The 72,089-nt window shown below is 42.7% G+C and overlaps 1 protein-coding gene across 5 annotated transcripts; it reads left to right on the top strand.

Moving 5' to 3' along the window:
• The first annotated feature begins 41,417 nt into the window (after positions 1-41,417).
• On the top strand, positions 41,418-71,438 carry CDRT4 (CMT1A duplicated region transcript 4). Of its 5 annotated transcripts, XM_077166062.1 has the most exons (4): positions 44,264-44,426; positions 58,546-58,670; positions 66,109-66,186; positions 67,724-71,438. In XM_077166062.1, exons 3-4 carry the CDS (start codon positions 66,126-66,128, stop codon positions 68,173-68,175), a joined length of 513 nt encoding a protein of 170 aa, XP_077022177.1. In that variant the 5' UTR covers positions 44,264-44,426; positions 58,546-58,670; positions 66,109-66,125; the 3' UTR covers positions 68,176-71,438. The 5 variants fall into 5 exon arrangements, with proteins under 5 accessions (XP_077022176.1, XP_077022173.1, XP_077022177.1 ...); XM_077166061.1 differs by lacking the exons at positions 44,264-44,426; positions 58,546-58,670 and adding an exon at positions 41,418-41,610; XM_077166058.1 differs by lacking the exons at positions 44,264-44,426; positions 58,546-58,670 and adding an exon at positions 41,419-41,598.
• The last annotated feature ends 651 nt before the right edge of the window (positions 71,439-72,089 follow it).

Raw genomic sequence — 72,089 nt, 5'->3', positions numbered from 1 at the left:
GAGTGAAATCACTGTCAAATGAAACTATCTGCTTTCATGCTAGTAGTAATTGCTCTTACATAGTATATTCCTGATATTAGGATGTTCAACAAAATCATCTGATAAAGGAATTTATCAATTTAACACCTACTTTTCTTCCAAGCCCCAAATTTGTCATTATGTTTAAATCTGTTTTTCTTGCATCCTAGAAATAGTGTAGACTGTTTTGCTACCAAGTGTACCAAGTTGCTAAATTTTGTTTTCTTCTCCACTTTCAATGACAAAATTATTATTATTTTTCTTAGAAAGCATGATTTTGCACTTTTCTAGAAAAAACTAATTGATTTGTAGGACAATGATTTAATAGTTTCCTAACTGACAATCCACTGGGAATTGGAATGGATGGCTGATCTAATAAAATCCAGTCTTAAGATTAAAGCTGTCAAAATTTCTGTTCACATACTTATTTTTTTAACAGCCTGTAGGAATTTAGTTCATTTCCAGATTTAATCATCACAGCACATATAAATCCTCTGTCTATCTCCCCAATGGGGTTAATGATTATTATGTTATTCTAAGAGGTCATCTGTATTTCTACTTCTTTATTATTATTATGTTATTCTGAGTATGTGTCTATGTCTCTACTATTATTGCTACTTTTATTCAGCTATTAGTCACTTTTGAACCCTTGACCCATTTTGTGATTTGAGACTACAGGAAGCAAGAAATAGAACACAGTTTCTATTCTACAGAATAGAAACTAACCAATGAAAGCAATGACATGCAAGCAATAAGAACATGTCAGTTTAGATCAGCTATACCATATCAAAAGAATGTTAGCCAAGATGGATAATTGAATGAAGATTTTGTAACCTGTACCCAAACTTTAAGGTTGTAACAGTTACTAGGAGCAGAATCTTCCATGCACACAATCTTTCAAATGTGTGAAATGTAGGGGAAATTGTCTTCCTTACATTTTCTGCAGATGTTGATCAGGTCACCTTCAGGAATATGGCAGTTTTCAACACCCACTTTAAGAAAGGCCGTGTCATTAATATTAGTTATTAATAAATAAGGAACATGGCCAATTCCCTATTCTTGCTACTTCAAGTGCCTTATGAGTTCCTTTGCCTGCTAGATGGAAAGTTCCCTGAGGGCAAGGGCAGGCATTCTGATTCTTTTGACTCCCCCCTCTGGTCTCAGTGCAGGTCTCTGCCCCCAATTCAGCCAGCTCTCTTGGCACCAGAGTGGAAATGTGTATTGCCACTATTTCTGCTCTGCCTGGCTGTGCAAGCAGAGGATCACTTTCACCAAAGGGTGAAAGCCAGAGATTAAATACAAATGGACAGGTCCACAATGACTGCCCCCACTATGCCCCCACCTGACCCTGTGGGGTTTGAACCATACAAAGCCATCCTTTTGACAAATACTTGTGCTCTCAGGGCGCCAGGCTGCTTGGCAGCAGAAAGCTGGCCCCCATTGGTCAGCCCTGGCCGCTGAGCCCTGGCTGTCTGGTGGCGGTAGATGCAAACGATTGGCCATCCATCCCCCCCAACCCCTGCCCAAGTCAGCTGCTGTCCCTCTTCCAGCTGATTAGCTTCTAGCTGGGAACCAGGCTGGGGGTGGGGGGGTGGGGGTAGCCTGCTTTACTCGTGAAAGGCTTCTGAGAACAACCTGTCTCTCTTCCCATTGTACCCTCCACCCCCAACCCCACCCCACTTGCCTCTGGCTCCAACCACACGGATGCCCTTAGTCCTTAGGAGACAGATGCTCCATTTGCAGGGAAACTGGAGGATTGCTGTGGTGATCCCAGCAGAGAGGGAGGATAGTAATTGATGGTTACTATGGACAGGTATGGAGGAAATAGGGATGTGAAAAATTGAGGTTGGGATTGTTGAAGAACTATTTTGTATGATCTCTATTTGGGGGGCATTGATCTTACAATAGGATAAGAGGTCAGTTAGAACAACGGTTTTGTTGTGGGAAGGACTTGCTGGGAGACCAGCTGGCAGTCGCAGTAATTTTGGTAATAGCAATAACATTTGTTTGCTAGTATTATTAACTTAATATTTATCGCACACTTGCTATTACCAAACATGGTACTTCTCATCTCATTTATTCCTCATAATCTTACCAGGAAGGTGCTAACATCATCCCCATCTGATGGCTGAGAAAATGTCAGTTTAGATCAGCCATACCATATCAAAAGAATGTTAGCCAAGAAGGTGAATTGAATGCAGACTTTGTAACGTGTGAACTGGGAGGTTGAGTAGCTTGCCTGAGGTCACAAGCCATTAAGTCGGGGTGACAGGTGCTTCCCCTGGCTTCACTACAATGGTAAGACTGTTATTGGACATAGGCTAAATAGCCAATTCTGGGTTTCAAAGAGAGTTTATTACTAGGCATGTAGTAGGAGAGCAGATGGTCTAGCAGCCCAAAGTCTGTCTCCCCAAATTGCAGTAATTTTGATAGTTTTACTTGAGAAAAGATGGCCAGGGTTTAGGATAATAAGCGCAGTGGCCCCAGATGATGTAATTAGAGGTGATTATTGAGCATGCACAGATTGACAACATGCTTAGTCACAAAATGTAGGTAAAGAAATGAGGGAATGAGATACAGGCGACTTGTAGGTTAAAGTCTAAGCTACTGCGCATGTCAGTTGGGCCCATTTTGGTTAGATCCAGTCTCGGTTATCAAGACTTGGACTTGGGGTGGGTTAGTTCTGGCCTAACCCAAGACCCTTCATTAATAAACATTAGGGGCTGTCTTTAGTGATCACAAGACTCTAAAGTTGAAAAACTGGATAACTGGGTACAAATGAAGGTTAGTCACAAAGTCTTTACATTCACAGGGGCAGAAGATAAAGGCTATACAATCATTATCAGAGATTGAGGCAGCTGGGTTACAATTTAGAGATTTCAGGAATTTCCCTCTGTCTACTCCACTATACCAGAAAGCAAAAAGGAATATCTATATAATGATTCAGTAATCAAAATCAACCCTTAAATTCTGATTTCTCAGTTATAAGATTCAGAGTCTTGTCCTCCCTACTTGGAAAATCAAGGTGGATTCATTGACTTCACCGATTTTTTTTTCCCCACTGTAACAAAAATTCCCTTGTACTTTTATTATTTTTAAAATTTTATTCATTCATTTTATTTTATTTTTTTATTTTTCTTTCTTAGGCCATGTTGGGGAAATAGAATTAAAAACAAAAGCTTCTCTCAACTCTGAAAACCTTTCCACAAAGGTTTTCTGAGAAAGTAAGTCAATTTTATTATAGAATAAGCAAGAAACCAGAAGATAGTACATCATGGACAATCTGCTAAAGAGATTGCGGAGAAAAAAGAGAGCTCAGCTTTTTTACGTAAAGAAGCAGACACAACTCTTGGCAAACATGTTCTCAGTAGATCTTTATGACTGTTGTAGGTTTGCAATTTGGAGGAGTCAAAACACCTGAGGTTCAGCTTTCAGGAAACCAGGACAAAAGGGCGCCAACTTCCTCAATGATTACATTTCAAACAAATGTCTTCCTTTAGGAAATATTCTTGAGGTGTGAAAATTTGCAAGGGACTTTTTTAATATTTAAAGCTGAGTTACATGCATTACCAAAAGACAAGAAAAAGTTAGTATTACAAGTATTACAAGTAGTATTACAAGTGTTTAAAAAGTAAATGCCAAAAAGAAAAAGGAGGTGGGGGTGAGGAATATCCTTCCCTTTTTGTATCAGGGAAAATTAATTCTTTTTTAAGTTGGCATGTACCGTTACAGTCACACTATAAAAAATGTTTGACATAGAATATTCTGTGTTTCTTCTGTTCCCCAGATCTTACCCAGGGATTACTCTGTCTCCTAAAGATCAGTGTCTTTATGTAATTTACTGCTTCCATCAGAATTCTGCTTGGATCCTTCATTTACATAAAGGAGTAAATTAATGATAGCCGCTTAAAGTAATTTTCCATCTAATGATGGAACACCAGGCCTCAGCCAGCAGGAAGCAAAGTATTTGCAGGAGGCATAAAGATCCTATTATCTATCATTTTAGGTTTAAAGATCTGTTTTCCCAAAAAGATTCTACTGTCCTATGCGGAAACCCTTGTGAGGTATGGGAAGAAATTAAGGCTTAGAGACCTCAATACAGAGAACACAGGTCTCCGGATTCTCCATCAGGAAGTCTCTCCAAGGAATGAGGAACTCAGGACTTGCTCCCACCCTGGAATACTCAGATTCCTGGCACAAGGTGATAGGAGGGGCTTGGAATATTCCAAAGGAAACAAAAGTAAGATCAGCAAAGGGACAATGATCTGTTAACACCAGGCTCAAAATGCCTGGGTGAGTGGCCGGAAACCTCCCAGGATGGTTGGCTACTGAGGTCAAAAGGCACCAACAGGAAAAGCAACTCCCAGGGACCCCAGGTTAGGAGGGGGGGTCTGCTTTGCCTTGGAGCTGGGCTGCCAAGCTTCCAAAGGGACTCAGGGTAGGTGACTCAGACTTCCTGAGAAGCCTCTTATCTCAGACAGCCGACATCTGTGCCTTCCCTTCCCCAAGATGGGGCCCCTTCAGAGCCACTCCCTCCCCTAGCCCGATCAATGGGGTGTTCACTGTTCCCCAGGGAGGGTCCTACCAGGACCTGTGATGAAGCCATGGATGACTGTCTCTCTAGGATTTCTGTTTGTTTCCGCTTCCCTGTCCTCCTCCCTCTGCCCCCCTGAAAATCCAGGAAAATTTGACTAATTCTCTCCATGACCCTCTTGCCTCTAGTAGGAACAGAATCATCACTGTAGCAGCTATATTTTCACAACTAAATCAGGACGAGAAGGCTGGATAGAGAGATTGGACACTGACAAAGCACCAGGACCAAGTATTTTAAATTGGCGTTATGGATGGTTTCCATGGACATGGTGGTTTGCCCCTAGGAAAGGGGTGTAGGGAGGGTGCCTGTAATACTCAGACACTCCTCTACCAGAGCCTCTGATATTCTATTCCGGTAGAAAGTGACCCCACACCACAAAGACTACCTGAAAAGGAATGGCAGGGGAGGTAAGAAACCCATCTGATTTTCCCCTTGATGGTGGTGGAACCATGAGCTTTACTGCCTGAGGCATCACTCTATGATTATAACATTAAAAAATTTATCAGAAGTTATATACCCATGAGGGTTTATTCCTTTTGATTGATCGTTAGTCTTAGACTTGTTAAGGATGTCTACAATTCCTTCATTTTGGAATTGAGGAAATAGAACCTCGGGAGAGCCCAGTCATGGACCCAACCTGTAATTTAGAAGTTAGGATTTAAGGGATGATTATGATTACTGAGTTATTATATTGATATTCCTTTTTTGGAGTAGACAGAAGGAAATTCCTGAATCTCTGAACTATAATCCAGCTGCCTTGATCTCTAATAATGTTTGTACAGCCTTTTATCTTGTGCCCTTGTGATTGCGAAATCCTTGTGACTAACCTTCATTTGTACCCAGTTATCCAGTTTTTCATCTTTGGAGTTTCATGAGCACTAAAGACAGCCCCTAATGTTTATTAATGAAAAGATTTGGGTCAGCCCAGAACTAACCCACCCTTAATCCAAAGTTATCTTGATAACTGAGACTGAATCTCTCCAAAGTGGGCCCACCTGACATACTCAGTAGCTTAGACTTTAAACTAAAAGTCACCTATATGTCATTAAAATACTAAAAATTACACCCATCATATTAAGGCCACCATTTTCTTATATATATTCTTTGACAAAGCATGTAATCAATCTGTACATGCCCAATAAATTACATCATCTGGGGCCATTGTACTCATTATCCTAAAACCTGCCCATCTTTTAATGCTATAAAACTATCAAAATTACTGCAGTTTGAGAAGACAGATTTTTGGGCCAATAGGCCATCTGTTCTTCTGCGTCACACTTAACAGTAAACCCGGGTATCTCAGCAATTGGTCATTTGAGCCTGTCAGGCAAAAGAATCCACTGCCTTTGTCCAGTAACAACCTTACCACGGTAAGGACATTAAGGCTCAGATATCAGGTGCCTGACTCCATATAGAAAACTCGGACATACCCCCATCCCCCCAGAAACCCTCATCTACCGATTTTAATATTTTGCCCCATTTGCTGTATTATTCTGTTGTTCTATCATGCTCGTTGAACACTTAATACTGCCATGTACATTTTCTAAGAAAAGGATATTTTCCTAACCAGGACTTCTTTTTTTTAGCACGGACAGGCACCAGGAATCAAACCCATGTCTCCAGCATGGCAGGTGAGAACTCTACCTGCTGAGCCACCGTGGCCTGCCCTAACAACAAGGACTCGTGTAACCACCTTCAGTGCAGTTACCACGTTCAAGAAATTCAACACTGACATAAAGCTAACTTTCCAATTTTTTCATATGTCTCCATAATGTCCCTTTGAATCTTTTTGCCTCCCTGCTAGATCCCATACAGGACCATGCATTGCATTTAATTGTCATTCTCACTTTAGTTGCTTTTCTCCTTCTGCTCCTCTTCCTCCTTCTTCTTCTTTTCGAAAGTGGGAACATATACACAACATACATTTTCCCATCCTGACCATTCCCAAGCATACTTTTCAGTGGGATTTATCACAAGCACAGCAGTGCGGTAACCTCACCAGGAGGCTATCAGGGCTGGGGCAGGAGGAGGGAAGGGGAGAGGAGAAAGAGTAGTGGTCAGAAAGAGTGTGTATAGTCCGGATGGGGCCTTGAGCTTTTTCTCTGCATGAGAATGGAAGCCATGGTGGTTTGCTCTTTTAACAGCTTTATTGAGATGTATTCACATGTCATAACATTCACCTTTTTTCTTTTGTATGTTGTATGGTGGGGGTCACATTTCATTTTTTTTACATGTATCTCGTTATTGGCGCATCATTTGTTGAATTTTTGTTTGTTGTTTGTTCTTTCTTTTGTTTGCATTTTTGTTTTTTGGGGAAGTGCACGGGCCAGGAATTGAACGTGGGTCTCCTGCATGGCAAGAGAGAGTTCTACCACCGAACTACCCTTGCACCCCCAAAATTCACCTTTTTAAAGTGCCCAACTCAATGGCTTTTAGTGGATTCACAAAGTTGTGCAAACATCACCACAAGCCATTTTAGAACATTTTCATCACGCTGCAAGAAGCCCCATACCCATTAGCAGTTACTCCTTGTTTCCTCTTCCCCCAATACCTAGGCAACCACTAATCTCTTTTCTGTCTCCACGGATTTGCTATTATGGCCAAATCATATATATGGCATGGAAATGGAACATACAATACAGCGTCTTTTGGGATTGGCTTTTTTTCACTTAACATAATGTTTTTAAGTTTCATCTATTTTGTAGTATGTATTAGAACTTCATTCCTTTTTATGGAACATGCGTGTGACATTTTATTTATTATTTATCCATTCATCAGTTGTTTCCCATGGTTTTGAGAGAGGGGTATCATGATCTGACTTTGTTAGAACAGGACCACTCTGGCTTCTGTGTGAATAACAAACTGAAGGTTGACAAGTGTGGACCAGAGAGACCGATTAGGAGGCTACTGAAATGCAATTGACCAGGCTGGTAGCAGTCAGGTGATAAGAAGTGGCATATTGGAATGCCTCAGGACTCAGTTCTTGGGTTCTCTTCTGGATCTATATTTACCTCCTAGATGATCTAATTTGGTGTCTTGGTTTTAAATATCTTCTATATGCTAACAACTCCCAAATTCCTATCCCCAGCTCAGACTCACTCTAGCTGGTTATTTGACCTTCTCACCCAAACCTATAGGGCCCTGCATAGGCTAGAGAAAAAGCCCAAGGCCCCATTCTCTGGCTGCCTTAAAACCTCTCCTTCTCTTGCTCTCTCTGCTCCAGCCACACTCACCTTCTTTTGGTTTCTAGAACTCACCATGTTCCCTCCTGCCACAGGGCTTTAGCCCTGCTTGCTTGACATCTCCCTCTTGATGCAACAAATGCACCTCAAAGTTAGCAAGTTCAAAATCAAACTCATCAACTTCTCAAAATCTGCTCCTTTTTCAGTATGACTTATCCCACCCAGTCAATGGTTCCACCACATAAGCCAGACATTCAGAAGTCAAATCTGATACCCAATTCATCATTTGCTGTTCTGACTTTCTTAACAAATATGAAATCCATCCCCCTTTTTTCATCTCCTCTACCACCATCATAGTTCATCCTCTATCACACAAACCACTACAATAATCTCCTCACAGCTCTACCTCCTTCCACTCTTGACCATGCTGTCTTCTCTATGTTGCATTCATCCTGGCTTCAAAACATACATCTAAGTGTATCACATGTTGCTTAAAACCCTTAATGATCTTGGAATGAAGGCGCATCTTCATATGGTCCTCCATTCATGTGCTACTTCTGTCAGCTTTCCAAACTCATCTCCCATTGCATCATCCGCAACACCCTCCTTGCATTTTTCAGGCCAGTTGGCATCTTGCTCCCACTTACTACTGACTTTTGACATTCTGTTTCTTCTCTTGTGAAGTCCTTTCCTTTCCTCATCACCTGATACCTCAAAATGTTGGATGAATGATCACTTCTCAGAGAATCCTTCTCTGAGCTCCCTTATTGGGTCAGATCTCCACATTTATGCTCCCGTGTATCTTTGAAATAATACAGTTCTAGGAGATTGATTAATACCAGTCTAAGCTGTGCAGACTATAAGGTAGGATTGGCTGTAAGGTCCATGAGGGCAGAGCTGAGTCTGTTTTTGCTTCACCTGCCCAGATACAGAGCTCAAAAAAGTATTTGTGAAATGGGTGAATACACAAATGAATAAAAAATCACTGTTGAGTTTAAGGGTGATGAGTATGCCCTCATGCCTCTGCTCGTGGCCACCATCTTTATCCTTGGTTTGAAGCAAACAAAGAGACTGTGTTCTTCACTTGGAGGTTAGGAACCTTTTGGAAAAGGTTCAGGATTTTGGAGAGCCTGCATGGGTTGAGACTGTTATTTTAGAATTGTGCTTTTTCTGAAAGCTCACAAACTCAGCTGCAAGTACTCACTCCATCTGTGATCTCATCCAGGGAGGGGGCATTTTGGATTTAAACTCATTTGGCTGTTGAAGAATCCTGGTTGCAAAATACGGTGACTTCATACTCCTCTCTTTTTCCCTTAGAATAAGCACTCCCATGGGGTGAGGAGATTCCTCAAGGAACAGAGAAACAGTATTTAAGAGACACCCAGTTTTAGCTCCAAAAGGAACCATTGCAATAGGGTTCCTATATATCCATTTAAAAAATTTTTCCACGAGTGTGTCAAAGAATTTGAAATCAGTAGGCATCAGGTTCTCCAGTGTGGGTAGAGCTATTATCATCTTGCTGAGGCTCAGAGACATCCTGACCCCTTTTACCACTGAAGTCCATGGCTACATAGCATTTGGCAGTTCCATAAGCCCACCCTCTCCTGCCCCTCTGCATAGAGTACTGAAAGTAGCTGGAATTAAATTGGAAGATCTACTTGTTCTGAAAGTCCTTCATTCATTCACTCAACAAACATTCAAGAAACCACTAGAATCCAAGCTTTCAATGAACTTACTTTCTCTCATTGAGCATTAGCTCCAGGAGGGCAAGGGTCTTTGCCAATATGGTTACTGGCATATCTTAAGGGTGTAGAACAATGCCTGGCACTCAAGAAATACTCTATGAATGGATGCATGAATCCTTTAAGTTAAAATATATTCTATTTAAAAAAACGGAAAATAACAAGTGTTGGAGAGGATGTGGAAAAACAGAAACAATCATACATTGTTGATGGAAATGTGAAATGGTGGTAAACAGTTTGGCAGTTGCCCAGAAAGTTAAGTATAGAACTACCACATGACCCAACAATCCCTCTACTAGGTATATACCCACAACAATTGAAAGCAGGGACTAGAACAGAGATTTTCACACTGATGTTCTGGCAGCATTATTGACAATTGCTAAAAGGTGGGAGCAACCCAAGTGTCCATCAACCAATGAATGGGTAGACAAAAATTTGTATACACACAACGGAATGAAAGGAATGAAGTTCTGATACATGCAACAACATGAATGAATCATGTTGAGTGAAATAAACCAGATACAAAAGGACAAATACTGTATGATCTCAGTTGCATGAAATAAGCAGAATATGCAAATTCATAAACCCGTAAACTAGAGGCCCAGGTGGGGAGAGAAATAGGGAATTAATGTTTAATTGGTATGGAGTTTCAGTTTGGGGTGATGGAAAAATTTTGGCAATGGGTGATAGGGATGGAGGCACAACTTTGAGTATGTAATTAACACCACTGATGTGTGTATTAAAAATGGATAAAAAGAAATTTTAGGCTGTATGTAAGTTGACACAACATGCAAACCCAAATGCAAAAAGTGAACCCTAATATAAACAGTGGGCTAAAGTTAATAGCATAGTTGTAGTTCTATTGTTTCCTGTTTCAAAGGTAGCATGCTAATGCAAAATGTTAACAACAGGGGAAACTGTGTGCCCATGGGAGGGGTATTTGGGAATTCTCCTTTCTGTTGAAGTTTCTGTAACCCTACAACTGCTCTAATTAAAAAAAAAAATGCATTCCAGATACTATACTGTATTTTGCTTATCTAGCATCCTTTTCCCCATTTTTTAGTAGTAGGACTCTGATTTTCCATGGGGAAAATCTTTCCCCAATCTCAGACCCTGAGGTGTGGGTGGATACCAGTCTGATCCCCCAAGATTCAAGCCATTAAGACTCTATCCCATGTCTTTCGTTGGAACTCCTGGAAAGAGAAGCCGTCCTTCCAGAGGGCTTGAAATGAAAAGGTTATAAATCTGGATTTCTGGGTACACCATGTACAAGCAGCTTGCCTAGGAGGAAAGAACTTGAGAGAAACTGGATCCTGATGACATTGCTTTTTCTCCTTAGGCTGGCAACTGAGAGACTTCCATGCTTAACATTTCAGTTCCATGTGGAGCTTCCTATACTTTGCAGAAATATAGGCTTTACAAGAAGAGACCTAAATAAAGAATAGGAATTCCTACTTCTATCCAATCAAATGGGAGGGAGGAAGACAAACTGGATTTTAGGGGAAAAAGGGAGCATCGTATATTTCTTGCTTCATATATAATATATGTATACATTCATGCATATAGATACAGACAAAACATATATATATGTATGTGTATTTATTTGAATTCAATCTATATAACTATGCATATGCATATATAATATCTAGCTCCATATTTCTGGTACAAAATGTTTATAGTGCCTATGCTTTCCTCCTCTTATGTTAATCCTTTGATAAAAATATATCTAATCTAACTACTATTTGCCCCCAAAGAAAGGGATTTTCCTTATTTGCAGGATACAGCTCAAATCTAGCCGCCCCACCTCCAGCCCCATCCAGGCTGCTGGGTTCCCAGCCCAGCAGCTTTAGATTGGACCAGGGAAGCTGCAGTTGGGGGTTGACCTGGGCGGTGCCGGGAGAGCCCATGTCCCTGATGGGTGCCTCCTCTGTGACAGATGCTCCGGGGGCTGAATTTCTGTCTGCTCGTCTCTTTTCTGTTGGTTCCTTAGCTTTGATTACATGCTGGGCACCATTCTAGCTGCTGAGGATGCCCGGTGAACAAGAAAAACATGCACCTGAATGCTGAAGGAGCTCACAATCTGGTGGGGTTCAGGGTCCCCATCTCGTTCTCAGAAAGATGCTCTAGTACCCCAAAGCCCTCACCCTATCACTTTGAGTGTGTGCACACGGCAGGGGAAGACTTTGCCATGCGCACTTTGCCATTGTGAGACTGGGTCTGTGCTCCCAGGGATGGAATGGGGAACTCTGATTTTCCCCATCGGGAGCTTCCAGGGTGTGGGTTCCAGGTCTCCCAGAGCCTGCCTTGGCTTCAGACCTGTGTGCCCTCAAGTCAGGAGACATAATGGGGGGATCCTTGTAATGTCTTCTTTGCTTCTAGTCTCCCTGGCTCTCCCCTGGAAGGGGGCTGTGGCTGGCTGAGGCTCCCCTTGGCCCAGTCCTTTGGACCCTCTCTCAGGTCTGTGGACATGGAAAGCATCCTTCTCATGCTGAGGTGGGACTTCCCAATTTCCTTTGCCCTATTGTCATTTTGGCTTGTTTGTAAGAAGATTGGGGTGTGTGGTAGAGAGGGATGTGCTCTTGTACTGCTCTCTCTCGCCAGACCTCCTCTGGCTTCTGTCACCTAATCCCTATTCCAAAATGATACAAAGCCCAGTTTGATTTTCTTTTCATTTCTAACCTTTGCCGTGGCTCCTATGATGCATCTCGATGGTTCAATCTGTTTGCAGGGCTTCCATGCATCTAGTCCTTATATCCCATGAGAGTCTCTATCACTTTTGGTACAGCACTTTTAGCTCCAATGGAAAAGAAAAAAAAATCCAGCCCTTAAATGTGGTGCTAAACATATTCAGAAATAGAATACAGGCTTCTGCCACAGGGCGTTTTGAAGTTTTCTAGAAAAGTCCCTTGTGCTTTCAGGCTGGGCAGAAGGGTGAGTCCGCTGAAGAAGGCTGGGCTCTTAGGAAAATAGAAATGGTCTCTGCTCTGCCACAGGAAGCAAGAGTTCAGAAATGGCATCTCACCTGGGGTGGAACAGGGTTCATTCATTGAGGAAGGGTAGCTGGCTTTTCCTGGGGTAGGGAGCCAAAGAAGGGAAAGTTTGGCTCTAGAGGAGACCCAGATTTGAACCCGGTTGGAGGTGTTCTAGTTTACTAGCTGCCAGAATGCAGTATACCAGAAATGGAATGGCTTTTAAAAAGGGGAATTTAATAAGCTGCTAGTGTATAGTTCTAAGGCTGAGAAAATGTCCTAGTTAAAGGAAGACTATAGAAATGTCCAGTCAAAGGCATCCAGGGAATGATACCTTGGTTCTAGAAAGCCGATGAAGTTCAGGGTTTCTCTCTCAAGTGAGAAGGCACATGGTGAACACAGTCAGGGTTCCTCTCTCAGCTGGAAGGGCACATGGCGGACATGGCATCATCTGTTAACTTTCTCTCCTGGCTTCCAGTTTCACGAAGCTCCCCAGGAGGTGTTTTCCTTCTTCATCTGCAGAGGTCGCTGACTGGTGGACTCTGCTTCTCGTGGCTATGTCATTCTGCTCTGCTCTCTCTGAATCTCCCATTCTCCAAAATGTTTCCTCTTTTATAGGACTCCAATAAACCAATCAAGACCCACCCAAATGGGTGGGGACATGTCATCATCTAATCCAGCTTGACAACCACTCTTGACTAAATCACATCATCCAGGGAGATGATCTGATTACAGTTTCAAACATACAGTATTGAAGAGGGATTATTCTACCTTTATGAAATGGGATTATGATTAAAACATGGCTTTTCTAGGGGGCATACGTCCTTCCAAACCAGCACAGGAGGATTCATGGCAACATCATTTGGGGACAGGTCTGTCCCTCTCGGCTGTTTCTTCATCTGGAAATGTTCATAAAAATATACCTACTTCTTAGGTGGTTTGGAGATGGCACAGAAGGGGCTTCATGAAGGCCACTGGGTTTTGAGGAGGTCTGAGCAGGGGGGTTCTGAGAACCACTTCTCCTTGGAGCGCTGGGAGGTGCTGCCTTGCCTTGCTCCCTGGTGGACTCTATATTGCCAACTGTCAATGCTCCATAAATGCTTATCCATTGTTGAATGAAAATCAGGTTGAAATGGATTCCAGTGATGAGAGTTATGTTAAGGAGCCTTCTTTCTGGGTTCTGGAGTCAAAACTTAGGTCACTGAAGCTTGCCACTCTCCCAGTGTGTGTGTTCTGAGTAAAATACTAAATCTTTCAGAGCCTCAGATTCTTCCTCTATAAGAGAGGAGAAATAAGAGTACATACCTTACAAAGTGGTTATGAAGGCTGAGTCTGCACATGTAAAATATATAGAACAAGGCCTGGTGCCTGATACATTTTCATTAAATATTAGCTTTGATTATGATACAAAGGGAAAATAGCTAAAAACTGCAAGAGTAATTTTCAGCTGGAGAAGGACAGTAGGATGCCTCTGGAATTTACTTTATATAATTTATTCTATGTATTTATTTGAAATTTCAAATAACATTAAAAGAAGGACTTATGTTTTCATTTTTTTCCAAAGAAGGATTAAGTTTTAAAAGGGTCACAAAAGCAAGCCCTACTACACGATAAAATTGAGTCGCTCATGACTGCGTATTATTTAGCTCTGGCTTCCTATGGTGGTGAAGGAGTTCTATTTAAGCATGTTTTTCATGTAGATAGAACTATTTTGCACACCAGGCCTGACTCATCTACTTATACAGAAGAAATTAATAACAAAATTCTTAAATTTGTGTGGCCCTTGGATAGTTAACAAGCATTTCTATATCCATTCTTTCAACTGACTCTCAAAGCATCCTTGGAAAGTGAATAGTGCAGATGTTGTTCTGATCCATTCAAAATGAAGAAATCGAACTCTTAGAGAAAGAAAGGGACCTTCCTATGGCCAGCAGGTAGTAAAAGGCAGAAGCAAAACTATGGCTACCACGTCTTATGGTGCTGAGAAATGAAATACTGCCTGACTGGGGCTTCCAGGTGTCCCCCACCCATGAAAGAAATGTGCCATGAAGAGAGCAGAGACATGCCCTATAGATAAGTCTCGGCATGTAGCATCCACCTTGGGCTGGAAAGAACATGTGAAGATATTGAAATGGTCTTCCTACAGAAAACCACCAAGTTTCTGGGATCAGTCCATTTTAAAGAATTTTTGCAATAAAATAGTGATTGACCAGCAGTGATTTCCTGGATGCATTCCATATAAGGACTCTGATGACCATACAAGGCCTGTGCACACAGGCCACTTCAGGGCTCTAGGAACTGTAGAAAGCAGAAATGGGAAAACAAGGTTCCAAACTTCCTGCGATATTTTTGATGCTTATGTTGAACAATGGAATGCCTTTTAATAAACTAAAAAATGCTGTGCAATATAAGCATACTGTTTTAAATTAATTATAGGATTTCTAAAAAAATAATTTAATAGTGCATGTCAGGAAGTGTGCTAGGTGACAGGCCTTTTTTGCTGGAGACATAGTGGTAGCTGAAACACAGCTGCTACTCTTTAGAAGTCATTGACTTGTTGGAGTAAACAAGCACTTGTGGACCAAGGCAGTCACAGTGAGATAAGTATGAAGGACATGTTAGGGGAACCCCTAACCAAAGTGGGGTGATTCAATTTGTCTGGAGGGATCAGAGACAAATTTGCCCTCCTTTGCAATGGAGGGCAGTGGGGTGGTTTGGAGTTCTGTGCACCAGAAAAACATGTTCTTAATCTTGTTCCATCCCTATGGTGAGAACTCATTGTAAGCAGGACCTTTGGATGAGGTTACTTCAGTTAAAGTGTGATTTGCATGGCTCAGGATGGGTCTTCATCCTGTTACTGCAGGCCTCTTAGAGAGGGTCACAGAGAGAATCCTCAGGGAGCAGCCAGAAGCTGGAAGTCATTGGAACCCAGAGGAGAAAGAAGAAGACATCACCATCTACGTGGTCATGTGATGGAAAAGCCAAGGAACCCCAGTATCACTGGCAGCTAGACCCAGAATGCCACACTCGTCAGGGAGAATGTAGTACCTTGCTGACACCTTGATTTTTTGGGCCTGTCCTAGCCTCGAAACTGTGAGCCAATAATTTCCTGTTGGTTTAAGCCAACCCATTGAATGGTGTTTGTTTTAGCAGCTGGACAATTAAAACAGATGGGTGGAATTCTTCAAGGTGGAGAAGGAGAAGAGGGGATGGCACAGATGTGCCAAAGTACCTGGGAATGATGAGTATCCTTGGAGTGTCCCACTGACCCACCACCACTTTGGTTCAGGGAAATCCTCAGAAGCTTCTGTTTAGTTCCAATTGAATGGGGCACGATTTTGCTTTCATGCTTCCAATTCCTTACAAGACGTTTGAGTCCCTCCTGTTGCCTGACACTGAGTGCTGTTGAATGGGTCTGTAGGGTACACATCTGAGGCCAGCTTGACACATAGGTTTTTCCTCTTAGCGCTCTCAGCCTCTTTACTTAGGGAATCTGCTCTTTCTCCCACTCCCCAGCACTTCTTGCAGTCTCGCCACCAAATCCTTGCCCTCCCCTAGCTCTAGTATTGTCTAGTCTTTGGGGGCAAGGAAAGTGGATTGACTGCTTTTAGATCTTTTCCTTACTAGGGAAGTAATTGGTTTCAGCGAGAAAGAAGAAAGCGATAGCAATATGTAGAAAAGAAACTAATCATTGCTTTACAATATACCCTCACCCCCTGGTCTGATAGTGGTCAGAGGCATGAGAGAGGAGTAATGGAAGAAGGTGTGGTGGACAAGATTACATGAACCTTAAAGCTCGTATGTTACTGTGGGCAGTGAACTACAGCCAAGGTACACATTAAAGCAAAGCTTGGCCCTGAGCAAAGCTGACATAGAAACACCACTCCAGCAGTGGTGTGGAGAATTTCTCCTAGGGGTGAATGATCAGATGTTGTTGCCTCACCACTAGATGGAATGGACCTCCACCCCAAATTTGATTCTGATGACACCACACATACCCCCAAGAGGGTATGAAATGATTTACTACTTAACGTGGTGACGCCTTCTAGGGACAGCAGGGCAGGACTCTCAGGCTGGTCCAAAATGACTTGAGATACCAGGAAAAGAAACTGGCCTAGGGTTTTTATGATAATTGAGGGTGATGGGGCTAAGCAGAGGGTTTCCACATGCAGGCAGGAGCTTACAAGGTTTGAATCTCCTGTTGGTGACAAAGCACAAAGCGCCCAGGCTTTCTCATTAGCTTGCAGAAGAGGAAAAGGGAAGGGTGAGGCTTAGAAGTTGCTAGGCATGAAGCATCAAAAAATGGAGTTGGATTTTTTGTTACACAAGGAAAAAGAAGGCCAACTGTGTTGCTGCTGGGAAAGTCTAGGCCAGAATTTTGTTAAAAGCTCCTAGATTTCACCCACACCTACAGAACCAGCATTCTAGGGTGTGAGTCATGGCACTCTGTATTGGTAAGTGGCCCTTGATGTAATTTGTAAGCGCATTTGGGAACACAGTGCAATAGTAATGAGAAAGAGAAAGGATTGAGAAATACCAGATAAGGATTCAAGATGTAAGAACTAGCAGGTCTCCTATTGAAATTTTGCATATTTTGAGATTAGGTGACACGTGGTTGGAAGGCATGTTTATCAATTTTGGAGAGAAAAGAAAATCATTTGGCTCTATATAGAAAGTTACGTGCATGTGATTGTGGATTTTTGCATATACTTTTATTATGTTACCTACTGTATGCAGATAAACTGTGGAAAGCATTTCACTACTTGATTGATTTCTTCAGTCTTAGGGCTCCATGTAGCTCCAAAGTTAATTCTGGGAGCATGAACTCATATTAACAGTTGCCAAAGAAAAATGGAATTAGGTATGTAAACCTCTTGCAAAATAAGTTACATAATATATTCCAAAGATAAAAGAAGGGTTGACTGGGAAAAATATGTTTTGTGTTTGGACATGCAAGCCCAACTTGAAGTTGGGAGTTTTGATGAACATCTGCGAGAAGTAACAGATAACCCAAAAGATCTGGGCCATCAGAACTGGTAAGAAAGTGCCAGAGGAGCCAGTGGAAGGGAACACTTGTGTCTATATTACTTGGTGTTAATACTCTCTTTTGCTGATGCTATCTTTTTTTTTTTTTTTAACATTTTCTTTTATTGTGAAATATATATACAAAAAAGCAAAAATTTCAAAGTTCATTGTAACAAAGGAGTTATAGAACAGATTTCAGAGTTTGTATGGGTTACAGTTCCACAATTTTAGGTTTCTCCTTCTGGCTGACTCAAGTCACTGGAGACTAAAAGAAATATCAGTGTAATGATTCATTTGTCAGTCATACTCATTTATTAAATCCTAGCTTCTCTGTTATAACTCCTCCTTCTCCTTTGATCCTTTTCCCAGTCTTTGGGAGTGTTTGGGCTATGTCCATTCTAACTTTTTCATGTTAGAAAGAGGGTGTCGATAATATGAGACAGAGCAATGGAAATGGTTGATAATCTGGAGAGGCTGGCCTCTCTGGGTTTCAGGACTTATCTGTCCTAGGAACCCATTTTGAGGTTGTAGGTTTCTGGGAAGTAATCATAGTGCATGGAACTTCTATAGAATCTCAGATAGAGCCCTAGGTGTTCTTTAGGGCTAACAGGAATGGTTTTTCTGGGGATTTGACAAACTATAGTAAATAGCAATTTCTAGCTGAAGCTGGGATAAGAGTAGCCTCCAGAATAGCCTCTTCACTCCCTTTGAACTCTCTCAGCCACCGATACTTTATTTTGTTACAATTCACTTCCCTCTTTTGGTCAGGAAGCATTCATTGTTGATCCCACTGTGCCAGGATCAGGCTCTTATCTCTGGGAGTCCTCTCCCACGTTTCCAAGGACACTTTCACCTCTGGATGTCAAGTCCCAAGTAGGGAGGAGGGTAATAATTTTACTTGCTGAGTTAGGCTTAGACAGAGAGAAGCCACATCTAAGCGACAAAAGAGTTCCTCCAGAAGTAACTCTTTAGTATAACTATAGGTGTTTCCATCTTCTTAATAACTTCATAGCCCTCATGACTTGTTCTGTATTCTTGGGTTGCTGGTCTTAGAAGGGAGAACAGAATAAACAGGAAACTGATGTGTAAATCAATCAAATCAATCAATTAATATCTTTATCTGTCATTATCTGTTATCTATTAACTAAGTATCTATCATTTATTCTCTCTCATCCAATCTTTGCACATATTAGAAAAAGATAATTCAGGAGTTCTTTTTCTTTTTATTTTTTTGTAACAGCTTGAAATATCCACATACATATGTGCTGGTTTGAACCTGTAGTGGATCCCAGAAAAGCCATGTCCTCTAATCCTCATTCAGTATTGCTGGCTGGGAGCTTTTTGATTCTTCTCATGGAGATGTGACCCACCCAATTTTGGGTAATACTTTTTTTTAAAAACTTTTTTATTGTATAGTATAACATATATACAAAGCAAAGAAATAAAAACGCAATAGTTTTCAAAGCACTCTTCAAAAAGTAATTATAGGACAGATCCCAGAGTTTGCAATGGGCTACCATATGATCCTCTCATATTTTTCCTTCTTGCTGCTCAAGAATATAGGAGGCTAAGGAGCTTAAATACTTTTTTGTCATCACAATCGACTTTTTTTCCTTCCTTTTTTGTGAACAATAACATATATACAAAAAAGCTATGAATTTCCAAGTACAGCACCACAATTAGTTGTAGAACATATTTCAGGCTTTGACATGGGTTACAATTTTACAATTTTAGGTTTCTACTTCTAGCTGCCCTAAAATATGGGAGACTAAAAGAGATCAATTTAATGATTCAGCATTCATATTCATTTGTTAAATCTTATCATCTATGTATAATTCCACCATCACCTTTGATTTTTCCATACTTCTCTTTGGGGTTGTTTGGGCTATGGCAATTCTAAGTTTTTGATATTGGGAGGGTCTGTCACTAATATAGGGTAGGGAGATGGAACTATCTGATGTTCTCGAGATGCTGGGCTAGGTTTCAGGACTTCTCTGGACCAGGGACCCATATGGAGGTTGTAGGTTTCTGGGAAGTTACTCTAGCACATGGAACTCTTGTGGAATCTTATATATTGTCCTAGGTGTTCTTTAGGATTGGTTGGAATGGTTCTGGTTGGGAGTTGGCAGGTTATGATAGGTAGCAAGGTCTACCTTAAGCTTGCATAAAAGCAACCTCCAGAGTAGCCTTTTGACTCTATTAGAACTCTCTCTGCCATGACACTTTATTAGTTACACTTCTTTTCCCCCTTTTGGTCAGGATCTAATTGTTGATCCCATAGTGCCAGGTCTGGATTCATCCCCGGGAGTCCTCTCCCACATTACCAAGGAGACTTTCACCCCTGGATGTCATGTCCCATGTAGTGGAGAGGGCAATGATTTTACTTGCCGAGTTGGGCTTAGAGAGACTGAGGTCACATCTGAGCAACAACAGAGGTCCTCCAGAAGTAACTCTTAGGCATGCCTATAGGTAGTCTAAGATTCTCTGCTACCTACATAAGTTTCACAAAAGTAAGGCTCATGATTGAAGGCATGGCCTATTGATTTGGGTATCCCTGAAGTTTGACACAGTATCAGGGGATTCCCTGATGGTAAGGTTTAATAGTTCCATAGTCTTTCTCCCCTCCCTCAGGGGACCTGGCCAATACTTTTGATAATCTGTTTAATATACTGTAGGATGTTTCCAGGCATTACAATAATCTATACAGGATTAAAGGACCTCTTTCTTTCTTTTTTTTTTTTTTAACATGGGCAGGCACCGGGAATCGAACCCAGGTCCTCTGGCATGGCAGGCGAGAACCCTGCCTGTGAGCCATTGTGGCCCACCCTAGGACCTCTTTCTTAATCTGTGGTTCCTGTATTTCAGTTGCTCAAATTAGCTGTACAGGTAGGTTGAATTAGATTATGCATACAGAAAATTTCAGTTCCAGATCAAATAAACCTTTCTTCCATTGATCTCAAAAAGTATGTGTGGTTCTAAAATATAGACACTGTTTTCCTTACCCCTATGTTCTGAATTACTTTAGCCCCAACCTGTTTGGCTTCGTTCTTATCTCTAAATCTCACGTTATATAAATAAACAGCTTCTCAAAATCCAGAAATAATACTCAGCACTCTGGATTTAATGTGTCTGCTCTAAAAGCTTACAGTCTAGGCCCCTGTTTTCTTACAAGCATTTCCTAAAGGGGACCATAACATTGTTGCTCTTTTGTTTCTGGTTTATTTTGTCTCCCCAAATGTTTCACATGTTCATTCACATTATTGCATACCTCATGACACTGTTCCTTTTTGTATCGGCACAACCTTTGTTCATAAGTATATACCACTGTTTGCCAATCAGTACATCCTTCAGCCACCTGCATTCACTGGGCATCATGCAGAGGGCCCAAAGTCCACAGTCCATCAACATTCTCAATTTTAGATAATTTCATTGTTCTCAAGAGACAGAAAACCAGTAAACATACCTTTGCCAAATAGGTAATCTAAATCTCCTCTTCACTCTTGTCCCTCATCCCATTACTTACCTCTGCTGTTGCTGTGGTACTGCTGATGGTTTCCTTTTGAACAAAGCTCATAGCATGCAATAGCAGTTTTCCCCTTGTACCCTGGACTTAGACACTCTTTATTCAAGAATCATATCTTTGAAGTAATTCTTAAGAGAACTCATTCATATTTCTAGTGTGAGCCAGTGGGACACGTAGGTCCATACAACCCCTTTCAATCTTGTTCATCTTCAATATGGTAATATTACTTCTAGACCCACTAGAGAATCACCTTTGCTCCTATCTAGTCCCTTACAATTGGAGTTCAACCTCATTAACCAATGGTTCACCCATCTATAGCTTCTACATACCTCTAAGTTTCCTATATTCTGTATTATAGGCCTCTGATTATACCTTTATGCTGATCATAAAAGTGGAATCATACACTATCTGTCCTTTTGTGTCTGGCTATTTTCACTCAGCATTATGTCCTCAAGGCTCATCCATTTTGTCATGTGCTTCAGGGCATCATCTTGTCTTACTGCTGCATAATATTCCATTGTATGCATATACCACATTTCGTTGATCCACTCATCTGTTGATGGGCATTTGGTTTGTTTCCATCTTTTGGCGATTGTGAATAATGCTGCTATGAACATCAGTGTGCAAATGTCTGTTTGTGTCGTTGCTTTCAGCTTTTCTGGGTATATACCAAGTAGTGTTATTGATGGGTCATAGGGCAAGTTGATATTTAGTTTCCTATGGAACCAGCAAACTGTCTTCCATAGTGGCTGCACCATTATACATTCCCACCAGCAGTGCATAAGTGTCCCAGTTTCTCCACATCCTCTCCAACATTTATGGTTTCCTGTTTGCTTAATAGCAGCCATTCTTATAGGTGTGAGGTGGTATCTTATTGTAGTCTTGATAGGCATTTCCCTTATGACCAGTGAAAATGAACATCTCATCGTGTGCTTTTTAGCCATCTGTGTTTGTTCTTCAGAAAAACACCTAATCATATCTTTAGCCCATTTTATAATTGGATTGCTTATTCTTTTGTTGTTGAGTTGTATGATTTCTTTGTACATACAGGAAATCAAACCTTTGTCTGATATATGATTTCCAAATATTTTCTCCCATTGAGTTGGCTGCCTCTTCACCTAGTTCAAGACCTAGTAATAGGAGGTAGCTTTCTAAACTTTACACCCAAAATCTTTTGAGGTGCAGAAGCATTTGATATAAAAAAAATTTTTTTAAAACATAACAACAACCAAACATGAACATTCTTACATATGATCATTCCATTCTTGGTATATAATCAGTAACTCACAGTATCATCATATTGTTGTACATTCATCACCATGATCATTTCTTAGAACATTTACATCAATTCAGAAAAAGAAAAAAGGTAAACACTCATACATACCATACTCCTTGCCCCTCCCTCTCATTGACTGCTTGTAATTCCATCTACCCAATGTATTTTAGCCTTTGTTTCCCCTATTTTTTTCTGTACACCTTACCATTCCCTTTCATTGATCACTAGCATTTCAATCTACTAAATTTATTTTAACATTTGTTCCCCCTATTATTTATTTATTTTTGATCCATATATTTTACTCATTTGTCCATACTGTAGATAAAAGCAGCATCAGATACAGGGTTTTGACAATCGCACAGTCACATTGTGAAAGCTATATCATTACACAATCATCTTCAAGAAACATGGCTACTGGAACACAGCTTTACATTTGCAGGCACTTTCCTCCAGCATCTCCAATATACCTTAATTAAAAAGGTGATATCTATATAATGCACAAGAATAACCTCCAAGATAACCTCTCAACTCTGAAATCTCTTAGCCATTGACACTTTATTTTGTCTCATTTCGCTCTTCTTGAGAAGGTTTTCTAAATCTCACGATGCTGAGTCCCAGCTCATTCTAGGATTTCTATTGCATGTTGCCAGGAAGGTTTACACCCCTGGGAGTCATGTCCCATGTAGAGAAGGAGTGCAGTGAGTTTGCTTGTCATGTTGGCTGAGAGAGAGAGGCCACATTTGAGCAACAAAAGAAGTTCTCTAAGGGTGACTCTTAGCCTAATTTTAAGTAGGCTTAGCCTATCCTTTGCAGGGATAGGTTTCATATGAACAAACTCCAAGAGTGAGGGCTTGGCCTATTGCTTTGGTTGTCCCCAGTGCTTGTGAGAATATCAGGAATTCTCCACATGGGGAAGTTGAATTTTCCCCGTTTCTTGCCATTCCCCCAAGGGGATTTTGCAAATACTTTTTAATTCACTGTTCAAATCACTCTAGGATTTATTGGGGCTCACTCTGGACAAAACTGTAACATCTCATGGCTTACTCAAGGTTCCATGTACTTATGATGTTCAATTAAATGGTCCATATAAGTTATATTAGGAAATGCACTAGTCAAAATATAAATTTTGTACCAAATAAACATTTTTTGCTTAGTCTCACAATAAGTTTAAGTTTTGAAATATGAATTGCCATCTGTTTTCATCACCTTCCAATGTTGACATTCCTTTGTTCTTGCTCAGAAGCATTTCATTTTCAGGAGTTCCCATTTGTCTATTTTTTCTTTTGTTGCTTGAGCTTTGGGTGTAAAGTTTAGGAAGCTACCTCCTATTACTAGGTCTTGAAGATGTTTCCCTGCATTTTCTTCTAGAAGCTTTATGGTGCTAGTTCTTATATTTAGGTGTTTGATCCACTTTGAGTTAATTTTTGTGTAGGGTGTAGGATGGGGGTCCTCTTTCACTCTCTTGGCTATTGATATCCAGTTCTTCCACACCCAATTATTGAAGACTATTTTGTCCCAGTTCAGAGGATTTGGAGACATTGTCAAAAATCAGTTGACCACAGATTTGGCAGTCTATTTCTGCACTCTCGATTTGATTCCATTGGTCCATGGTTCTGTCTTTGTGCCAGTACCATGCTGTTTTGACCACTGTGGCTTTATAATAGGTTTTAAAATCAGGGAGTGTTAATCCTCCCACTTCGTTCTTCTTTTTTTAGGATGCTTTTAGCTATTTGGGGTCTCTTTCTCTTCCAGATGAATTTGGTAGTTAGCTTTTCCAAATCTTCAAAGTATGTTGTTGAAAGTACTGTGTTGAATCTGTAGATCAATTTGGGGAGAACTGACATCTTAACTATATCTAGCCTCCCTATCCATGAGCAGGGAATGTCTTTCCACCTATTTAGATCTCCTTTGATTTCTTTTAGCAATGTTATGTAGTTTCCTGTGTACAAGTCCTTTACATCCCTAGTTAAGTTCACTCCTAAGTATTTGATTCTTTTAGTTACTATTTTAAATGAAATTTTTTCCTTTACTGACTCCTCAGCTAGCTCATTGCTTGTGCATAGAAATGTTACTGATTTTTGCACATTAATTTTATATCCCGCCACCTTGCTGAATTTGTTTATTAGCTCAAGTAACTTTGCTATAGATTTCTCAGGATCTTCCAAGAATAGTATCATTTCATCTGTAAATAATGAGAGTTTTACTTCTTTCTTTCCAATTTGGATGCCTTTTTTTTCTTTGTCCTGCCTGACTGCTCTAGCTAGAACTTCTAGCACAATGTTGAATAATAGTGGTGACAGTGGGCATCCTTGTCTTGTACCTGATCTTAGAAAGGATTTCAGTCTCTCTTCATTGAGTACAATGCTGGCTATTGGTTTTTTATATATTTCCTTGCTCATATTGAGGTAGTTACCTTTGATTCCTATCTTTTGGGGTGTTTTTATCAGAAAACGATCCTGAATTTTGTCAAATGCCTTTTCAGCATCAATTGAGATGATCATGTGATTTTCCCCTTTTGATTTGTTAATGTGCTATATTACATTAATTGATTTTCTTGTGTTGAACCATCCTTGCATTCCTGATATAACCCCCACTTGGTCACATTCTTTTAATGTGTTCTTGGATTTGATTTGCTAATACTTTATTGAGAATTTTTGCATCTATGTTCACTGGGGAGATTGGCCTGTAGTTTTCCTTTCTTATAGCATCTTACTCTGGTTTTAGTATTAAAATGATATTAGCTTCATAAAATGAGTTAAGTAGAGTTCCTTTTCCCTCAATTTTTTGGAAAAGTTTGAGCAGGATTGGTGTTAGTTCTTTCTAACTAATTTTATCTAATTGATAAAATTCCCCTGTGAAGCCATCTGGCTCTGGGCTTTTCTTTGTAGGAAGATTTTTGATGACTGATTGAATCTCTTTACTTGTGATTGGTTTGTTGAGATCTTCTATTTCTTCCTCAGTCAGTGTAACTTGTTTGTGTGTTTCCAGGAATTTGTCAATTTCATCAAATTTGTCTAGTTTGTTGGCATATAGTTGTTCATAATGTCCTCTTATGGTTATTTTAATTTCTTCAGGGTCTGTGGTAACACACCCCTTCTCATTTCTGATTTTGTTTATTCACATCCTCTCTATTTTTTTCTTTCTCAGTCTTGCTAGTGGCCCATCAATTTTATTGATTTTCTTAAAGAACCAACTTTTGGCTTTTCTATTCTTTCTGTTGGTCTTTTGTTCTCCCATTCATTTATCTCTACTTTAATCTTTGTTATTTCTCTTCTCCTATTTACTTTGGGTTTAGTTTGTTGTGCTTTCTCAAGTTCCTCCAGTTTTGCTGTTAAGTCCTCAATTTTTCCTCTTTCTTGTTTTTTAATATAGGCATTTAAGGCAATAACTTTTCTTCTCAGCACAGCCTTTGCTGCATCCCATAAGTTCTGATAAGGTGTATTCTCATTTTCATTCATCTCCAGATAGGTACAGATTTCTCTAGCAATTTCTTTTTTGACCCACTGGTTTTTAAGAGTGTGTTATTTAATCTCCATATACTTGTAAATGTTCTCATTCTTTGGTGGTTATTGAGATCCAGCATCATCCCATTGTGATCAGAGAAAGTGCTTTGGATAGTTTCAATATTTAAAATTTATAAAGACCTGTTTTGTTCCCCAACATGTGATCTATCCTGGAGAATGTTCCGTGAGCATTATAGAAGAATGTATAACCTTGTGGTTTGGGGTGCAATGACCTATATATGTCTGTTAGGTCTAATTCATTTATCAAGTTATTTTACTTCTCTATTTCCTTGTTGATCTTCTGTCTGGTTGTTCTATCTATGGAGGAGAGTGGTGTTTTGAAGTCTCCTACTATTATTGTTGAAACATCTATTGTTCCTTTCAGTTTTGCCAATGTCTGTCTCATGTACTTTGGAGCTCCTTGATTGGGAGCATAAACATTTATGATTGTTAGATCTTCTTGGTGAATTGACCCTTTAATTAATACATAATGTCCTTCTTTGTCTCTTATGATGTCTTTACATTTAAAGTCTGTTTTGTCTGATATTAGTATAGCTACTCCTGCTTTCTTTTGGTTACAACTTGTGTGGAAGATCTTTTTCCATCCTCTCACATTCAATCTATTTGTATCCTTGTGTCCAAGATGAGTCTCTCGTAAGCAGCATATAGCTGAATTATTTTCTTAATCTATTCCATGAATTCAAAGCTATTACTGAAAAGGCATTTCTTGATTCCACCATCTTATCTTTTTTATTCTATTTGTCAGAGCTATATATTCTTTCTCTCTTTCTCTTTGTTTTCTTTAAATTACCCTTAGTGGTACTCTTCAGTTTTGTGCATTCCTCTAAGACCTCCCTCTCCTGTCTTTTCTTTTCAGCCGGCAGAACTCCTTTTAGTATTTCTTATAGGGCCAGTCTCTTGTTGACAAATTCTTTCAGGACTTCTTTATCTGTGAAAACTTTAATCTCTCCTTCAATTTTGAAGGACAATTTGTCTAGGTACAGAATTCTTGGCTGGAAGTCTTTCTCTTTCAGGATCTTGAATTATCATACCACTGCCTTCTTGCCTCCAGGGTGCTAATTGAGTAGTCTGAACTCAGTCTTATTTGATTTCACTTGAGTGTAGTACATTGTTTTTCCCTTGCTGCTTTCAGGGTTTTCTGCTTCTCTTCAATATTTGACAGACTGATTAGTATGTGCCTTGGGGAAGGCCTATTTAGATTTATTCTGTTTGGAGTTCTTTGGGATTCTCTGACTTATATATTTATGTCCTTTATGAGGGTTGGGAAGTTTTCCCCCGTTATATCCTCAACTACTCTTCCTAGCCCTTTACTCCTCTTTTCTCCTTCTGTGACACCAATGATTCTTATATTCGTGCACTTTGCTTTGTCTATCATTTTCCTGAGTTCCTATTCAAGTTTTTCCATCTTTTTTTTGCCATTTGCTGTCTTGAGTCTTTGACCTCAGTTATCCTGACCTCTATATCACTTATTCTTTCTTCTGTCTCTTTAAATCTGGTGTTGTGTACCTCTAGTATTTTTTTTATTTGGTCAACAGAGTCTTTAATCTCTGTGATTTCTGCTATTTTTCTATTCTATTTCTAATTCCTCTTTGTGCTCTTCTACTGTCTTCTTGATCTCCTTGATGTCATTTTCTATCCCACTTATTTTATTAAGTAGAGTTGTATGAACATCTTTGATTAGTTGTTCCAACATTTATGTCTCCTCAGGTGTTCTAATTTGGTCACTAGGCAGGGCTCTATCTGTCTGCATTGTGATATTCTTAGTGATCTTCTGCTGTCTTCGTCATATGTAGATATCATGATTGATTTACTTTGGGAGCTGATTTCTTTCAGTGGTCTCAGGCTTTGTGTTTGCAGGATGGTTGTACAGCAGGGAGCAGGGCACAGGGTGGAGCACGCAGTATGGTGACTTGTTTTAGGGCAGGTATGGGCACAGGTTGGGGATGTTATGCTGATGCTTGTGGATATGGGTGCCCAGTGGCCAGGGAGGATGTAGCTGTGCGGGGACACCAGTCTGGGAGGTGTAACCCTGGTGTGTGCTGTTCTAAGTCATGGGGCCCTTTGTGCACATGCACAGAGCTGTGGCAGCAGGTTGGCGTTATGCCTTTATGGATTGGGGGCAGATGTGACCTGACTGCACAGGTTGGCACTTTCTCAGAGGTGGTAAGTGAGGCCGAGGGCTGTGTGCACGCGCAATTCTAGGACTACTGTAAAGTGTGGTTCGCAGAGTTGAATGATGTGATTGGGGACTATGTGCAGGCATGGGCCTGGGAGTGTTGTAAAAGGTTGCGCTGAGCTCAGAGAGGGCGGGGTGAAGCTGTGCAACACTATGGGCAAAGGTCAGGGATAGCTTAGGTATGGCGGTTAGTGCCTGCAACCTTTATGCACTGGCAACAGCCTGCAGGGAACAGGGAGGGGGAGGTAGTGCTCAAGAGGGGTACAGGAGAGGTGGGTTGGGCTGCATTTGGGGTGGGGGTGTGGGGCAGGTAGGTGCAGTGGTGGCTGGTGGGGTGGGGGCACCTGGAGCACAGGGAATGGGAGTGGGTGACAGGGTTCAGGTGCGTGGAATTTGGGGTGAGTTGCCAGTCCCGGGGCTGCACTGGGTGAGGGTAACACATCAGAGGAATGCAGCCTGGCTTACTTCCTAGTCCCGTGTACCCATCGGTGCATTCCTGCAGGCTCCACCGCTCAGTGCCTCTGGGCCAAGCTGCAGCCCTCTGCCTCTCAGTTCCTTGGCCTCTGAAATCAGGGCTTCTGCATGTGGTGCAGAAGGCTCTCCCAGGTCAGCTGCACTCCCGAATTGCCTCCTTAGTCACCCTCCTGTCCCTTCTCTAACTTTTCCGTGGAGCAGGGCTACTCTTGGACTGCTCTAGACAGCCATCTTCCTGGAAGTCCTGTGTGGTAACTTTTGATTAGATGGTTTCTGTGGAGATGTGTCTCCATCCATTCAAGGTGGGGTTGCTTACTGAGCCCTTTTAGCAGGAACCATTTTGGAAAGAGCCACAAAGCTCATGCAGCCAGAAACCTTTGGAGATGCAGAAGAAAAATGCCCCTGGGTCCAAGTCATGAAAGAAGAAACCAAAAGAGAAAGCTAGCAGACGTCACCATGTGCGTTTCCAGCCAAGAGAGAAACCCTGAATGTCATAGGCCTTCTTGAAGCAAGGTATCTTTTTCTGGATGCCTTAGATTGGACATTTTTATAGCCTTGCTTTAATCTGGACGTTTTCACGGCCTTAGAACTGTGGACTTGCAACTTAATAAATCCCCCCTTTTAAAAGCCACTCTGTTTCCAGCAGCTAGCAAACTAGAACACCATCTAATTCACATTTTTTAATTGTATAATTCAATGGCTTGTAATATATTTACAGAGTAGTGTGGCCTTCCCCACAATCAATCTTGGAACATTTTCATCACCTGCAAAAGAAGTCCTATAGCCTCTAGTTGTCACCTCCAATCTCCCATCCCTGGGTGATCACTGATCTGCTTTTGTCTCTGGATTTGTCTGTTCTGGGCATTTCATATCAATAGAGTCATAAAACATGGGGTCTCTTGTGCTGGCTTCTTTCACTTGGCATAATGTCTTCACAATTTATCCATGTCATAGCTATTTTTCTGGAATGAAGCTTCAAGTCCTTTTTTTTTCCCTTGAAAGTAACTAGAGATAATAAACAAACTAACAAACAAACAAAAAACAAAAAACAAAAAACCTATACTACCTTTGCAGAAGTGGGAAAGCAAGCTTCTTTGCATTTTATAGGTGCCCAGTAAAGTTTAGTTGAATTAATTTTGCTTTATTTAAACCAAGGAGGTAGGCCCTGAATCTCCAGAGATTAGGGCACAATTATGTGTTGCAAAATAAAGTGCTGGTTCAAGAGGTAGAGTTTGGAGCCAAATTGCCACCTGCCCACCCTGTCGCTAGTGGAATGAGCCTGAACAAATTATTGAACTTCTCTGGGACTCAGTTTAAATGTGGAGCTTAAAAATTGTACCTAATTCCTAGAGTGGAGGTGATGCTTAAGCAAAAGCATAAATGTAAAGCTCTCAGCATCTTACCTAGGTTATGATAAGCCTTCGGTGAAAGCTGACAATTATTGTCATTAATTCCTCAAAGAGCTACAGTCCTCAAAGAGCTACAGTCCAGTAGGCTTATAAACCATTATAGAACAATAAGGTACCTTGAAGGAAGTATGATCAAAGGACTCTCCTGCACCACCCTGGGATAACCCTCAATTCTGAAATGGGTGGCACGAGGAGAGGGGAGGTTTTTTCTCAGGAATTGCAAACCAAAGCCAAGAGCCAGATCTGCTCCACACACATTTGTATTTGGGGGCTGCTGCTTTGTTGTCAAGATTATGAAATTGAACACCCTTAGGCAGGCAGGCACCCTACTACTCCTTCACGTGTGAAACTGGTTTGTTTGGGACATTTATGTTACCAGCCCGTTCCTCAGGAGCTTTGAGTTCTGGACCCCCTGCAGAAGTCGGCCTTTGAGCATGTGAGATGGAAAGATTGATCCTGAATTGGCCAGACAGGGAGTGAGAGGGGGCAGTGTAGGAGTGGTGGGGACTTCCCATCCTTCCTTTTTAAAGTTAGCTTTCAAAATAATCCGTGCAGGCATGTGGTGAAACGTAACTATGAAGTGAAAAGCAAGTCTCCCTCCCCTGGTCTGTTTTCTTCCTGCCCCTCCTCTGTTTTAATACGAACTGTGTAGCATTTCAGATATCTATCTCCTAGGCATGTTCAAACATTTAAATATGTATTTCTCCACCTCTTTCTTTTTTCTTAAATAAGGTCAGTATTTAACATTTTTTAAATAAAAAATTAAAAAAAAGCATAAGCAAAAACTAGGCTTAGAACTATGTGGTTTTGTTTTCATTTTTTTCAGAAAAATTTTAAAGTCACACACAAATGGAGAGACTAGTACAATAACCCCCTTGACATACCCATCACCCAGCTTCAATAGTTTTCCACTTTCCCCATATTATTTCATTGATAACCTACTTTATTTGGTTTGGGTTTTGCCAAAATGCTGTAGCATTTTAAGCATCTTGTCACTTATATGTAAATATATGTTGTGATCGTCTTACTCTTTTAAATAGAGTCATAGAAATTCCATTACGTGGATGGTCCATAATTGAATCAGCCTCCTTAATCAGCATTTTGATTGTTTCCAGACTCTTGATATTAAAAGTAATGTCACAAGATGCATTTTATATCATTCTGTTACTATTTAGAGAACTCATTCTCCTGTCTGGGCTATAAGTTTTCTGGCGGAATTATTATTTCTCACCAATACCTACAAGTTCTGTTCATGCCTTGTAGAAGCTTATGTATTTCATTCCTATGTACACTGGTATGTCGAAATGGTTGTGTTATTTAATTCAGAAGACATTTATTGAGTATCCGGTATAAACTGGGTGCTGTGCTAGGCTTTGCAGATGTAAGGGTGATGAGGCAACTTGAACCTCATCAAGTCAAGGAGCATGTAGTTCAGTGAAGGAGACATCACACTGCATTTTTTTAAACCCCTGTATATGTATTGTGTCAGGTAGGATTAGGTTAAACTGTGAGTGGCAGAAAATACTAGGATGAATTTATTTCTGTCTCATGTAAAACTCTAGAGGTAGGTGGTACAGGCTGGGGATGGCCTTCCACACTGTCAAGAACTTGAGCTCTTTATCTTGCTGTTCTACTGTGTGTGGTTTCCATTACCAAAGTCATTATATGCTACAAAATGGCTGCTGTCAGTCTAGCCATCACATCTGCATTCCAGCGAGCAAGAAAGATGAAAGAAAAGGAGAAGCATGCATGCCCTTTTTACGGGAACTTTTCAGAAAGTTGCATACTGCACTTCCTTGGGCAAGACTTAGTTTCATAGCCATCTAGCTGCAAAGGATGGTTGGGAAATGTAGTCTTTTTTTTTTTTTTTTTAACTTTTTTATTGTATAATATAACATATATACAAAGCAAAGAAAGGAAAAAAGCAATAGTTCTCAAAGCACTCTTCAACAAGTAGTTATAGGACAGATCCCAGAGTTTGTCATGGGCTACCATACTATCATATCAGATTTTACCTTCCAACTGCTCCAGAACATTGGAGGCTAGGAGGAATAAATATCTGATTTATAATCACAATTGAATTTTTTTCTTTTTTGTGAAAAATAACATATATATATAAAAAGGCAATAAATTTCAAAGCACAGGACAAAAATTAGTTGTAGAAGATCTCAGGGTTTGGTGTGGCTTATCATTCCACAGTTTTAGATTTTTACTTTTAGCTGCTCTGAGATACAAGAGACTAAAAAAAAAATCAATATAATGACTCAGCAGTCATACTTGTTTGTTAAACCCTACCTTCTTGGTATAACTCCACCATCACCTTTGTTCTTTCTCCCAGTCGTTAGGGGTATTTGGGCTACACCCATTCTAACTTTTTCAAGTTGGAAGGGGCTGTCAATAATATGGGGTAGGGACACAGAACTAGTTGATGTTCTGGAGAGGTTACAGGACTTATCTAATCTAGGGACCCATCTGGAGGTATAGGTTTCTGGAAAGTTACCCTAGTGCATGGAACCTTTGTAGACTCTTACATATTGCCCGAAGTGTTCTTTAGGATTGGCTGGAATAGTTTTAGTTGAGGTTTGGCAAGTTGTGATAGGTAGCAATGTCTAACTGAAGCTTGCATCAGAATGACCTCTGGAGTAGCCTCTCAACTCTATTTGAACTCTCTCAGCCACTGATACCTTATCTGTTACACTTCTTTCCCCCTTTTGGTCAGGATGGCATTGTTGATCCCATAGTGTCAGGGCCAGACTCATCCTTAGGAGTCATCTCCCATGCTGCCCAGGAGACTTTCACCCCTGCATGTCATGTCCCACGTAGGGGGGAGGGCAATGATTTCACTTGCAGAATTGGTCTTAGAAAGAGTGAGGCCCTATCTGAGCAACAAAAGAGGTCCTCTAGAAGTAAATCTTAGGCTTGCCTATTAGTAGGCTAAACTTCTCTGTTACATACATAAGCTTCACAAGAACAAGCCTCAAGATCAAAGGCTTGGCCTATTGATTTGGGCGTCCCTAATGTTTGACACAGTATCAGGGGGTTCCCTGTTGGTAAAGTTTAAATAGTTCCATATTTTTTCTCTCATCCCTTAAGTGACTCTGCCAATACTTTTTGATTATCTGCTTAATATTACATTAAACTATACAGGATTAAAGACCCTCATTCTTATTCTGGGCTCCTTGTGTTCAATTGTTTAAATGAGCTCTCCAGACAGGTTGAGTTATATTATGTGCTACAGAAAATTTAGATTCCAGACAAAGTAAATCTTTCTTCCTTTGGTCTTAATGAATAGGTGAGGTTTCTAAAATACAGGCAATGCCTTCCTTACCCCTGTGTTCTAATCTACCTTAATCCCGACCTCATTGTTCTTATCTCAAAATACCAGGTTATACATATATAAATTAGTCTTTTAAAATCCAGACATAATAATTTCCACTATGGACAAAAGAGAAATGTAATCTTAATTCTGGATGGGTGTGAAGTAGGCTACAAAGCAGGTGCAACCATTGTATTGCTAGTGAGAACCAGTTGATGTGGGAGTTAATAATTTGCCTGAAGGGAGATCAAGGAAGGCTTCCTGAAGGAGGTGATACTGGAGCTTGCACAAGGCAGATGAGGTTTGCTTTTTTTATGAGATTAACAAAAATAATTGTTGGGAGTTAAAATAAAGGGAAATTCAATTGAGGCATGTGGTAGTTAGGTTCAGGTGTCAACTTGGCCAGGTGAAGGTGTCTAGTTCTGTTGTTATGGACATGAGCCAATGGCATGTGAACCTCATCTGTTACTGATTATATCTGCAGTTGGCTAGGAGGCATGCCTGCTATAATGAATGATGTTTGATTTAATTGACTGGTGCTTAAATGAGAGAGCTCAGTGTAGTACAGCCCAAGCAGCTCAGCGTACCTCATCTCAGCACTCGCAGCTCAGCCCAGGCCTTTGGAGATGCAGAAAGGAATTACCCCAGGGAAAGGTGTTGGAACCCAGAGGCCTAGAGAGAAGGCCAGCAGAGATCTCCCTGTGCCTTCCCACGTAAGAAAGAACCTCAGTTGAAGGTTAGCTGCCTTTCCTCTGAAGAGCCATATGTTAACTAAATAAATCCCCTTTTATTACGAGCCAATCCATTTCTGGTGTGTTGCATTCCGGCAGCTAGCAAACTAGAACAGGGCAGAAATAGAAGTTGTTTCCCAAACTTTCTCATTTCGTTAGATACTCTGTTTAAAGTCCTTAGCAAGCACTATTGAGGAATTATTTGTTGAATGAAAGAATGAATGAATGAATGAGTCAAGGGAAAGCATTGATATGGAAGACTTCCAGAGCTGTGACACTGTGCACATATACTATGGCAGACTATATTTTCTAGAGCTGGCCATCGGAATATCTCCCTCCCTGCCATGCCCCATCGTGAGGTGGACTCTATTTCTCTACCATCTCGAATCTGGGTGGGTTCCATAACTTTGCTAACCAATCGAATATGGCAGACGCGAGCCTTTATCTTGGTCTTGTGATTCCTACTTCTTGCCTCTTGAAATCCAGCTGCCATATGGGAAATGTGACTACCCTGAGTCCCTGTTGGTGAGGGGCCCAAGCCATACGGAGAGGCCCTGGAGGATGGCTAGAGAGAGCGGGCGAATGATCAAGGAGCATCACAGTGGAAGTGGGAACTCCAGGGCAGCTGTCCTGGCTGACACAATGTGAATCAGAGATGAACCGTCCAGCTGAACCCTTCCTAAATTCCAGACTGGCAAAAGCTCAAGTGAAATAAAGGTGGTTTGTAATGTGGCAATGAATGCTAGGAAATCTACCTTTGCATATTATAGGGTTCTGTGACATGTGGAGAATGTCTGAGGAGGGCTAAAACACAGCCAAAGACACCTGTGTGAATGAGGCTCTGGTAGTCACCAGCACATTCCCCACAAAAGGAACGTGACTCCTTGGAGATATTATTCATTTCATATTCTAGATGAACTGAACAGTTTGTCATAAAAGCAAAATGGAAAGTATCAAAGACAAGACATCTAGGGTCATGTCAAAAAGGACTCAGGAGTCTACATGAAAGGGACAATTTAAGTCTCCATAAGAACGAGTTGCAACGGATTGAAATGCTTCAAATATAATTTAAATCTATAAGCTCATTACAAAAAAATCAATAGCTTTTGTCACCTTTGGGACTTGCAAAACAACCGATTTATTATTTCAAAAACTGCTAAGTGAAGGAGAAATAAAAATCCAGCAATTATCTTGCTTTCCCACGACAGCGTATCCAAAGAGTTGATGAGAAGTTTCTCCTTTTAGAAATATTTCAGCTACAAAATGAAGAAGGAATGCAAGAAATAGAATACTGTCAATTTGCAAACTCTAATGAAATAATTTTCTAGGCAATAATCACTAACAGTTGCTCACAATACAAAAGGAGAGACGACCAGGTGCTTATATATTTCTTGACACTAACAACCCCATCCATGAAAAATCAAATCTGAACCTGGTCAAGTTTCAGGTTATCTTATTAACAATTATAAGGGACAGAGGGACACCACGGAGTTGCAATCAGCAAATCCCAGACTGTGGGAAACTTAATTTCTTCTACAAGTAAGGAAGCAAAAATAAGAGAGGGAGGGCATTTTAGTTTTCAGGCTGTTCTGACAAATACCGCACAATGGATTGGCTTAACAACAGGAATTTATTGTCTAATGGTTTCAGAGGCTGGAAGGCTTGTTTCCTCCTAGGATCGGTGGGTTTTCTTGGATTTCCCGTCTCATGGTGATGTCTTCTCCTTTCCCTTCTGGCTTTCCACTGACTTTCTGCTGTTGGCTCCTCCCCATGGCTTTCTCTTCAAAAATGTCCCCAGTAATATGGATGAAAGATGCACCCCCCCCCCAATTCAGCTGGCCATACCTTAACTAAAAGTGGCACCTTCACGAGGCCCCCTATTTACAATGGGTTCACACCCACTGGAATGGGATGGAGATGAAAAACATGATTTTTTTGTGGGGTACATAATTCAACCTACCACAGGAAGGGGAACTATGTATGATTCAAACAAATAACACTATCAACATTATGAGGCAGTTAGAGAAATTGGACACTGACTATTTAATAATATGAAGAAATTATTGTTAAGCTTTCAGTGTGAATGTTTAAGAAGAAATCTCACCTTTTACACCTTAATGGTTTAAATCAATGGATAAAGTGATTAATCACTTGATAAATTAATTACTTAATAAACCGATATAATGTCTCGGATTTACTTTGAAGAATTAGGGAAGCGGTGGGGGTATAGAAGAAATATGATAGACCCAAACTGGAAATTATGGAAACTGGGTGATGAATGCATGGGATTTCACTATACAATTCCACTTTTGTTGATGTTTGGTGTTTTCTATAATAAAAAAAATACATCAGAGACATGCTTGTGATAGCTTTAAACACACACACACACACAAATCTGGGAATTGTTACTGTAAAATCCTAAGATCTGAGGCCCCTTCAAGGTGGCTTTTGACATTTTTCTCCCAAGATTCCCTCTCAGCGCTTTGGCTTGCCACATTCCTCCATGGTCTCTATGCTACCCAGGGTAGCTTCAGCTATGGCTGCCTTTTGCCAGTTCTCTCTCTACCTCCAGTTTGCTTTTCCAGAGATAACTAGACTGGCCAGGCTTCAATTTTTTGTTCCAGGCCAAGTCAAATGTCAGAGATCATCTGCCCGACTGGCTCACATGTCCACTTTTGACTTTACTGAAGTGGGGTCACCCGGCCATAGGGGACCCCACTGGGAAGGGGTGGTGAATGCTGGAAGGTAGTGTGGGGACTCAGAGAGTTGATAAGCTTCGGTGGTAGTTAGGTTCAGGTGTCAACTTGGCCAGGTGACAGTGCCTAGTTCTATTGCTGTGGACATGAGCCAATGGTATGTGAACCTCATCTGTCACTGATTACATCTGCAGTTGGCTAGGAGGCGTGCCTGCTGCAATGAAGGATGTTTGATTTAATTGACTGGTGTTTAAATGAGACAGCTTAACGTAGCACAGCCCAAGCAGCTCAGCATACCTCATCTCAACACTCGCAGCTCAGCCCACGCCTTTGGAGATGCAGAAAGGAATCACCCCGGGAAAGATTTTGGAACCCAGAGGCCTGGAGAGAAGGGCAACAGAGATGGCCCTGTGCCTTCCCATGTAGAAAGAACCTCAGTTGAATGTTAGCTGCCTTTCCTCTGAAGAACTATACACTTTTAATTAAATATTTCCCCTTTTAGTAAAAGCCGATCCATCTCTGGTGTGTTGCATTCCAGTAGCTAGTAAACTAGAACAACTTCTGATCTAAAACACTGATTTTTTTCCTTATTTTCTTTTCAGTTTTCACAGAAAAATCCGAGTGTGCAGGCCACAGAGATTCATCTGAGTCTAATCAGTCAGTGACTTGGGGTAGGGAACAGGGAAAAAGAGGAGAGGGTATTGCAGAGGTAGAAGTGGGAATCTGGGCAAATCCAGGGGACTTTGATTGGGTTTCCCACATTGAATTGATGTGTACAGCTACCTGGGATACCCGCTCCCCACCCCCCCTCCTTTTCTTTTTCTCTCTCTTTCTTTCTTTTTTCCTTCCTCCCTTCCTCTCTCCCTCCTTCCCTGCTTCCCTCCCTTTCTTTTATTGTGGCAATATATGTGATATATATCACAAATGTTTTAAAGCATTTTTAAGTGTATAGTTCGGTGGCATTAATTACATTTACAGTATTGTGCTACCATCTCCAACATCCATCTTCAAAACTTTTATTTCACCCCAAACAGCAACTCTATACCCATTAAGTAATAGCACTCCTCTCCCCCTCCCCCTGGCTGCTGGAAAACTGTATTCTACTTTCTGTCTCTATGAAGTGGCTTATATTAGGTATTTCGTATAAGTGAGATCATACGATGTTGGTCCTTTTGCATCTGGCTTATTTCACTCAGCAAAATGTTTTCAAGGTTTATCCATTCTTAGCATGTCTCCAAGTGGGCTTTCCCTTCTAAGAGACCTACATTCTGGAATTTGCATGTCTTATTCTTCTGCCTACTAATTGTGCGTCCATGCACAACTCAGTTACCTTCTGTGCCTCAGTTTCTTCAGTTGCAAAATGGGGAATATAAGAGTAGTTCCTACCTTTTTGGTTTGTCTTGAAGATGCTGAGGATTTATCAGTCAGCATATGAAGACTGTAGAATGGTCCCTGGCCTGGAGTGCATGCCAGCCCTTAATCCTTTTGGTGCCTCAATCCATTCTGCATGGGCGGCAGGAGCTTGAGGAAGGGGAGGGATGTGCTCACCACCTTCCAGGTGGGAACTGGCAGGGAGTGCCGGTGGAGAAGTAACCCTGAGTTACTGAGAAGCTGCTCCATAAGCCCTTGGCTTCCCTTTCCTCTCTGTGGCACTGGTGGGCACATTCTCTACCGAGGCCACCCCACACACCTTCCAGAGTGTCCTTTGAGAGTGTCTACATGCGGTGACTAATTGTAGATGTTCTCTTAGTGGGTCTTTCAGCATCTTTCGTTGTTGCTACCCCAGCATCCCAGGAGGGTGCGTTAAGACAATGGTGGGCATCACCTGGGTGGGAAACTTGCTGAAGTGAGGAAACCCTGCATCCCAGGCAGCGCATGTCACAGGTTGTTTCAGCGCCAGGCGGGCGGGTTGGCCTCATGTCTACACTTGCTCGACTCGCCCTTCCACACAACTAGCGGACCCTGGTGGGTGAGCCCCAAGGCATGTCCAGCTGACGCATGGGGAATGTGCTGCCCACAGAAGAAAGAAATATGCACCTCCCCGAAGCCAACAATCAAAGGCCATGTAAGTCTTGTGGGAGGAAAACAACTCAGGCTATGGATTTTCTTTCCTAGGCCTGGAATCTTGCCATGAACAATATAGAAAACAGACATGTTTAACGCCCTTGTCTTCTATGTTATGGGCAAGTGATGGTACTGAAGTCATTCCCAAAAGTCTCTTTAAGTTGCTCAGTGTACCCCCAGTTGGACCCTAGGGCCATCTTATGGGCAGGGCTGGACCTATAAACAGCTCAAGAGCCGCACCAGGCTGTGGAAGGCTTTATGGGTTAGGGCCCTTGTGGGATCATGGAGGAGATCACCTGCCTACCCAACACACTTCAAGCACAGCCCTGCCCCTAGGTCTTTGCCCAAAAATATGCCTACAGCTGCTACACCAGATTGTGATTTTCTGAGAAGGACAGGACCTTCTCAGACTGGCCCAGTCCAACTCTCCACATCATCATCTTCTTCTCCCACCTATGTTCATCCACACTGCTGACCCTACAAGCTCCTAAATACTCCTCCCTGGCTTTGCTCATGCTTTCTCCTTTGCTTGGGATGTGCTTTACTGATGCGAAAATGCACTTGGTTATTTGAAGAACTGAATGAAGATACGTGCCAGGAGTAGAGTGAGCAGGAAGGAACATGGCTTGGGGAGAGCTTGGAAGCAGGGGGCAGCTTGTGCGGGAGTGACAGAATAAGGATTCACCACAAGTATGGGGCTGGCCTTGAGGAGTAACTAGAATTAGAGAGGGGAAAGGAAAGATACGGGTTCTTTGGGAAGGAGAACACCAACCAAGGTTGTGAGGCTTAAGTGCTGTTTCAGGAGTAGTATGGAAAGGTGGTTTCTTGCTGGTAAACCATCTGATATACATTTTCCAACCACAAGTGCTAAAGCCAGGATGGAAAGATGGACCTTCTGCCTCTCTGTGCCAGGACTTTTCTAGTATGTGCATCTCTCTCAAGATTACAAAGAACCCTGAAGAAGAGGAGGTAATGGGAAACTGCTGATGATTTTTAGAAAGATGGAGTAGTACTTGCTGGGTTGCAGAGTGGTGAAGGGAAATTAGATTCATGGCTGATTGGGTTGAGGGCAGGGATTATGGTGGGGGTGGAGGTGGATGGAGAAAAATGGACTGTGAGGGAAACATTTCAAAATAATTATCAATGGGGCTTGACGACTCCTTGAAATACAGAGAGAGCAAGTCCAGTCTGGCTCCTGGGTGATGTCCCAAGTTGACAATTGCAATCAAATTGTTGGGCTTCACCTCTCACTCTATGCCCAGCCCTCCTTGAATCTTGGAGAACTTTTCAGGGTCGGGGTAACAGGTGAGGTTAGAAGCTGGACATCCCCCATTGACACACATGGACAGATCGTGGTGTGGAGGGGAAAAGGGTTGATGGTTCGCAGTTTACTGATGACAACTGTTCTCTTTCCTGTTCATCCAAAAAGAAGTCTCATTTCAGAAGAACACTGGGAATTTGGTAGAAATGCAAATTCTTGGGCCCCATTCCAGATCTACCGAACAGAAATTCTGAGGAAGAGACCCAGGAATCTGTCTGAAAAACCCTTCTAGGTGATTTTGGCACTAAGAAAGTAGACCTCTGGTCTAACCCATTTCCACAACCTGGCAGATCTGGCCCCAGAATAACTGCTTGTTGAAATGAAATGAACTCAAGTATCTCACTAATTAAGTTGCAAAAATCTAAATTACCTTTCAACAGCTGCTGACACCAACTGCAAACGCTGTAATGATTCAATTCCATTCAATGCTGGTTCTACCTGGAATCAGGCCAGACTCCAAAGGTATAGGGAAATCCTTTCCAAGATGGTCCTTCAGGCACTAGTCACATGTTTCGGGGCTCAGAACACCCCCCCTCACTTCTGACCAGCTGGCTACAAATTCAGGGGTTCCCACCACCCCTTTGTGTTCGATAAGTCACTACAACCACTCACAGAACTCACTGAAAGCGCTTTCCTTACGTTTATGGTTTTATGACCACGAAAAGATACGAACAGAAGAAGTCAAAAGACAGGATGCATAGGGTGAGGCCAGGGTGGGTCTTCAATGCAAGCATCTGTGTCCTCTCCACATGGAGGTGAAACTTGCTACCTTCCTGGCACAGCAACATTATCAGTAGGAGAAGCTCACAGGGGTGTCCATGTCTCTATTTAACACTGGCTCTCATTGTGTAGGTGTGACTGATGGGCTCAATATCTGCCAGCTGAACTCAGTCTGCAGGGTCCTCCCTCCCAGAGGCTGCGCTGATACTTGGTGTCTCAAAACCCAACCCCCTAATCACAGGGTTGGTCTTTCTGGTATGGCCAGCCCCCATTCTAAGGCTGCCAGTGTAACCTTCATTAGCATATGAACTCTCGGCTATTGTCCTGAGCCCACCTTGAAGATGTTTCTATCCCTGGACATTTCAGAGATGAAGAATTTATCCCAGGAACTGGATACAAAGTTTTTATTGGACTATGCTCATTTATTTCTCCGGATAAGGAAATGCCCCTGAATATGAAGTGCCCAGGAAGTGGTTCTGGCCTGCACATAGTAGGTGCTCAATAATCAGTGGCAAGCATTGATTATCATAGCTCCAGGGATATAGGATGGTGTTATCCGAGCAAGCTGGGCTCACTCAGGAGGAAGACCACAGTGATAGAAAATTCAAGGGAGGGAAGCCTGGCAACTGCTGATGTCATAATGCCTCCATTTACCTTAAGTCTGGTCCCTGCACTGTGGGGCCACACAGAAGAGATGACTGGCAGTAGCAACCCAGCAAAGGCTAGAGGAGATAGTGGGATTCAGGATACAGGGGGATCTGTAGATAAGAAATAAGCACCAGTCAGGAGAACTGACCAGGTATCAAAGGGAGGATGAGGAAGCCCAAACGCTTCTCAGGTAAGAAACTAGGTGAGTGAAAAACACTGGGTGTCACTGCAGAGGAAAGTTCAGGCCAGAATAAAAACCTTCCAGCCCACCTCCTGCAACAAGGAGGCCACACTCCTTACAGAATGAGCCTTCTGTAATGAGCCTTGTGTTAAAGGGTTCCTGGAGTCCCTAAAATTCCTTTAGGTTTGGGTGTACAGTGCCTGGGATGCTCATGTTTATTTCAAACGTTCAGTTTGTCTGGAGAGAGCTGGGGTCTGGGTATTTCTTTTTAAATAGCCAGATGTTTCTTGTGATATCAGCGTTGAGAACCTGGCATCCATGGAGGTGTCTCTGGACTACCAGAGGCCCCCAAATCCACTCCCGCCATCCTGGAGCTCTCCTTCTGCTCTTGTTGAGCTGCAGGGAATCGGAAGGAGAGAAGCAGGAAGCTAAGTTAGGTTAAGAACATTTGTCCAAATTCACTCTGCCCCTTCTTCTCTGGGAGGGGGGTCACTGGCTGGCTCAGGGCCCCAGAGCTGGTTTCAGCACAGCTAGGCCTCTGGTTCCCAAGTTCAAACTCTCCCCTGAGGTCCCTGACAAGCTTTTCCCTCTGGCCGTCTCCCTCTCCCTCTGTCCCTACCTGCCTTTATTTCAAGAGTGTCTTCTGGATGTGTGCAACTGGGGGCAGTGCAGGAAAGGGAGGAGGTTTCCTACACAATTTTATAACCTCCAGGCCCTGTAAAACCTGAATCTGCCCCTGGACATAGCAATTCTCAAATCCTTTTTGTCTTCTTGGTGCCTCCGGCCTTAGGGAGGCCTCCCTCTAAGGGGTGACCCTGGGGCTCTGATGTGCTCTATTTAAGCAAGAGCCTCTGGGCTGCCGTACTGGAGTGGGTTAGTGTGTGTAGGTGTACGTGTGTGTCGTTGTGTGTGTGTTTGTGGATATGTCTGGATGTGTATCTGTACGTGAATGGGTGTGCATCTGTGTGGGTGTGTCTCTGTATGTGCATGTGCCTGTGTGTCCCCGGGTGGGTTTGCAGCCCCCCACAGGCAGCCTGCCTTCTGCTGGCCCCTGCCGAGTGCCCTCTGGCCGAGGCGGGAAGGTGGAAGCCGGATGGCAGGACCTTGGGGAGTAAGGGAAAGAATGGCAGCTGGTTAGGCCATCCTCTGAGGAATTTTGGCAAAGAAAATGAGAAAAATGGAAGTGAGGGAAGTTTGGGGTCAAGGGAAGAATGTAACAGAGGGAAAACTTGGAAATGTTTGAAAGCAGAGAGGCAGGAGGCAGTGCAAGGGCAGCTGGACATGGTGGTGTGGAGAGCAGGGAGTGAAGTGGCCTGGAGAGGCCCAAGGAGGAGGGTGGGACCAGAGCACAGGGACGAGCCCAGAAAAACTGGCTGGGAGCAGCAGCCACTCACGTTCCGTCCCAGGACTTGCTACCCAGCCTTTCCATCTCCCATACCCCAGCATCTAGTCCTGTCAGCTTCAGGGACGTGCACCTCCCAACCAAGGAGAAGGATGGAAGAAGTGTGATCTGAAGACACAGCACACCCTGAAACGTGTGGCTCAGGACTGAGAGCAGATTCATTCACTCAGGTGACTTTGCCAGGGGCCTCCTCAGGGCCAGGTCTGGCCTGGTGCTTGGGATACAGGAATGAGTGAGACATCAGGGTCTGCTTGAAGGATAGATGCATGAGTCTCTCCAGCCTGAAGGCTTGCCTGGGTCAAGGGTCTTCACCCCCAAAGAGGGGTCTTGTGCCTGCCCAAGGCCACAAAGTTGATAAATGCCTGGACTCTCATACCAAGTTCAAGCTCCTGTATGATCCTTGACCCCACCGGAGCCCCACCTCAGCTGCCTCCTCAACCTTCCTGCATTACTTTGCTTACTTCTCTCCTGTGACTTGGACCCCCACCTTGTACAAGCCCCAGTCAGCTCCTTCACCCCAGCTCAGACTTGGACACGAGCTGCCCATCCCCGGCCAGACCTTCCCCCATTTCTTCCCCAAGACCCCATGGAGCTTCTCCAGCCCCAGTTTCTCTCATGCCGCCCACATCTCTGTGTGACAGAACATTTAGATGGAAGGGCAGAAAGGTGGACCAAGAGGAGAGTGTTGAGAAGGAGGTATTCTAAGGCGGAATCAACCAACGTCATGTCAGAGAGCCTCTGGTGAAATGGAGCAGGCAGAGGGAGAAGTGGGGAATAGAACCCTTCACTCGCGGAGGGTGGAAGGCAACGAGAAACGAAGTGAAGCCTCACCACGTTAGTGTATGCCAGCGGAAACGAGACACCAAGAATTTGTAGCAGGTCAGGCCCACTGCCTAGGAGATGTTCAGCCTGCTTTGATTTTCAGTTTCCATTGTTTATTTCTACAACAAATGCTTATTTTACCATTGTAATTCGTAAAGTTATTGGGAGCATGTGAAAGAATGATTTTGTTCAGGTTTTAGAAACTCACTTGAGGACCTTGGAGACTCAGGCCAGTTTGCTCATTGTGGCCTAAAAGTCCCTGGCTGATGGCCAGGTCCTTCTTTTTTGATAGATCCCAGCTGCTGGCGGTACATAGCCCGACTTTACATTCTTCTCTATTCAGGCCCGATGGCCCATGATTTCTATGACATCCACCAAGACCCCAGCCCTTCCCCCAACCCTTCCCCCAACCCCATTGTCCCACTGTTGTGTCACCAGGACTGGTCTGTCCTCTACTCCAGTGCTAAAGAGACTCACACAGAGGAGGTGCTAAGGTAGTTCAGTGGCAGACTTCTCACCTGACTTACCAAAAGTGGACACCTGGTGACCACACCCAGGTCAAGAAATGGAGCACGCCTAGCCTTCCGTCCTTAACCCCTAGTCTAGTCCCGAGGTAAGGATGCTCCTGATTTTAGGGCGATCGTGCCCTGGCTTTACACTGAGGAAATACACTCTTAAACACTGTATTTCACTTATTTTTTTGAATTTTACGTAAATGGATGTGTACAATACATAATCTTTTGTGCCCGACTAGATATTGTTCGTGAGATTCATTCATGTGGTTGAACTTGTGTATTGCTTATACATTTTCATTGCCACATTGCCTTCCATTGAATGATTATATCACTTTAACCATTTTACTAGGGATGAACATTTGAATTATTGCTGGGTTTTTGACTATGATAAATTATACACTTATATTTGGGGGATTTCTTTTTTTACTCCTTCTACTACAGTTAGGACATTTGTGGCAGATAGTATTTTCCAGATTCCACATTCCATGGTGCCCTTACTACCTGACATTGACATACCTCCAGTGAGAGATGGGTCTGTGTACCCTCCCCTGAACTTGGGTGAACCTTTTTAACTATCTCCACCAACAGAATCTGTGAGGTCAGTAACGTGTTTCCGGCTTTTGCTCTGGATGTTTGCCTTTGGAACCAAGTCACCACACTGCAAGGTAGTTCAGGTCACATGGAGAAGCTACGTGCGGGTGTTCTAGCCCGTGTGTTCCCACCTGACGTGTTTCTGAACCTGGGAATGGAACTGCTAAGTCAAAGGGTTTGCATGAGTTTGACGTCACTGGATAATGTCAAACTGTTTTCAGTGTATTTTCCCAGGGGCTGTGTGTGTGTTTTCATTGCTTCCCAACTTCACCACACTTGTTTTGGTCAACTTTTTAAAATTTGGCCATTCTAATGGGTGGTTATAGTTCATTGTGGTTTTAATGAGAATTTCCCAGAGGTTGAGTACATTTTCATTTGTTAATTTAGCCACTTTGATATCATCTTTTGTGATGTTTATTCAAGCCTCTTGAGCACTTTTCTTTTTTTCTTGTTTTTTTTTTGTGAAAAGTTACTTTTCTTATTGATTGTAGCAGTATTTTATATGTTCTGTATATGAGCCTTTTTTGGTTCTATGGAGTAAAAATTCTCCCACGCTGAGGTTTGCCTTTTCATTCTCTTAACTGTATCTTTTGATAAGCAGAAATTAATGGATATCTTTTCCTACTCTGGAGGCATGAAGACATTTTCCTATGTTATCTTCTAGATGCTTTATTGTTTTACCTTGAGCATTTAGAAACACTCCTGCCTGGAATTCATTTTTGTGTATGTGGGAGCAGATGGGTCAAACAATCATTTAACATGTGGATGTCCAACTGAGCTAGTACCATTTATTGAAAATACTGTCCTTTGTCCCATGCTCTGCAGTGCCATGGAAGAGTCTTTTCTGGGTTTTCTATCCCAAGTCTATTTGTTGTCGTGCAAACACTATTCTGTCACAATTACTATGGCTTTCACAATAAGGTTTGAAATCCAGTATAACATGTTCTTCAAATTTGTATGTCTTCAAGATGTCCTCTTTATTCTTAGCCCTTTCTGTGGCCACATAAACTTTAAAACCACCTTGTCTGTTTGTACAAACAAATTCTGTTGGGATTTTTATCGGGAATACCTTGAATCTGCAGACCAGTTCTAAGAGAATTGGCACCTTTACAGTGGACCTAGGGTGTATCCTCCTATTTAGTTCGATCTTTAAATTTTTTTCTCAGTAATATTTATAGTTTTCTGCAAGAGGACTTACACATATTTCCTTACCTTGACCCCTAGTTTATTTACTAGTCCTAGGTATAGTAAATGCTACCTTTACAGAAATTTCATTTTCTGTTTCTTACCAATATTTGGAAATACGAATAATTTTGGTATGCGGGCCTTGCATCCAGCAACCTTGCTAAATCCTTTAGTCCTAATAGTTAGCTTGTGGATTCTTTTGGATTGTGACATATACTGTCAGAGCCCGGGAGCAGAGAGCTGGTTTTAGAATTAGGACTGAGTGGGTTTTGAATTCGGATCTCACCACTTCCTAAGTGTGTGACTTTGATGAAGCTGCTTGATGTTTCTGAGGCTCATTTCCTCATAATACCATAATTATACCTCAGAATAACCTCATACCTCATAATACCATGCCTCATAATAACCTCATAATTCCTTACCATAAGGTAAGGAATACATGTCATAAAGCACTGAAACACCTTGAGGCAATGATGGTGCAAGCAAACACTCCGTTTATGGTTTATCATTATATTTTTGTCCTTGCTTTCTCCCTTTCCGTTAATCCCACGGCCCTCCTAAGCCCCTCTTTAGGGCAAGGTCAGTGGACACATGTGGCCCTTGCGTGCTTGTTGTTCCTGTGACTCCGATATCTCCGTTTCCTTGGCAGGCATCCTCTCCTGGTTTCCTGAGATGACACTCCCCTCGTTCTCGCTCCTCTTGCCTGGTGGCTCCTGCCCGGCCCCCTCTTGGCTCCTCTTCCTCACTTCCCACTGCCCTGGGTTATCCCTCCCGGAGGGCAGGGGCGAGCCCCTCTTGCTCGCTGGCTCGGCAGGGGCAGGGGGTGTCCAGTCAGCGGGACCATGTCGACACAGCTGGCCAGGTCCCTCGGGTCCGAGGAGGGCTGAACACCACGTCCGTCGGTCAGGGAGAGAACGTCCGTCCCGCTGAACACGTAGTGGTTTGTTTCTTAGACCTCATCAGGATGACCCAGTTGCCGCTGCTCTGCGGAACCCCCATCTGACTCTATCCAGGCTCCCAGCCCGCTCTGGAATCTCTCCGCATTCTTATCTTTGCACAATCCCTGACTTGCAGTCTCCTCCTACACTCTGAGCCTCTAAATCCTCCCTTGTAACGATGCTGTCCAGCCTGCCCTGCCTCCCGGGGTCTTGCCCTAAATCACCTCTCCCCGTCCCGGGCCTCCTGGGCAAATACCCCCATCCTCCCTGTGACTGGAAGGAGCCTTTCCCTTTTTGTCGCCAGCTGAGGCGAGTGACATCACTCCAACCAAGCGAACGACTTATGCGCATCGTCCTTGCCTCTTCATGGGTGGAAGTTTTGGCAGAGTAGCAAAGGGACACACATGACTGAATCCCACAGATGACTCTGGAATCCCCGAGATAGTCCCTGGGCAAAGCGAATCCTTTCCTCTCCACTCTCCAGGCCGAGGGCAAGGGGTGGAGATCCTGGCTCATGCATCTTTCAAAAGATGGACTCAGTTAAGTCTCTGTCCCAGGAAAATGACTTTTGGTCCCCAAATCCCTTCCAGCACCCACATCTCTTAACTGAAAGCACCCTGGCCAAGCACACACAGCTTTCTTTCTTCCTCTAGGGAAAGTGGCTCTGTTTCAAAGCCTGCTGGGACACGAAGGAAATGGAAAATCCCACAGCAGCCTGAGCCCCTCTCGGTTTTGCAAAGGGAGGAGGGGTTCGCTTCCCTCATCTTTCACAAGTTCAGGGGCGGTGCACATGGGCTGTGTCCCATGGGGGGAGGCAGTGAGCGCTCTCACCGGAGGCTGCTGACAGCACTGCCCGTGTTTCCCCGGTCAAGGGACGCCCTGAGTGCCGCCCTCTTGAGCATGCCCAGGTCTTAGCCTGAAAGCAGTTTGGAACCCCCTCCCTGCCCTCCTGCTCTGCAGCCCCAAAACTGAGCGGAGGCTTTTCTGAGAAGCTGCTGAGCTCAGACCCTGCTGGCTCTACATTCCTGGATGATGAGCGAGGGATTCCAGTGTTTACTTTGAACAATGTTTTCCTGTGTCTGAATCGACTGGGTGTTAAATTCTTCCAGATTTCTGGCTCCACGTTGCAACTGCAACAGAACAGAACCAGGCTTATGGCAGTTGGCAAGGGAGTGAGAGCAGGGTAAGTCCGGGTACCTTCTGCGTGGACAATTTCTATGCGGCTGATGGAAAGATGGTTGCCCTGGCTCCGTGGGCTCTGTGCCCAGGAGGGGTTTGTCGTGGTCAAAACTCACAGAGCTCTGTGCTTGTGCCTTTTGCATTTCCCACCATAGAGGGCAAAAGTTAGCTTTCCTCTTTTTCCAACGCGTCAGAGAATGAGAACAAGCTGAGATGCGAAGGTCAGGGCTTGCAGTGTTTTCTCGGTTAGTGTAAACCCAGAGGTCTGGCTCATAAGGAATTCATTTGGTGGGATATTGGGAAACTTCAGTGCATTCCAGGACTGGAGCCTTTTGTTCAGGGAACATTTGGAGATGTGTGGGGGGTCAGGGCTGGAAGAGAGACCACAGGGTGTTAGACCCAAAGCCTTACTGTTCACAGAGGAGGAAACTGAGGCACACGGAGACATAGCAACACGAGAGCTGGCCTGTTGGAGCTGGGAGGACACAACTCCCACACAGCCACTTAGATCGCTCAGACTTGGGCAGGTCAGTGATTCTCATAACCTGTAACTCTTGCCATTGTGATGAGGGAGATGACCACATGACCTTCCAGGGCTGTGGGACCATTTAGTAAGTGTTGACACTTCAGTGGCTTTAAAGATACAGAGAACTTCAGGGAAGTTCAACCGATCAATTCAGAGATAAAGGAGCCCCTCACTTCCATCATACACAACCAGCAGTTTTTTTTTCCACTCTTGGGTTCTGGGATGATGACCAAATGATGTAGGGAAAACTCTCATGTCACACAGCATGATGATGTCCTCTCTGCAGTGTTTGGTGGAAGTTCAAATCAGAACAGCCCAAATCCAAGGATGACATGGTGCTGATGGTAGCCTTTGAATTCACACCATTCTGGACCCTGGGCTGAAAGCTCCTGGATATTTGTCCCCGTACCCCTTTCATGGTGTGAGTGTGTGGCTGAGCAGGGAGGAAAGGTTGGTGGCAATTCTTCTGGCCCCAGTGACACGTAAAGTCCAAACAGTGTCTAGGTAGTGGGTTGGATCAAATATTTCCATGACAAGACCTGGCATTTTGTTTTGGTCAATTTTGCAAAGCCATTTTGATGCCAAGCATATTTTTTACTTGGTCTTAGAAAGAAGTCACTAAAATTTCAGCTATCTCTACCTCTCAAGTAATATACAAGGCAAACACCCCAACCTCACCCCTGAATGTCCCCAAATTCTTCATCTTTCCCTACTTCCAACCCTAAGCCCTCTAGCCATATCAGTAGGTTCCCTGCATCAAAATGGTCTTGCCCAAATTGGCTTTTGTTAGGACTATTTCATTTCTAGGGTATTTAATAGTGGAGTGGAAGAACGAATTGTGCAGGGAAGTTGCTTCTGCTGTTGGCAGAGGAGGAACACTTTTATGTCTCAGTTTCATGAGTGTGATTTTCCTTATAAGGTCTGGTAAGGTCCTTGTATTACTTATCTCTTGCTGTATAACAAGTTATCCCCAAAGCTTAGTAGCTTCAAGCAACAAACATTTATTAGCTCACAGTTTCAGTGGGTGAGGAATCTGTTCACAGTGTGCCCCTGTCTCAGAGTCTTTCCATGGGGTGGCCATCAGGGTGTTGGCTGGTGCTGCACTCTCATCTGAAGGCTAATTGGGGAGGGGTCACTTCTAAACTCACCTCTGTAGTTTGGCAAGATGAGGTTTCTCAAAGGCTGGCAAACTGAAGTGCTCACTTCCTGGATGACTGTTGGTTGGAAACTTCCCTCAGTTCCTTGCTACATGGTCCTCTCCATGGTGTGGCTCATAGTATGGGAGCTGGCTACCCTCAAAATGAATGAGAGAGAGAGTGTGTGAATCAAAGGTAGAAACCAAAGTTTTTTGTAACCTAATTTCAGAAATGACATCCATCATTTCTACCATATTCTATTTGTTAGAAGGGAGTTCCTAGGTCCAGCCCATACTCAAGGAGAAAAGACTTCTCAAGGACGAGAATACCAGGAGGGGGGTCATCAGAACCCTCCTAGAGGCTCCCCACCACTGGCCTCATAGGCCCAATTGTTCCCGAGTCTTTGTCCAGCCCATGGGTCCTCCCACCCCAGAAGTCTGAGTCAGCCAGTGGCTGTGACAGACAAAAGGAAGTGAGTTCTACATTCAGCTTTACTTCTGTTGGGAGGTGGTTGCCTTCATTGACATAGCATTCCCAAGACTTCCCAGGGATGGATAGCTCTGAGATTTTCAATTGGTTACACTGAACTTCCACTCTCCCATCCCATTCCATCTCCACTCCAAATGAAAGCAAAGGAGCCTAAGACAGCAGCTGCACCAGCTATCACTCTCTGTGGTCTGTGTTCCTCCAGGCCACGGACTTACTATAAACCAGACGATGACATTTATATCCTGTTAGTTTATGGCTCTTGGTTTTCATCACAAAAGCAGACTGTCACACTTTATGGTTCATGAAATACTGTTTTCTACATTCATTGGGTCATCATAACATCCCATGAGGTAGGATGGTTTCCATTTTGGATACAAAGAAACTGAGGTTCAGATGGAAAAAAGTAGCTCACTCAAGACTAGACATAGAGGCAAAGCTGGGTTTCAAAACCAGTTCCCCTGACTCCAAATTCTGTGCTCCACCCTGCTTCCCCTTTAACTGTTGTTTGCATACCTAAGTCTCAAGATGATTCACAGTAGGAATCTGGCGAGACTTCTTGGCCCAATTTTGCTCATTAAGTCATTTTAGACCAGGGCTGCTGTGATCTGAGAAGAGAAACAGAACTCAGCTGGGACAATGCATGTCAAAGCTGGAGAGCACAGCAGATGCAGCTGGTGGCTTTGGGGAATCGTGCAGGGCTCTGTGTGTGTGTGTGAGTGTGTTAGTGTATGAGTGTATGTGCAAGAGTGTCTTCTAGTGTGAGTGTGGGTGAGATGCTTGTGTGCTAGCTTTGGACAGTTACACAGGTGTGTGTGTGTGCGTGCATACAAGTGTGTTTGTGTGCTAGTTTTGGAGAGTTGCATGGGGTGCATGTGTATACACAAATATGGATGTGAGTAGACACAGATGCCTTAGACCTGTGGTGTCAGTGCATCCTTTAGGTGAGCAGAGGGTACAGGCAGGGCTGTTGTGATCTGAGGAGTGGGGCGGGTGGGGCAGGATGGGATGAAATTGGGGGACAGTGAAGTGTCCCTTGAGTATATCTTCTGACCTTCTTCTGCTTCAGAATCTTGTAGGATCCTCCCTTGATTGACTCATTTTGCGGGGGGCAGGCAGTGGGGTGTCTCATTTTGTTACTAAGTTCCCCAGCCTGACCACAGGGCTGCGTTGCCTTGACGTTGTGGAAGACAGTCCTGGTCTTTCAAATTCGTGATGACAGCAGTCCAGCCATTGGGCTCTGGCCATGCCAAGGCTCTGTTCTTAACGTTTGACCTGAATTATCTCGTTAAATCTTTATGACGATCCAAGTTTTAGTTCCAATATTGCCCCAATTTTACAGATGAGAACACTGAGGCTTAGGGCACTTAAATAGCTTGCTCCAGGATCACACAAATAAGAAGCAGCTGCCTGTTGGGGCTCTTAATTCAATGCTATACTTCAAACAATTCTTCCACCTGCTGCATTGTCATAGGAGGGCCTTTAGCTAATTCATGTATCAGTAACACAAACAGGGCAGCTAGGGGAGAGCAATGCTGCCCGAGGGTGCATCTTAAAGGCCAAGCCTCCTTGGGAAGAGGATTTCCACACAACTCATTCTATGGAGGGCCCATTCCCAGATTATAAAAGTATTTGATGCATCCCTCCACCAGGCCAAGGAAACACATCAAAACCCTTGTTGTTTAATTGTATCACTGACTCAACAAAAACTCCTTTTGTCTAAACTTCAAAATTTCCTGGCATGTTACCCACATAGTTTCTATGTGGATAGCAGTTGTGTTTCATTGTATACTATTTGTTGTGTACTTGAATCTAGAAAAATTCACTCCAAAACTAATAACTGAAGATTTCATCCCCATATCAAGGGACCTCTTTCATGATCTCTGTGGAATGGACAATTACTATTTTCTTGCTTAACCTCAACTGTGTCTATATTGAACTGTCCATTTTCCCCCAAACCATCCACATTAGGCATGTTACATTATATCTTTGTGTTTGCTTCTGCCTGTTTACCTTCCTCGATCTCTGTTTCTTAGAAACTTAGTAAAATAAGCCATGCCAGGGACTTGCATGAACTTCCAGTTGGGGCAGTTGAGGAAGAGAGAAAGTGAGAAAATGGTAAGCAAGTTTGGAGTTAGGTGTGTAAAAAAAAAGCATTCTTATTTTTAAAATTGTGGTAGCATTTCCCATTTTAGCTGTTTTTTCAGTGTACAGTTCAGTGGTGTTAACTGCATGCACAATGCTGTGCTACCATTACCATCATCCATTATCGAGACTTTCCGTGATGCTCAACAGCTACTCTTCAACCATTAAGCAATAACTCCCCCTTCCTCCTTCTCCATCCAGCCCCTGGTAACCTCTAATCTACTTTCTGTCTTTATGAATTTGCTTATTCTAGATATTTCACTCATGTGGGATCCTACAATATCTTTCCTTTGGGGTTGGCTTTTTTCATTCAACATGATGTCTTCAAGGTTTAACCCTGTAGTTTGCATGTTATCAGAACTTCACTCCTTTTGATGGCTGAATAACATTCCATGGTGCATGTATACCACACTATGTTTAGCAATTCATCTGTGATGGACACTTGGGTTGTTTCCACTGATCTTAGGTTTTGAGCATGTTTCATCCTCAAAGTAAACACTATTTGGGCCCAGAGTTGACTGGAATTTAAAGAACTTACTTGTAAGCCTTAAAGAAATGAACAATTTAGGGAAGACAATTTAGGGAAGAGACAGACATGTTCCAACCAACGAATACATAGCAGTATGAATGCTCAGATGTTTGAGGCACACACAGGATCCTTAGCACAGAGGAGGCACAAATAACCCCACCTGGAATCCAATCCAAGCCTCCCAAAAGCTGTACAATTGGAGCAGACCTGGAATCCCTTCCAAGGGCCACAGTGTCTAGATTTACAGTCATTCTGAAAGAACAAAACACATGCATGGGAAAAGGCATTTACATTCATTTGCAATTTATGGAAGACAAATGAGGTGCTGTGTTTGGTGGTAGTGGTGCCTGTCCATGTTTAGTGGGAAATGGAGGGTACAGAACACAATACAGGACCAGGTGGGAAAGGAGAAAAAGTAGAAAAATATTGGAGTTGGCTATTGAAACAATTTCTTTCAATGAAACCTGATTCTGGTACTTTTGTGCTTCCAAGTGCTTGAACAGTTGCTCTTTTCGGAAATCTATGGTGAATCAGGGATATCATAGGCATTTTCTCATTCAGTTGTCACAACAATCCTACAAGTGAAGTGTATTACCCCATTTTACAATTTGGGGAAGCTTGTGATTTGTCCACTTACAAGCAGTAAAGGGTGGTGCTAGGACTGGAATCCAAATCTTTCCATAAGCCTTGTTGTCATGTTTATTAAGGTAGTGTCCCACATCTTGCCATTTATCCTTCCTCAATAATGTCTGGGACCAGGTCATCTAGTCCAGGGTTTCTGTTGGTGTCATATATGAGTGTTTAGCTGCCAGATGTTTGAATTCCCAATGACCTCAGCCTGACACTTAATTTCTTGTAGCAATTGCACTAACATTCTTTAATGGTTATTGATCTAAGGGCCTATGGACAGAGCAGTGATGACAAGGATGGGATCCCTGCTTTCTTGGATTTAAAATTTTAATTTTTTTAAGCTAAAAAAATTTTCTTTACTCATAAGAAAAATGTCAGGCAGAGAGACTTCTATGCGGCAAATTAAAATAGGAGACACAATATAATAACTTGGTGCCTATTTTAGGTAGTCAGGGAAAGTCTCACGGAGATGACATTTAGGCTGAGTCCTGGTTTATAAGAACTAACAATCCATGCAAAGATCAGGGGAAAGTAGATTCCAGGCAGAAGGAGAAGCTGGTGAAGGTCCCTGCTCTCAATGCTTTATCTGAATTAGCTCAAGTGGAAACTACCTTGGTGGGTTTGAAGAACAGAAGGAAGGCCAATGTAGTGGGGCAGTAAGAAATGGAGAGAGTGGAACTTGGCTAAGCCTGGAGGGAAAGGAAGAGGATAGATGAAGGAGAGCTTTGTAGGCCAAGGCCAGGAAATACATCATGTCCTAAATGGAATGTTAGGCAGAGGAATTCTTCACTGTGATTCATGTTTTGAAAATATCACTCTGGGTCCTCTGTGGAGAAGGGATTTATGGGGGAAGAAAAGTAGAAGCCAAGGGACCAGTTAGGAGATGGTGGTGGCTTGGACTTGAGAAGTGAAATAATGGTGGAAGATAGAAGTAGGGAGGAGAACACAGGATTGAAGATACTAAATAAGGAAGCAAGACGAGTCAAAGTCATTGTCCATATTTTAGGTTCAGGCAATTTTGTGAATGGTGGTGCCTCTTTTTGTGATAGAAAAGACTGGAGAAGAACATTTTAGGGATAAAATCAAGAGTTCTGTTGGATCCATGAGAAGTCTGAGATCCTATTAAAGATATAAGTGAAGATACAAAGAATGCAGTTTGATATATATGTCAGGACTTCGGGGGTGGGGTCAGGTTAGAGATAATGATGGTATTTATAGCCATAGAACTTGTTTGATGTTCCCTGGGAGAAGTGTGGAGAACAAAAAGAGAAGAAGGCCCAAGAAACAAGCACATTTGGCAGAAAATCCCAGGGATGTATTGGGTGGGATGAGCATAGGGGGTGGTCTCCAGATATCAGTGTCTTATTTTCAGCTTTTCCTATTCTGAACACAATTGTGTCAGTTTGCTCAAGTCTCCAAATAAAGGCAACATCTTTTGAATGCTGATAATTTTCTCATGATAAAGGGATAAATGAAATTTATAATAGTCATTGTCTACCTTTTGAGAACACATGGAAATGAAGGATTCTTTTCCTAGAAGGACTAAGAAGGGTTTCCCTGGGTATCTGAGCTGTAGCTCCTCCCCGGGTCTTGGAGGACATGTAGCTTCTTAGGAGGTGGAGTGGGAGACACTTCAGGGCAAAGACAAAAGGACATGACAAGGAGTGAGGGCATAAGAGCCCAGCAAGGATGGGTAATGATGGGGCGTTTTAAAGATTGGGGTTTAGAGTGTGAGTGTGTGTGCATATGTAAATGCAGACAAGGGTGTATACTGGGAGAATCATGTACTAGGAGATGAGATTGGAATGGTTTGTAGGAACTGGATTTTAAAGGTCTTGTATACCAAGCTAAGGGCTTTGCACTTTTATCTTGCAGGTAATGGGGAGGAAATAAGTTTTGAACAGAAGTGTGACATGATCAGATGTCCCTCAGTTGTTTGTCTTTGCTTAGAATGTTATGCCTTTCTTCACCTGGTGCAGTCTTTGGCATGCAACAGGCATCCTGCATGTATGTGTTGAATGAGTGAATGAATCTATTTGTGAATGATAATTGTTGCAGCAGCCATGTGGAAAATGAGCTGGAGGGAAGGAAAATAGAGCTAAGAAGTCATGTTTGGAGGATGGGGCCTGAATTTGGGAAGTAAGAAGAAGGGGGAGGGAAGTCAAGTTTCTACTTTGAGGGTCATAAAATATGTGATGTCGTTAACAGAAGCAGCAGGAAGATAAAGGAGATGCTTGTAGAAGGATCAGATGCTGACTTGGCTTCGAAAAGATTTAAATTTCTTGGGAAGGCAAAATACCTAGGGGTAAAATATCAAATGAACAGTTGGAAATGACAAAGGCTCAGAAGAGAGATGGGTCCTAGGAACAGATTTTGGTAGTTGTTAATATCCAAATGGTGCTTTAGGTGTGGAGTGATAAGATTTTTGGGGAGTGATTAATTCTGACTAAACTGAAAGGTAAATAATAATTCAGAATTCAATGTAGTAACTTATAATGGGACGCATACCTACAAGTTATTTGGTGTATCAATTTTCAGAAGATCACTTTCTGAGCATAGTATTACAGAGGAAAAGGGACACATCCAGCAACTCATAGAGCCAATGAACCATTCCTTTTAGTCAATTACTTCTCAGAGTCTGATTTTTTTTTAGCATTTTTTATTGTATAATATAACATATATACACAGCAAAGAAAGAAAAAAACAATAGTTTTCAGAGCACTCTTCAACACGTAGTTATGGGACAGATCCCAGAGTTTGTCATGGGCTATCATACCATCATCTCAGATTTTTCCTTCTAGCTGCTCCAGAACATTGGAGGTTAGAAGGAATAAATATATTTTTTATATCACACTCGACTTGTGTTTTTTTTTTTTTTTTTTGGGTGAAAAATACCTCTACCTCTCCTTGGGACTGAGAACAGGCTCCCTCTCAGACCCCATTTCAGTTTTCCATGTCATTACTGGTGGGCCATGCGCCAATGAGTAATGACCCTTGGATTTGGTAGCATCTTTAGAGACCATGGTTGCAAATATTCTACCTGCTCTTTGTCCAAGAATATAGGGAAGCGGGGAAGACACTGATCAACTCACACAGTTGATAGGGAGTGGCTTTGGCAGTACAGAGGTTTTGGGGAGACTAGAAATCTTCCATGAACAACATTTCTGAGCACCTTCCTATGCTGTGGTATGAATAGGAGATGAGCACCAATAAGTCCTTCATTTTTAAACACGCTGCTCTCCTCACTTAGAGTGGCTAAACTTAGGAACACTTTCAAATCCCCAAAATGGGGTCTGATTAGTAACGGTTCATTTGCTTGATGGATTGTTAAACTGCCTCTAAAATAACTGTTCCTAGGAACCTTTAACTACATGATACAATGCTAGAGCAAAAATACAGATTCACAAGGCATGTACATTTTGTGATTATAATTATGTAAGAAACTGGGCTGGGAGCACATAGATCATAGTTGTGGGATAGCATTGAGATTTACAATCAATGCTATTTTCCAAACTTTTACAATGTTGGTATACAATTTCTGTTATGAGAGCACATCCAAAGAAATACAGCAAAAGGGCATGTGCCTTGAATTTCTTTTCTAGGATGGTAGTGATTTGTACTATTTCCTCCTTATGATCTTCTAGGGAATGTGCTGGCTGGCCACACTTGGCTTATAGTACAGAGTTCATCTCTGCAGGATATTGAAACCTAACTTCCTTCACTTCATATTCCAACTTTAGCTGCATTGAATATCCACTTACAAGTGCACCTTCCTTTGCTTTGACCCCCAATGCTGCACCTTCCTTTTATTTGTTATCCATTTTGTAAGTTGTTTCAGGAGCAAAATTGCCATTGCTGGATATGAATGAATAACATACACTCCAAAAATATAGCTGAACTCTCAATTTTCAGGGGAGTGGGATATGACTTATTTTGAAGATGGTTCAAGTGTGGATATTCTAGCCCCCAAATAATTAGGAGTTTTGATTCAATCATAATTTAAGGTTGCCCATGACCCAAGATTTGGGTGCGATGTGTGATTTATGTACGTCTCACATTCTGGCATGAACTGGTATAAATGTGTGATATCTGAGGACATTATATCAATAGGCTGATGGAATAATTGAATTTTATAGAAGTCAGCTGCTTTTTTAGTCTTTGCTTCTAGGCAAGCTCTAAAATGCAAGTCAACGTTCTTCAAAGTAAATGCTGATGTGGATTCCACTTGCTTTGAGCATTTTAAAAGGGGGTGGCCTGGCCCCTTGATTGAGACCAGTCCTGGAAATTGCCTGGCTTCTTCCCACAAATGTTCCCAGGTTCACAATGCTTCCATTGTTTGAGTGGAGCAGGACTTCCTTTTTCTGATTGATTAGACCTTGTGAGGCTACACGTTTCCACGTTCCCATTGCTGGGGAGCCTGGAGTCAGGCGAAGAGAGTGTCTTTGAGGCTCAAATTGCTTAAAGCCTTTCAACCCTGGTTTCCTGAACATGGGGTTGTAAGGCTCTTTCTTCCTGTCTTTTCCACATCTTTCCTACTTGTCTAGCCCATCGACATTTCAAGTCTACTCCAAAATGCTTGTGGAAGGTAAAGGTTGAAAAGCTGTGCTCTGATTATGCCTGTTTGCCTTTTCTGGAAATTTTCATTTTTAAAGTCAGCATTTGACCATTAAGTAAAAGGGCCACTAGTGCTTCTTGTCTAATGGGTCTTCTCAAGATGCCTTTCTTTTTATGCTTTATAGTGGGGAAAGTGTCACATTTCATTCTTTTTCCAAGTGACTATCCTGTTATTGCAGCATCATTTATATAATTGAATTTTTTCGAGGTGGGGAAGTGCATGGGCCAGGAACCTAACCCGGGTCTCCCTCATGGCAGGTGAGAATTCTACCACTGAACTACCCTGGCACCCCTTCCTATGACATCTTAAAGTAGGAGTTTTAACATCATCATTTCATATTCTTTGGATATATATAAATCCAGACTGTAGCTGTATCTGACAGGTAAGCAATGTCCAATCCTCCTTCCTGTGGTGAACGCGTAAAGGGTTTATTCAGCCATCTCAAAATTGTAGCTCAAATTTCAGAGAGCATGCCATTTGGAAAGTGCCTGCATTTTTGGTATTCTGAAAGAATGCAGACATTGGGCACTCAATGTTTGAATACACTGCAGCTGACATTTTAAAGTATGCCCACTGCCCACCATTGCCCTGTCCTTCAAGATTCAGCTCAACCATCTCCTCCTCCTGAAACTGTTTCTTTACACCCCTCTCCCCGCCACCCCCACCCCCACGCCCCAGGCTTTTATTCTGTCTTCCTTTACTGGGTTGTGAGCTCCTGAAACCCCGAGTCCTGCCTCATTTTTCTTTGTTGTCCCCACAACCTAGCACAATGCCTGGTGCATAGAGATGTTCAATATTTTGCTGAAGAATGGCTGATGGGACTTGCTTTGACTGTGTTTTGGAATTTCTCTGCCTTTGTTTCTGATGAGATGAATGGCATTTGGCATTCTTGTTTGATCTGTTATTGGCATGGGAAACAAAGCTGCCTTTATGGGCACTTGACATGGAAAAAGGTAGACCTCAAAGCAAGAGGTGAGACTGGGGCATCCGTGATGGGTTCTAGGTGAATGTGGGAGCTGCACCTCTTAGGATTGTAGTGTTTGGAGCTCAATATACATGTTCTAGTTTGCTAGCTGCCGGAATACAATATATCAGGAATGGAATGGCTTTCAAAAAGGGAATTTAATAAGTTGCAAGTTTACAGTTCTAAGGCCTATAAATGTCCCAATTAAAGCAATTCTATAGAAACGTCCAATCTAAGGCATCCAGGGAAAGATACCTTGATTCAAGAAGGCCAGTGTAGTTCAGGGTCTCTCCTTCTCTCAAATGAGAAGGCACATGGTGGACATAGTCAGGGCTTCTCAGCTGGAAGGGCACATGGCAAACACAGTGTCATCAGCTAGCTTTCTCTCCTGGCTTCCTGTTTCATGAAGCTCCTTGGGAGGCATTTTCTTTCTTTATCTCCAAAGGTCGCTGGCTGGTAGACTCTCTGCTTCATGGTGCTGCAGCATTCTTTGCTCTTTCTGAATCTCTCACTTTCTCCAAAATGTTTTCTCTTTTATAGGATTCCAATAAACTAGTCAAGACCCACCCAAATGGGTGGAGACATGCCTCCACTGAATCTAGCTTAACAACCACTCTTGATTAAATCAATCACATCTCCAGGGTGATGCTCTAATTACAGTTTCAAACATACAATTTTGAATAGGGATTAAAAGAAACAGCTGCCTTTACAAAATGGAATTCGGATTAAAACATGGCTTTTCTAGGGTACATACATCCTTTCAAACCAGCACAATGCATTTGTTGACTGCCTGAAACAATGAATGAGTGAATCAAGGAATGTTGCATGGCCACAGTAGATGAAATCTATTTCCCCTGTCAGAAAAGTAAACACCTTCAAAGTCATGCGAAGTTAAAGAAAATAGGTACAGGTATGGAAGCATGTCAAAAAGCAGTGCACCCCTCCCCTACCACTGTAAGTATTGAATCTGTATTGCCAGGTCTGTGTTAGAAGGTGGGCAATTCTTTAATTAGTTTCTCCTTTCCTCATCCCCAATGTGCTTGCTCCCTAAAATTAGGCCTGGTCTACATTAGAACATGTTGAGAACTACTAAAGCTGTTCAGTATATGCAATTTGACTTTATAACAGAATACAGTAATGGGCTCCTTTCTCCTCTTCTTTGAATGGAGGGGTGGCAGGAGGACATAATGGCAGCCACATTGTTGCAGAGGAGAAGGCAAGAGGATGCCTGTTCTTTCTCAAAAGACCACCTTACCCGCCCCGACTCCCACTCTCCTCTGCCTTAACTGGTTTAGGGGTCCCATAGGCTCACTCCCCAGCACCACTGTTGCTAAAGGCACATCAATTGATTGTCTTGTGTGCACCTCTCTAGAGCCCATTGGGTGGAAATAGGGCTGCATAGAAAGAGTTGGCCACAGACACACCCACCCCAGAATGTCCACGGGATGGGGCAGGGTAAGGAAGTGGAGCTATAACAAAGTGAAGGTCAGGGGAGGTCTGTCGAGTGTGCACTCGGTATGTCCCCCTCATCCGATATGTAGGGAGTCCATGCATATACTTGGCCTGTGAGAAAGGGGGCTCTCTGTGTCTCCAGGCTTAGTCTTTCAGGACAGAGATCAGCTCATCAACTACTCACTGCACTAAGTTGACTCAGATCCAGGAACTTCTGGAGAGACTTCTGTTTTCTTTGGATCTCAGATAAGCCTCTCAAGACACTTCCTCTTCAGCCAAAAATAAACGAGGGTTAGCCAGAGGGCAGAAAAGGAAACAGAGGGTAAGGAAGCAAATGGAGGATAAAACACAGAGGTGAACTGAAGCTCTCCATCGGCTTCCTGTTTGGGGAGATGTGATTTTCCTCCTGGGTGGAGGAAAGACTTTGTGGAGTGGCTTAGGGAGGAAGGTGAGGGATGGGAAGTAAGAAGACAAGGGCCCCTGCAGTTTGGAGCATAGAGAAGAGAGGCTGAACTGAGGGAAACAGGTTGAGTTTCCAACGAAACATTAGACATTCATGTTAGCTTGTTCTCTGGGTAGGGGTGTGCTTTGGTTTGCTAAAGATGCTGAAATTCAGTATATCAGAAATAGGTTGACTTTTACAATGGGGATTTATTAGCTTACAAATTTATAGTTCTAAGGCCATGAAAATGTCCAAATTAAGGCATTAGCAGGAGAATACTTTCTCTGAAGAAAGGCTGCCAGCATCTGACACCTCTGCACATGGGAAGGCACATGGCCAGCATCTGCTGGTCATTCTCTCTCGGATTTCACTGCTTTCAGCTTCTGGCTTCAGTGGCTTCCTCTCTCATCTTCAGTGGGTGTGTTCTTGTCTCTCAGATTTTTGGGGGTTTCTCTGAGCTTTCTCTCTTTTTCTTTTATCCTCTCATAAAGGACTGCAGTAAAAGGTTAAGACTCATTTGAATGGGGTAGGTCATAACTCCATTGAAATAACCTAGCCAAAAGGTCCCACCTGCAACAGGCCTGCACTCACAGGAATGTATTAAAATAAAATAACATGGTCTTTTTGGGTACATAACAGCTTCAAACCACCACAGGGTGCTTTTGTGCGACTCCTTAAAAAGCTGGGAGTCTCAGCTCTATCGCTAAGCAAATTTATCCTTCTTTCCTCCTAAGATGGTCACAGTTCCAAAACCAGGGCTGGAGAAAGACATTGTTTCAGAATCCACACAAATGGACTGAGGACATCCTTTCCCAGAGAATTTTTTACTGGCTAATAATTCTGTGAGATGCTGTACACAAAAAAGTAATATAAACAACCAACAGATAAATAAAGGATTCCCTAGTAAATGAGACTGGAAAGCATTCATAGTCAATCTCCCTTTTGAGAGTCACAGAACAGGTTGACATATTACAAATGGAGGAATCCTGTTGTAGAGGAATTCAACACAGCATTTTCCAAATTTGCTTGACCAAGGTCAGGCTTGCCATATTGTGTGAGATCATAGACTATGTGAATGGTGCTCCATGGGTTACATGATCTATGTGGCCATACAGGTTGATTCTCACCAGGGACCTTTTATCACGTTAAATAACATCTATTAAGATCTTGAAGGAGTCTTGCAATTCAGGGGGCACAGCTTAGAAAATACTGAATTAAGATAATGTCTCATCCATCATTGTCTGCAATCAACACTGCATTCACAGCATTAACTTGAGCAAAATATCTTAGTAGGGTTGACACATGCCAATATGCTAATCCATTCAGTCCTACCTGGAACCCACAAAATACCCAGGAGATCCTTTCGTGAGATGGTTTAGTGAGAGAAGGATGCATGTTGTTGGCACAGATAGATAGTGAGATGATTAGCTTTGTATGGCAATCTTATCTACAGCTGGTTTCCTTAGCTCAGTCCTTTAAACCACGGGTTCTCCTTCTACTTTGATTCAAGTCAATTCAAGTTATTGGCAGGTGGTGGTAGAAATGTTCCATGGCCCTTTTAAATCTTTAAAGGCAACAGAGATGCAACACTCTTAAATGAAAATATATGTCTTAGAACTGGGAAGGAATGGAGAAAGATCTGGACCTCTTCCCTCTCTCTAGGTAGTTAAAAGTAGCACCTTGTAAATATTCAGTGTTGTTTTCTTTGGTTCAGATTCTAGAACAGTGGTTCCCAACCTTTGCTGCTTATTAAAATCACCTGGGGAAGATTTTACACCTCCCAATGCCTGGCTCACATCCTGTTCCAATGAAATCACAATGCTGAGCATGAGAGCCAGGCATTGGTATTTTTAAAGACACCCCCCCCCCCGCCCCAGTAATTCCAGTGTGCAACAAAGTTTGAAGACTACTGTTTTGAAACACTTTAAATTCCAGATATTTTATTCCTACAACTATGACTCTGCGAGAAAAACAGGACAGAAATCAATCCATTCTCATCCTCCTTTTATAGATGATTTAACTGGGATTGTAAAAAAGTTAGGGAATGCGATCAAGGTCACAAAAGTAGTATCAGGCCTAAGGCAAGTGCCAGTCCTCTGAAATTATCTGGGCTAAACCCAACATATCAGACTTGATTCTGGAAATGGTGGGATGAGAGGTTGGGGGCAAGGGGAGCTAGGAAAGCTCAGTGGATTGAACATGGGCCTTTGTGTCTGTAGCAGAAACAAGAAAGCCACTACACTGCTGTGTCTCTGGCCCCTCCCATCAATATGTGTTCTGTCTGTAGAGTGCTGGTTTGCATTTCACTTATAGGAACATAAAATGGGACCTTTGTGTTGGAAGTGAAGGAAATTATAAAATCCCACAGCTTGTTTTCAGACTTAAGGTCAACTATTTGTCTCCTTTTATATTCAAGCAAGCACCCCCCATGAGTTCTGAGGCAGCCTAAAGCATTCTGTCCCTTGGTTTCAGAGGTTTCCTAGTGCTGGCATTAGTAGGTCTAAGGAAATTCACCCATTTTATAGAATTGTCCTATTGGCCACACAGGGATGCTGTAAAGGTCTGTCTTAGTTTGCCAGAGATGCTATGACAAAACAACAAAGTTTGGCTAGAGCAAGAATTTATTGGCTCACAGTTTAGAGGCCAGAAATTCAAGATTCTGACCATGCTTTCTTTCAGAATCTGGTGTCCTGGTGATGGCAGTCTTTCATCACACAGTGATTTCTCTTTCTCTCTGAGTTCTTCTGACTTGGAGCTTCTACTACCTGATTGCGTCTGAATTTCCACCCTTTATAAAGCCTCCAGTCATAGGGATTAAGGGATTCAAGTTGGCCACAACCTAACCGATAATAACATCTTCAAAAGGTCCCATTTACAAATGGATTCATAAGCATTGGAACACAGATTAAGACTTGAACATGTCTTCCTTTCATGGGGAACATGATTCAATCCTCAATGGGATCTGCTGAGATATGAAGAGAAACTTTGAGCAAGATGGTGGTTATACACATGCATGCTGGTTTTGGAACAAATAATTCCCTAATATATGGGCTTCTCTGAGCCTTCAGATTTCATTGACTAGAATGAAGAATGAAAGGAACTACCATCCATAACTCCCCAAATATCACCAACTCAAAAAATTTTTCTACCCTCTGGCATGATTGATTAACCCTGTTTTACATATGGGGAAAAATGCAAAGAGAAGTTGGAAAGAGATTTCTAACAGTTCTACAAACATTGAAGATAAGTCAGGGGACATTCTTCATTGGAGGTGACAGGCATGGGCTGGGATACCACATGGATGGGGAGCCCCAGGCTATGCCAGATTTGTAATGGATACCTTAAATTCTGAGATTTTATTCATGAGTTGCTCCATATTTGTGGTATGTCTTAGAATAGGAAATAAGATGCTTCAGCATCCAAATGCATTTTTTAAAATTACATGATACTCTGCCTAGGCTAGAAGATTATTTGAGCATAATTTCTTTCCTAACCTCAAAAAAATGATTTAATGAATTCTCCTAAAATTCTGTTGTCAATGAAAGATTGCCACTAAAAACTCCATAGATCCTGGAGCTGAATAGATTGGAAAAACTTGATTTTTTTTTTTTACTATAAATGAGCTGTAAGACTCCTTTGCTAGGTGTACTATAACAGAATGCCAAAATTTGTGAATAATTTACTTTGCATAAATAGTGGAATTTAAGGTTTCATCTATAAATGACAGGCTCATTTATGAGAAACAAATAAAGTTTCCTTGATTAGGAAGAAAAAGGGTTGGAAATCTTGGGACTTGCATATCTCAAGGGAATGTTTCAGGTAAGAGCAAAACTTCCCTCATGTATGTTGCAGAGAAAGAAAGATCTAGAACCATTACTCGGTCGAGGTCAGGGCTAACGTGGTGCACAAAACACCAGCATCAACATCTTCTGGGAGCTTTTTAGAAATGCAAAAGGTCAGGTCTCAAACAGACCAACTACGTCAGAACCTCTGGAGGCATGCCCAGGTATCTGTGTTTTAACTAGTTCTCTGTGCTAAAGTTTGAGAAGCACTGACCTAGATCAACATTTCTCTTAAGTGTGTCCTCTGGACTAATATCATCAAAACTACCTGTAGCTCTTGTCCACTTGGCATCAGTAGGAAATGTTCCATGGCACCTTAAAATGTTTCAAGGGCACAGAGGTCATGTATAAAATAACGCATTCTTGGATAAAAACAAGTGTCATTGGAACTGGAAAGGAAACACAAAGATCTCCTAGACCTGTTTCTGGTCTCTAGGTAGTTAATGATAATAGCTTGTAAATCTTTAGTTAGTAAGTTTGATTAGAACAGAGTGAGCTGAATCAGCAGCTCTGGGGGTGGGGCCCAGCCATCTGTGTGATAACAAACCCCTCAGGTGGATGCATGCTCAAGTTGGAGAACTGTTGGACCATAAGTCCCATTAAATTGCCCACCCATTTAGCCACAGGAATTGAATTCTTCCTCACTCAGCCTGTGCTCAGGACCCAGGCTTCTCTCCTGAAGTGAATCCATGCAGCCAACTCCTGGCCCCTGCTCTTTGCCCAGCCCCCACTGTTCTTCCAGGCTGAGCTGGAAGGAGGGAACTTGACCATATTTACATGGCTTAAGATTTGACCTCCTGTAGATGAGTTGGCATGGTTTTGAAGTTGGAACACTTTCCCTTCACCTGTTCATCTTCAATATATCCTCTGGTCTTGCATCAGCACTTAGTCCTTTAAAGCTAGGAGACCAGAAAAGAGAACTCCAAGGATTGTCAGGACCTCCTACACTGGGCACCCCCAGCTTCTCTGCAGCTCTCAGAAGGTGTGATTCTCTTCTTTGAGGGTGGAATCCCTTAGCCTCATGCATACCCTGGGACTCAGCGTTCTTGGGGTAGCTCTAATCACTTTTTTCTCAGGTCAGTTTGGGGCAGCCCCAGATAACTACTGTGTTTTCCCAAAGGCATGTGAACATCTGGCATGGAGAATGCTGTAAAAATGAAAGAGACGATCGATGTAAGGAAGGAGGAGAAAGATGAAGGTAGGGGCTGGGGTATTAACAATGGAAACTCCTAGGGTGTGGCTGGCTAAGGTTGGAATATTTGGGGTGCAGAGACATAGAGGAAGGGACCAATGAGGGCCCACCATGGTTACACTGGTAAAGAATATAATATGCTCAGAAGATGGTAGGGTGTTGTCCACATAGCTTTAGGTTTGCATCTCAGGGATATGCCCTAATCACAAGATTTCTGCATTTTGCATTTGTTTCTAAGGAAAAACAATGGAACCGTTAAGTCTGTGCTTGGAAGCTTTGATGTCCATTTTCTAGTGTGAGAAGATGTCACCCATTTTGCCTTCCTCAGGCAGAGTCATGCATGACTCTTGCAAGGAGATGGATTCTTTCCTCAGCACATTCTTCACTGGCAGTTCCACTCCCAGACAATCTCCAGCTTCTGAAGGTCCCGGAGGCAGCTGGACAATGTCCCTATCATCAGCATCTTGTCTTGACTATTCCCATTGATAGAGTTTTCCACCAACTTCTTGTTGGACCTGGGAGGATGAATACTATTGATGTAATATTAATATATTGATTGGAAAGTATGCATCTCCTGGGAAAATAGAGAGAGGGAGCAGCTACAGGAGAAAAATTTTGAGTCTCTTCTACTAGCTAGAGTGATGCTGTAAGTGAGAGAAGAGAGGGAAGGACCTGCCTGTGATTAAATATTTGCAAAAGAGCAGCAGGCTGCTTGGTAAGCTAATGGGTAAGATTTCTAGCAAAGCTCCCCTGCCCAGGCACCCAAAACATCTGGCCAGAACCTGTAGTAAAAAGCTCATAGGTTTTTGAGTCAGTTAGACCTGGGTTCAAATCCACTACTTGCTAGTTTTGTTAGGTTGTCAGCCTTAGTTTCATCCTCTGTTAAATGAGGATAATGCCCACCTTGTAGGGTGAAAGGATGAAATGAAGTGGCAGAGGCCAATAGTTAACAATTTGCGACAATGTTAATAGTTACCACTTACCACTTGTGACATATGCTGACAGCTTTACTTAAATTATATTCTTTAAGAAGTTGATCTTATTCTAATTTGCATTTCACAGATGAGGTAACTAAAGTTTAGAGGCTTAACAAACTTGTTCAAGGTCCACAATTAGTAAAAGGGGTAGAGAAGAAATTTGAAGCCAAGCAGTCTGACTACAGACTCTTCTTAGCCCTTTAAACATATGAGATCATTTAATCCTCATGAAAACCTTAATGGTAACCTTTCTTTTTAAAATGGAAATTCAGAGTTTCAATAATTTGTCTGAGGTCACACGAAAAACTTTAAAACCAAGCCTCTTGATTCCAAGGTGCCTGTCCTTTATAATTATGTTCTCCTTTTAATTGCTATGCCTCATGGCATATCCTTCTGTCCCCCAACTTTGAATTGGATTTTATTCCTATCAGAATATTCCTCTAGGAGGTAGAAGGGCTATTGCGTACAATGGGGAGGACTACAAATTGTGGTTCTAATACCCTCCAATTCTTTAAAGAGTTGAGTTACTGTGTCTCTAACTTGCCTCTCTTTCTCTTTGCTGGAAGAATTAATAGAAAACATTGAGTTTCCCGCGACTCTGTTTGAAAAGCATGAACCGTGGCCAGGCTATGTCACATACACCTCCCCGATGGTGAACAGACTCATCGAGAAGAGCAAAGCTAGAGAACTGGAGTGCATGCAAGCCTTGGAGGAAAGTCGACCGGCACCAAGGCAGTGCAAAGCTTCTGGCATCATTCAGCAAAAAAGGAGAAAGTCGCCCAAGAATTCTGGCAAAGTTATGTTCAAGAACCCGTTGTCAGGGGCTTCGTTATCGGTTTGGGGTGCTTATCCCATGGTGACCATGACTTCCACCATTGTTCCAAAACCCACACTCTTCCTCACAGATGCTAGAGATGGTCCCACTGCAAGCTATAACAAGATCATCTTCTCCCGAAAACACTTGATGAGGGTATTTCCACACACCTCACCTATTGGTCAGCAAGGAGAAACTGCCTAATGTGTAGCAAGGAATTTCTGCAGCCACCCTGCCTGACTGTACAGCAATTAACCACAATTTGCCACAAATTTCACTATGTCCTTTAAATTTGAACTCGTCCCAAGCTCATGCAGAAGTTGGCTGAGATAAATCAGAGTGCAATGTGGGCCCATGGGTGGATGGGGACAGCCCCTCCAGCACCCACAGCCTAGGCGGGCTGGGTCATCCCAGGCTTCTGCCTCCTACCTAGAGATGCTTAGAATCTAACTATGCTTGTAGGGCTAGGTTCAGGCAGGAGGTAGAAACCGCATCAGTCATTTTAACAAACAGCATCTAATACACAAGAATCATTAAGCAGGCTACTGAAAAGACAGAGCAGGAAGGAGGTAGCAAATGCAGAAACTAGTTATTGCCTCCAAGGCTGGGGGAAACGTTTGGAGAGAAGATATTAGACTTATTAAAAGTTAGTCTCTGGGAGAAAGACCCTGTGAGCTGAATCCTGGGCTTCTGAGATGGAGACTGGGCATGGGGGTTGGGGATGCTGCCAGCTAATGCTGGCATCCCTGAGCTCCAAGGAGAGTCCTCAGGCAGCTGGACCCCAACCTCTGAGGAGTGGGTGCTGTTTGACTGGAGCTGGTGTCTCAGAGGACACCATGAGGTTCGTTCAGAAAAACTGCTGCAAACTGGATTAAAATGTTTCTGCAAGGAACTCTCATTGCTGGAGGAATGGAACAGCCACATGAAGCCAATAGAAAGTAGCAGGAAGCACACAGAAAGGAGCGTCCTTTCTTCCACCTCCAGCCTTCTAGCTTCCTCTAGAGCCCCCTACTGGCAGAGCCTCTTGGGGGAGTAACACTGAAATTTGGTTTGCAGAGAACCAGCCTCTCAGCATCTCAAAGCAAAGTATAAAAGGATGGATTTGATGCCAAGAGAAAACTAAGTTATTAACCAAACCAGCGGGGTCCAGGGAGATATTAGAAGATATTAAGTCTTTCTCTGATGTTCTGTAGTCAGCAGCACGTTCTTTATCTCTTCTGTGTATGGAATTTTCTACTTGGCAGGAAACCTGTTTCCATTCTCCCTGCTGTAGTAGGTTTATGAAACCCAAGAATATGTATGTTGTTGGCCCATCTGTGTTTCTCTGTAACTAAGGCGCTGTTCTGACACACTGGGCAGCTGTTTTCGAATAAATTCTTTGGCTCCCGCACACAATATGGTATTTACCCCTTTGCAAATTCCACGGTCAATGTTGAAACCGTTGACGTTTAACCTTCTGATCCTGCTTCTCATTTCCGCTTTGCTGGAGGTTGTATGGGTCTCAAACAGTTACACCCTCTGCCTCCTTCCCACCCGTGGCCCTGGACCATGTCTTGAAGGCAAATAGGTTCTTTGACCGATAAAGCATACAGGAAAGCTTTTACAGTCATAACTGCGTAAGCAAAGCGCCAATGAAGTGATTCCAGCCAGATGGTCTAGGGGTGGCCTGGGACTCTCTGACTGGACTGGAATGGGTGGCTGGGGTGGCACCTCAATGGAGGGATCTCCAAGTTGTGCCTTTATTAATTGGAGGTCTAGAGCATCCACTCTGGGATGAGAGCAGCACAACATGAGCAGCCAATCCTCTTCCTTTTTGGCCCCCAACTTCCTTATTTAGAAGATATGAAGCATTGTTTTTAGGACACACCTAGCTGGGGATTTTGTCCTTCCAATCTTGTATGGGGAAGTCCTCAGAGAGTCCTGGAAGCCCCACAGAGCAGGGATCAGAGCACAGAATGCTGTCAAAGTCCCTGCATGGGATTCTCAATCAGCTCCCAGCCATACGTCTGTGGGAAGACACTAGAATAAGGATGAGAATCTCAGCCTTGCCAGGCCCTCGAGGTCATGTCAACAGATGGCAAAGTGCTTTGTGGGATGCGTCCAAGCCAATGTCCACATCTGTGCAACAGGGCTGTTTTTAGCCTTGGCCAAACTGGAAGTTTTTTGCCATCTTCCAGGCCAATGGTCTTATTTCAGGAGCTCTCCCTTTATCAGTGAGAAAAGACAGATGGAGAAACTGGGGGTGAGGGTAGAGGAGAAATAATTCGGAGGAAAGAAGTGAACAGATTTTACTGAGATTTGCTGGAATCTGATGTTGTCAGAACCTGGCTTGAAGTTCAGCTTTGGATGTAAATTTTATCAAATCATTGGGAAATACTCTTTTGTCTTCCTTCACTACTCTCTTGACCCAAGTGTGCATACTTTGTGCAGGGTGAACAGACATGTATGGAGAGGCCATTGAACTGAGTGCTCAGATCCCTCTCTCTCCTCCCAATCTCTACATTCTAGCGCAAATAAAAATTCCTGACCCACCTACAGCCATTTTAGGAAGCTTATATCCTTGGGGTCATAGCAAGGCTCATGGTTTCAATTCACTGTCCCTCAAGAATCAGTTGTTCAGCCACCAGGACGGTCCATTCTTTTTGACAGGCAAGGGATGAGAGAAGCTACAAAAATTTAGGGCAAATTAGAAACCTGTTTCCCTGAGATTGATTCTGCATGCCTGTCAATCAGAAAGACTTTTGTAGAGGGCAAAATTAGTAGCAGAGAAAGTTACAGCTGGAAGAAGGCTCATCCTAGCTCACATTTGGATGTATCAGAGCTTGCTGATGCTCAAAGACTTTTTCCCAGGCTCCTCCAGTTGCCTGACGTGGGAGAGGCACTTTGGGACTCACCAAGTTCAGGGCCAATTCCCCACTACCCCAAATACCTCCTGCTTGGTTTTCTCAGTGTCAGTCACTTTGGTGACTCCTCAAGCAGGGAGATGGTTTCAGCCTGTCACTGGGGAGCCATGGATGGCTCTTCTACAAAGCCCCCTGCTGTGAAACAGCCTTGTGAGAAACCCCTCTTTATACAGCACACCCACCCAAAGCCAGTTCCCTATGTGCTGCTGGACTCACAGAACTCGGGGGAGTAAGATCAAAAGTGCAGAGGAGCCCTGGACAGGATCTGCCATGTTTACTGTCCTATCTCCAGGGATGACCTGCTGCCTGGCATACGGTTGGTGCTCACATATTGGCATATAGTTGGTGAGAGGAGATTGTGATACCCTAAACAAAATGCATTGGGAAGAAGTGGTTTCTTTCAAAACAGAGAGGGGAAAAGCACTTTGTCAGTGTTCTTGTTATAAGGCTCCTTCTAGTCCCAATAGTGTGATTCAAATGAAGTATTCCATAGGTGCCTTTTGTGGGCCTTAGAAGACATTGGAGCAATAGAATGAATAGGTGACACAATCTCTTAAAACCTAACATCTGGTCATGTTGTTCTTTTAACTAACCCACGCTGTTCATCTGATGGAATCCCCAGTCAACTATTTTGTTTAGTTTTCATCAAAAGGTACATAATCTCATGGGCTTGTTGATTTTCTTGCCTCTGTGTTTGTAACCAGGCAGGTTGAGCATCCAACAAACACACACTGAGTGCTTCCTTGAACATGGCAGACCCAGGCTTAAATTCCAGCAGCAGAGCCATTAGATGATTGCATATATTATGTTACTCAAAGCACAGGGTTCTGTCAGAGTGTATTCGTGTTAGATTAATGACATGCTCTCTCAGGCTCGTGGAAAGGGGATTACCATGGAAGGAGGCAGGATTAGTACCAGGACAGCTGCTCATTAAAAAAGAGTGAGGTCACAGCAAAGTTGGGGCCAAGCTGAATTTTAGTGGCCTGGTAAGTTTTGAAAATTTTATATAAGGACCTTCAGTTTACACTCAGGCCTCACTCACATTTCTGTTTCTGTTGCATCATGGAAGTCCTTGCCCAGTTGAGACATAGGTTTAGTGCATCTTGTTCTACAACCCTGGTGACAACATAGAGGAAGTGGCAAGTATTTGCATACTGTGTACTCCCAAACACTTCTTGCTTGCCTTTCCGTCCTGAAGGACTGGGTTGTAGTCTC

Source organism: Tamandua tetradactyla, chromosome 6, assembly GCF_023851605.1.
Source record: "Tamandua tetradactyla isolate mTamTet1 chromosome 6, mTamTet1.pri, whole genome shotgun sequence".
NCBI lineage: Eukaryota > Metazoa > Chordata > Mammalia > Pilosa > Myrmecophagidae > Tamandua > Tamandua tetradactyla.
The sequence above is the reverse complement of the archived record's forward strand: the minus strand, read 5'-3'. Positions and strand labels throughout refer to the sequence as shown.

Bases quoted from the DNA above. Each gene is read 5' to 3' on its own strand.
- CDRT4 (XM_077166061.1), top strand. From the start codon at position 66,126: ATGGAGAATGCTGTAAAAATGAAAGAGACGATCGATGTAAGGAAGGAG. The intron at 66,187-67,723 runs GTAGGGGCTGGG...CTTTGCTGGAAG, and splicing joins GAAGGAGGAGAAAGATGAAG to AATTAATAGAAAACATTGAG.